General features: G+C 45.8%; 6 protein-coding genes, 2 long non-coding RNA genes and 1 other non-coding gene across 10 annotated transcripts; 4 read left to right on the top strand and 5 right to left on the bottom strand.

Moving 5' to 3' along the window:
* Positions 1-5659: 5659 nt before the first annotated feature.
* On the top strand, positions 5660-7262 carry LOC109945677 (uncharacterized). The gene is made up of 3 exons (XM_020551992.1): positions 5660-6302; positions 6528-7089; positions 7249-7262. The coding sequence occupies exons 1-3, from the start codon at positions 5874-5876 to the stop codon at positions 7260-7262; spliced, it is 1005 nt and encodes a 334-aa protein (XP_020407581.1). The 5' UTR covers positions 5660-5873.
* A 912-nt stretch (positions 7263-8174) lies between these two features.
* Positions 8175-8678, top strand: LOC109945478 (uncharacterized). The gene is made up of 4 exons (XR_002268675.1): positions 8175-8217; positions 8318-8371; positions 8465-8539; positions 8633-8678. It is a non-coding gene; the product is annotated as an uncharacterized lncRNA (long non-coding RNA).
* An 11-nt stretch (positions 8679-8689) lies between these two features.
* On the top strand, positions 8690-10042 carry LOC103655113 (uncharacterized). The gene is made up of 5 exons (XM_020551803.1): positions 8690-8763; positions 8833-9013; positions 9100-9225; positions 9357-9734; positions 9820-10042. Coding segments are annotated over exons 1-5 (828 nt in total). The 5' UTR covers positions 8690-8761; the 3' UTR covers positions 9961-10042.
* Positions 10043-29950: 19908 nt separating this feature from the next.
* LOC118476881 (tRNA methyltransferase 10 homolog A-like) lies at positions 29951-30969 on the bottom strand. The gene is made up of 2 exons (XM_035967196.1): positions 30812-30969; positions 29951-30391 (listed from the first exon to the last, which is right to left on the bottom strand). Exons 1-2 carry the CDS (start codon positions 30947-30949, stop codon positions 30269-30271), a joined length of 261 nt encoding a protein of 86 aa, XP_035823089.1. The 5' UTR covers positions 30950-30969; the 3' UTR covers positions 29951-30268.
* Positions 30970-30971: 2 nt separating this feature from the next.
* On the bottom strand, positions 30972-32231 carry LOC103655112 (probable methyltransferase PMT9). The gene is made up of 3 exons (XM_020551991.1): positions 32184-32231; positions 31865-32085; positions 30972-31239 (listed from the first exon to the last, which is right to left on the bottom strand). The coding sequence occupies exons 2-3, from the start codon at positions 32005-32007 to the stop codon at positions 30972-30974; spliced, it is 411 nt and encodes a 136-aa protein (XP_020407580.1). The 5' UTR covers positions 32008-32085; positions 32184-32231.
* Positions 32232-33153: 922 nt separating this feature from the next.
* LOC103652848 (uncharacterized) lies at positions 33154-33382 on the bottom strand. Its single transcript, XR_565109.2, has 2 exons — positions 33341-33382; positions 33154-33242 (listed from the first exon to the last, which is right to left on the bottom strand). It is a non-coding gene; the product is annotated as an uncharacterized lncRNA (long non-coding RNA).
* An 8430-nt stretch (positions 33383-41812) lies between these two features.
* LOC100191365 (uncharacterized) lies at positions 41813-49776 on the top strand. Of its 2 annotated transcripts, none has more exons than XM_035966608.1 (16): positions 41813-42103; positions 42521-42617; positions 42737-42834; positions 45580-45735; positions 45966-46043; positions 46117-46248; positions 46847-46927; positions 47491-47559; positions 47643-47732; positions 48286-48430; positions 48498-48556; positions 48669-48764; positions 48844-48911; positions 49007-49106; positions 49218-49274; positions 49364-49776. In XM_035966608.1, exons 1-16 carry the CDS (start codon positions 42032-42034, stop codon positions 49517-49519), a joined length of 1554 nt encoding a protein of 517 aa, XP_035822501.1. In that variant the 5' UTR covers positions 41813-42031; the 3' UTR covers positions 49520-49776. The 2 variants fall into 2 exon arrangements, with proteins under 2 accessions (XP_035822501.1, NP_001130271.1); NM_001136799.1 differs by having other exon boundaries at positions 41949-42103; positions 48498-48586; positions 49364-49763.
* Positions 49701-50959, bottom strand: LOC100282476 (uncharacterized). Its single transcript, NM_001155385.3, has 2 exons — positions 50508-50959; positions 49701-50351 (listed from the first exon to the last, which is right to left on the bottom strand). The coding sequence occupies exons 1-2, from the start codon at positions 50846-50848 to the stop codon at positions 49931-49933; spliced, it is 762 nt and encodes a 253-aa protein (NP_001148857.1). The 5' UTR covers positions 50849-50959; the 3' UTR covers positions 49701-49930.
* A 208-nt stretch (positions 50960-51167) lies between these two features.
* TRNAA-UGC (transfer RNA alanine (anticodon UGC)) lies at positions 51168-51240 on the bottom strand. The gene has a single exon. It is a non-coding gene; the product is annotated as a tRNA-Ala (tRNA).
* Between the last annotated feature and the right edge of the window lie 18278 nt (positions 51241-69518).

The following is a 69518-nucleotide window of genomic DNA, read 5'->3' as shown; positions in this document are numbered from 1 at the left end:
AGCGACGAAAGCGGGCGCAAGGGGCACTGACGGGTAGGCCCGGCCCGTCAGTGAGACAGGAACTCAGGCGCGCGCGAGATGGGAAACGAGGGAGTGGGCCGCGCGGTGTAGGTTCTTGAGTGGGCCGAATAGGGTTGAGTTGGCCCAATAAGCTCTCTTTCCCTTTTTTTATTTTCTGTTTCATTTCATTTTTAAACCTCCATTTTGAATTCAAACTTGTTTGTGAGCTTCATAACTGAGTTAAATACCTAATTTAAAATGTTAGTAGGAACAAAATGTATTATTTCATATATTTATTTCCCTCTATTTTGTATGATCTTTTCCTTCTCTCTTTTCTTAATTCTAGGATTATTTTAGGATTTAAATCCCCATCTGGATATTTAATATATTTCTTTTCACATTATTATAATATTGTCACAAACATGTACACACAAATAAAATATTCAGCATGATGCATTGATTTAGTAGCATATCTTTTTATCAATTGTTTTTGGACATGGTGTTCACATGTGATGATGCACAAAGGTTAAACTGGCATAAGGAGAAATTGTTTTCTCTATTCATATTATTACAAAGTGGGTGTTACATTGTAGTACCTCTTCTTCTCCTTCTTCTTCCCCCTCTTGTCGTTGTCCCTGTCACTATCACTAGACATTGGGCATTTAGCGATAAAATGACCGGGCTTACCACACTTGTAGCACACCCTTTTGGAGCAGGGTTTCTAGTCCTTCCCCCTCATTTGCTTGAGGATTTGGCAAAAGCTTTTGATGATAAGCGCCATTTCTTCATTGTCGAGATTGGAGGCGTCGATGGGGAGCCTACTTGATGTAGACTCTTCTTTCTTCTCTTCTATCGCTTTGAATGCGACGGGTTGCACCTCGGGTGTTGAGGTGCTGCCTTGCTCTAAGTCGACGATGTGTTTGGAGCCTTTGATCATTAGTTCAAAGCTCACAAACTTCCCAATCACCTCCTCGAGAGACATTAGCTTATATCTAGGATCACCATGTATTAATTGAACTTGAGTAGGATTACGAAATACGAGGGATCTTAGAATAACCTTGACCATCTCATGGTCATCCCATTTTGTGCTCTCGAGGTTGCGCACTTGGTTGACCAAGGTCTTGAGCCGGTTGTACATTGCTTGTGGCTCCTCTCCTTGGTTGAGGACGAATCGACCGAGCTCCCCCTCGATCGTCTCCCGCTTGGTGATCTTGGTCACCTCATTCCTTCGTGCGCGGTCTTTAGAATGTCCCAAATCTCTCTAGCACTCTTTAACCCTTGCACCTTATTATACTCCTCTCGACATAGAGATGCGAGGAGTATAGTAGTGGCTTGGGAGTTAAAGTGCCAGATTTGGGCGACCTCGTCCAAGTCATAGTCCTCGTCCCCTACGGTAGGTACCTGCGCTCCAAATTCAACAATGTCCCATATGCTTGCGTGGAGTGAGGTTAGATGATGTCTCATTTTATCACTCCACATACAATAATCTTCACCATCAAAACATGGTGGTTTGCCTAATGGAACGGAAAGTAAAGGAGCGCGTTTAGAAATACGAGGATAACGAAGTGGCATCTTACTATACTTCTTGCGCTCATGGCGCTTAGAAGTGACGGACACCGCGTCGGAGCCGGATGTGGAGGGCGACAAAGAGTCGGTCTTGTAGTAGACCACTTTCTTCATCTTCTTCTTCTTGTCGCCACTCCGAAGCGACTTGACGCGGGGAGGGGATTCCTCCTTGCCTTTGGCGCCGGACTCCCTTGATAAAGCCTTCCCGTGGCTTATGGCCTTCTCGCCGGTTTCCATCTCCCTCTTGGCGGATCCTCCCGACATCACTTCAAGTGGTCAGACTCTAAATGAAGTACCGGGCTCTGATACCAATTGAAAGTCGCCTAGAGTGGGGGTGAATAGGCGGAATCTAAAAATTATAAACTTAAGCACACACTACAAGCCGGGGTTAGCGTTAGAACGAATATCAAGTCCGGGAGAGAGGGGGAAAACAAATCAATCAAGAAATAAAGCGGATGAACACGGTGATTTGTTTTACCGAGGTTCGGTTCTAAAGAACCTAGTCCCCGTAGAGGTGGTCACAAAGACCGGGTCTCTTTCAACCATTTCCCTTTCTCAAATGGTCACCTAGACCGAGTGAGCTTTCTCCTTAATCAAACGAGTCACTTAGACCCCGCAAGGACCACCACACACTTGGTGTCTCTTGCTTTGATTACAAGTCACTTAGAGAACAAGAATGAGGAAGAAGAAAGCGATCCAAGAACAAGAGCTCAAAGAACACGAACAAAACACTCTCTCTAGTCACTAGGTGTTTGGAGTGAATTTGGGACTTGGAGAGGCTTTGATTCTTTTGAATTGTGTCTAGGAGTGAATGCACTAGCTCTTGTATTGAATGTGAAGTGCTGGAAACTTGGACGCTTGGAGTGGTAGTGGTTGGGGGTATTTATAGCCCTCAACCACCAAATAGCCGTTGGGGCAGGCTGCTGTCGATGGGCGCACCGGACAGTCCGGTGAGCCAGCCACGTCACCCAACCGTTAGGGTTCGGGAGCTTCTGACCGTTGGAGGCTTTGTCTTCTAGTGGCACCGGACAGTCCGGTGCCGCACCGGACAGGTACTGTTCACTGTCCGGTGCGCCTCTAGCGACTGCTCTGACTTCTGCACGCACTGTTCGTGCACTGTTCATCTGATCCGCGCTTTTGCAGTCGACCGTTGCGCCAAAGAGCCGTTGCTCCGCTGGTGCACCGGACAGTCCAGTGAATTATAGCGGAGCATGCCCAGAGAAACCCGAGGGTGGTGAGTTTGGAGTTGTACGGTCCTGGTGCACCGGACACTGTCCGGTGCGCCAGACCAGGGCACTCTTAGTTTCTTTGCTCCTTTGTTTTTGAACCCTTTCTTTAATCTTTTATTAGTTTGTGTTGAACCTTTATTCACCTGTAGAATATATAATCTAGAGCAAACTAGTTAGTCTAATATTTATGTTGGGCATTCAACCACCAAAAATATTTATAGGAAAATGTTAAATCCTATTTCCCTTTCACACATTTTACGCAAATGTTTATGGTTTTGTATGCATTATCTCGTTATCTAACCTAGTGTGTAGATGAGGTTTCTAACATTTACGTTAGCTCGATATTTACGATCAAAACTGAGAAGTTTTACACTCAAAATTAAAGGTTTTTACGATCGAACATGGAGATACGTCCAAACAGTGACCCGTATGCCAATTTTTAAGCAGTATACCATAATGCATAAATACCTTCACTGTGTAGAATAATTAGTATCCGTATATATCATAAATTGTTTGTAATGAGCCTAGATGCATGATTGTTATAGAGATCCTATTTTTATGGACGAAATAAATCATTTAAATCAGATTTTTGTTTCCATACATGTCAATCCATTTCCTTTCGACGCACATTCTTACCATCATAAATCTGTGCACATGCAGCAGGAAACAATTTTTTTACGCGGTGTACCACACTACATAAATATCTACACCGCGTAGCATATTTAGTATCAGAATATGTCATAATCTGGTTCCAACGAGCTTAGCTGCATTGACTGTTGGAGAGATCCTATTTTTTGATGAAATTAACAATTTAAATTAGATTTTTTGGTTTCCATGCATGCCAATTTATTTCCTTTCAACGCACATTTTTTGACATACTAAATTTGTGTGCATGCTAAAGGAAACCGATTTTTACGCGGTGTAGTACACTGCATAAATATCTAAATTGTTTAGCATAATTAACATCACTATATATCGTAAACTGGTTCTAACGAGTCTAGCTGCACGATTGTTCGTATATATCCTATATTTATGGGAGAAATAAAACATTTAAATCAGATTTTTTGTTTCCATGCATGTCAATCCATTTTCCCTCAACACACATTATTGTCATCCTAAATTTGTACACATACAGTAGGAAACTAATTTTTTATGCGGCGTATTGTATTGCATAAATACCTACATCGTGTAGCATAATTAGTATCAGTATATACCCTAAAATGTTTATAACGAGATTAGTTGCATGGCTGTTATAGAGATCCTATATTTATGGACAGATAAAACATTCAAATCAGATTTTTTTTGTTTCTTTATGTCAAACCATCTCCTAAATTTGTACGTATGCCTTCCAATTTTGTTGAGCATGCAAATAGAAACAAAAGTCACACATGGAGAGATATGGGCGTGGTGGGGGGGTCGGGTGGTACAGGGGACGACTGAGGCTTTCACCATATATTTGGAAGCTCAGGACTCCAAATAGCCTTATATATATATATATATATATAGTTTATATATTAAGAGCCCTGGGCTTCCAATAATAAAGGAAGCCCAGGCTAGTCAACATGGGCATTTTGGTTGAACCACACCGAGTCAACTGGGCACAGTCACGGCGCCGTTACCCCCGTGAACCAGCCACCTCTCCCACGTTTCCTGTTTCTAAAACCGTACTCGCGCATTCAACGGAGATAAACCAGCGGCCATTTGAAGAAAACCCCAGCCGCGCAGAGTTTCCTTTCGTGGGAGGCGACTCCCCTGGCGATTTCAGCGTCTCCAAACCAGCGCAGCGCCAATCCTCCGCCGCTCCAATCCAGCGCCATTCCATTACTCCTTACATCCTTCAATCTCCCAGCATTGGAGCCGATTCAAGAAGTTCCAGGTAATCCCAGATTGAAATACCCCGAGTTTGCCGTCGAGTTTTTGAGCCCTATCTGTCGATTTTGAAGTGGATTTGATGGTAACCCTTATTATCCAGCTAAATGTGTGATTTGTATCCGCTTATACATCACTATAATCGGGTAATTTCATCGCGCATTGCATCTGTTTTATGTTTAGGAGCCCCGATATTAGGGTATGTGTATTTATTCTGTATTCCTACTATCGCCCGACATTCTGTATTTAGGCAAAGGCTGTGGATTAGGTATTTACTGATTAGTTAGCAGATAGTACTTTTATACAACCCAAGTAATATATATATGCTGTTTGTATGTAATATTTATGCATATCTTCAGTTCTGTTTATGCACATTCACCTGATTCATTTGTTTACATATTTGGTTTATTATATATGCATATAGTCAGTACTCTTTATGCACATTTACTTTAATGATTTGTTTCACATATATTTTATTATCAAATATGCTTATTTGTATTTGATATATATGCATATCCTCAGTACTGTTTATGCACAATCACTTGAGTCATTTGTTTAAACATTTGTTTTATTATACATGCATATAGTCAGTATTCTTTATGCACATTTACTCCAACGATTTGTTTCACATACATTTGTTTAAACATTTGTTTTATTATAAATGATATGCTTATTGTATATCATTTATATGCATATCCTCATTACTTTTTATGCCCATTCAATTAAATAATTTTGTGTACACATCTGTTTTATTATATATAAAATATACCCATTGGATTTGATACATATGCATATTGGCAGTAATGTGTATGCTCATTCATACACAAGTTTGTGAACAGGTATTAAGCATATTTGAATTGTTATATTTACTTGCATAATTAGTTTACACGCCTGTTAATTATATATAAATACATACAGATACTGTTATTTAAGCAAATGTTATTTACATATTCATGTTATTTGAGCTAAATGTTTTTATTACTACGAACCAGTTATTAAAATATGTTGTATAGTTAGTTGATGCATAAAGGCTTTTATTTTAGCTAAATGTAAAAGGTAGTTTAAGTCATGTAATTCCATTTAGCACTATATAGTACGCATTTCAGATAGTTATAGTAAAAATTAGTTTTTTTCTGGCATATATTCTTGCATAAATCAAAGTATTTAAAAACAACTTCCTTTTTCTACAGATTTATTCATTATTTAGTCATGAAGTCTGTTGATCGCCCGCCCAGTAATCCAAAAAGATTAACTATTGAATCCAGTCAGGAGGTTTTTTCAATTGACATTTCCAGACGTACAAGATCCAGCAGCTCAGCTCACCAAGGTGATATTCCTCAAAATCAGGAACAGAATGAGCCTCAGCCAGCCCCAATCCATCGTGTTCGCAGAAAGGCTTTAGCTTGTCGTTTAAAAAGACAACCTCCTGCTCCAGCCGCTCTCTCTGACGACGACTTCATGGATGCTCCATCGTTAAAGCGTCAATTCAGATCTGCATCACCTTCTCCTCCAGACCAAATCAGCTCAAAGAAGTTAAAAGTACCTTCTCCTCAAGTTCCGACCGTGAAAAGAAGCCCAAAGTATAATATCATTGCCAAAAAAAACTCTCCTAAAAAGAAGTCTCCTGTCAAATCACAGGTAATATGTATATATTTTATGTTTATTCATGTGTTAATCATGGTGCCCAATCAATGTTGAATTTTCCCCCACTTTACATTTATGCATATTATTATCAACAAATATGGTGTTTACTTTTTTTAGTGTTTTAGACTAGTTATTTACAAGCCTGTAATAAATATAGTATCATTAGTTCTACCTATATATATACTTTCTGTATTAATGAATATTCATTTATGCTTCCAGAAATTGAATATCCGATGCATTCCCTTGGATGTTATTGTATCATCATGGATAATGAGCGATCGGCAGCGTGATGCCGTCGCTAGGTTGGGATTTTCTAGCATATTTGATTTGCGAACTGATGCATTGGAGAGCAGATCACTTATCAGGTGGTTGATGGACAAATTAGATCCAAATGACATGACCATACGCCCAGGGGCTGGCAAAGAACTTAAGATAACAAAAGATACGGTTCATCTCATTTTGGGGTTGCCATGTGCCGGAGGAGGTAGAGAGTTTACTGATTGGTACGGTGAAATCGATGCTGCTGCTAATCTGAGACGTCATCTCAATGTCTGTAAAGAAGAATTTGATGTTGTCAAGCTTCAAGATAAGATAGTGCTTGGCAACGATGATGAGCTATCAATTAGATGTTTTTTTCTCATTCTATTCAATCGACTTCTGTTTCCTTCTGCATCTTGGGGCATTACAAACAATGAGGTGCTCATGACTTCAAACATGGCCCGAATGGCTGATATTGACTGGTGTCAACTAGTTTACACGGATTTGTGCGATGCTGCCACACGTTGGCATAAAAGGAACAAAACTAACATCACAGCAACAATATATGGATGCTCACTCATTGTTTTAGTAAGTAATTTTATCTTGTTAACTGTGCATATACATGGTATGCAAATATTTGTTATGTACTAATTTTATATATTTGTGCATTCCTTTTTTACAGATTCACTATCTTGATCACCTACATCACCCTGCTGCTCCGGATAACAAATATGGTACTCCACGCATTAAGTTTTTTGACAATGAGACCATAAGACAGTTGGCTCGGGCTGACAGACGCCCCCCCCCCCCCCCCCCCCGTAAAACTGGTGAACCATTCGGATATGCAGAGGTTAGACACAAACAATTTTTTTGTCCTGTTATGCATATGTTAAAATATTATCACTGCTAACTGATCTATTTGCTTTTATACAGTTTCGTAGCCGTTCAGAAACGTGTTACGTCATTGCTCCAGAACGGCCTGCTTCTGCCGTTTTCAACATATATGTGCCTCGTATCAAGAATTTGATTGGACACAAGTTGCAATGTTTGCCCTCCCAGCAGCGTCCAATGTTTCAATCATTGTTTGATGCTCATGACAAAGAGGTGGATAAATACTGTGACTCCCTACAGTCGAGCCATCAGATGATTGTTTCGAAGCAGATTGAACTCTCTGAAACATTTGGTGAAATGATAGATGAAGTTTTGAGAGCTGCAACGCAGCGCGATTCACAGCCACAAGGTTTTAGTATTTATGTTTATTTTTTTAAAACTAATCAAGTTCACTATTTATAATGCTGTTATATTCAGTAACAACTAATATATTATTATATGTTCCAAATGTAGATAACCCCCCCCCCCCCCACTACCTCAATGCCTCCAACAAATGATCCTGTATCCACACCAACTGTTCCAACACCTGATAAACAACAACATGATCAGGAAAGCCATGTTCCTACTGATCATATCAAAGTATCAGATGATGTAAGTTTTCTCATACAAACTATATATAATATGCATATATTCTATTCTGCATACAAGTTACCGTTTATTCAAATCTCAGTTGTTTCCATTATAGATTGTCAGTGGGAACGTCTGCAAAAAAGCTAAAGCTATGGATGATCCTATTTTTGACAAGACTCCAAAATCTAATGTTTGACTTCCTTATATCATTATTATCATTCTTTCAGTTACAATATATGCAAGTAACAGTAATATATATGCATGCTTTATTTTTTTTTTTAACTTCCCAGGCTCCCACAACAGACAAGCCTGCTGATCCTAAGTTAACACCAAAAATAAATAGTGTAAGTATTTACACCTTCATCATATTATGCTATATAATATTAATTTTTCCCTATGTTTCATTACGTTTTTATTAATAAATTTATTGGTTACAGGAAGGACAAAAATCTGTTACACATGATACTCCTGTATCTGGTGCACCTCTGTTTGATAAAACCCCATTGACAGATGTAAGACATGTTGTAATTTTCATCTTTTTCTTATTTATACAATAAGACATACATATTTATGCAAATGTTTACTAACATTTATTCATATATTAGGCAACTACTGACCTGGTTGCAAAGGATAGTTCCTGTAAAGACGCAGAAGCTGAACATCCCCACGTGTCACGTGAAGACTGTGCTCGCAACCTCCTTAAGTTCATTTTGTCAGGACAACTAGATCCGAGCATGTATGTATTCGTTATTCAAATTCCAATTAAGTACAATTAGAAGGATTTAAATCAAAGTTTTTTCCCCAGGTCTATCATTAATTTTGGAGGATTTGGAGGGTCTGTACTTGATGTTGTCCAGTCGTTTGGTCCCAACAAATGTCTTGAGAATACTTTCATGCAGGGATTTATCGACTGTATTCGTCAGGATGATGTTTTATACAATCCAGATTCTGTAATCAACACTCTAATACTGAACGTCAACGTTGGGGTAATTGTTTCTCCACAACTTTGTATCTTATTGCAACTCTTACTTTATAAATATATAATACCAATCAAGTTATTTTATTTGTCCAGACCGTTTTGAATATTGAGGAGTTTGAACAACACAGTTCAAATCCACAGCCCTTCACAACAACCCTTCTTAAAGAACATCTTGAACCGACCCTACCTTCAGATGATGTTCTAAACCAGATTAAATTGGTGAGTTCTAATCAGTTTCATTTGTACAAATGTTATAGTGTACTTTTGGTTACTAGTTTTATGTTGTATTAGTTTTAATGTTTCATATGCATAGTATAAATCATTCATAATTTTACATATATATTTAACAGATACTGGTTCCTATGCTACGCCGAGGCCACTGGACCCTTTATGCAATCAATTTTGAACGTCGTCGCATAGACATCTTAGATTCAAACCCTTATGGTACATTGCTTGGAGGCACTACATGGAAACAAATCCATAATGATCAAATGATGATAAATGGAACGAAGATACCTTGGTCCAGACTCATAATGAGAAGACTTAGCATTGCCTTACATGAAGCTCGACCTGAGTCAACTGTACCAAAGTTTGGCAACTACAAGATTGGGCTTCTTCCCAACTGTCCAACCATGACACCAGGGTCAAATGATTGTGGTTTTTTTGTTGCAAACTTCCTCCGCTACTACGATTTTGATGATGGTCACTTATCAGAATTTTATACTCCGGTATGTCACTAAATTAGTTTTCTATTCTTGCATATATTACTCCAGATTTTATTCTACCATAAAATTGATATTATGGTTATTTCAGGATGAACCATTGGACCAACGTGCCTTTGTTCTGCATTACCTTACCTTTCATCGCAACAACATGGTTGCCCCCCTTCCTGCAGAACTGCTGCCTTTCAAGTATTCTCCAAGGAGGCGCCGCTGTTTGAAAGCCAAGACTTAGATAGAATACCTGATCATGATTCCCTGTGGGATGAACAAAACTGTTTATGTTACTTGTTAAGTCACTTATGTCAGGCCTCTCATAATGTGTTTGATACTCTGTGTGCCACTTATGTTCAATGTGGCTAATGTCTATGCTACTGCGCAACAGCTTTATCTGAAGTGTGTCAAACATAATTGTTGCCAGCATGGCTATTTATGTTATCTGTTAACAAATTCTATGTTAGTTCATATCCAGTTTGTGAGTTGCTTAATCTTTTTGCTTCCAAGGTTTGGCTATTTTGTATTATCATATTGTTTCAATATTCAAGTTTTATGCATAATATATACTTCATTATTTTATATACACTAGGTTCATTTTTTTTACATTTTTTACGCGAATTATGCTAATCTCCACAAGTGTTTATGCTATATCATGTTTGTTGTATTTGAAGTGTGAAACCGACGTATGCACTCCATTCGATTATTATTGTTAAGTGTATACAGTTTTATATAACATTAATGTCCAGACCTTCTGATCGCTAAACGTTCAATGCCAATTTGTTGTGCATATTCAGTTACATAATTTGTGTACTTGACTATATTTACGCAGCATTTAATAGTTTCATATCTACGCATTATATAACCCTTTCATGCAAACTACTGAAGTTCGAACAAAATAAAGCATAAGTCATTGTGATATTACAAGTTTCTTCTAAATCGACCACTCGTTAGTCACACTTCAAATTATTCGCCCAAATCCAGATGCTCATCGACTTCTTCATTTTCCACTTCTTCATCAATACGATGTTTTTTTGCAGTCGATGTTTCATTCCACTGTGGAGCAGTTGTTTTATTGTTTAGTCTTGATCCAGCTGGCCGTCCTCTCTTTCGATTAGACAGTTTTGCTAGCCTTGCCCTGTTCTCTTCCACAGACAGACATGTTCTGCTGTTATGCCCATCTGCTATTCCACACAAATGGCATCTCCTATTCTTCTTTTTCTCTCCTTTCGCACCTAGTCTCATAATCCTTTCTTCTGAATTTTTTATTGTCCGTCCCTTTGGTCTTGCGCGATCCGGCATACTCAGATTTATAACATCCACATTAAAATTCAACCTCTGCACAATAATAGACGTTACTATTTAGTATATGCATAATTACATATATTTATACCAATCAGTAAAATCATTTATCAATGCTCACCTTTTTAGCTTCTGACGATGCAGCAATATTTTCCAATTGTTCATGTGCTACGTGATACGGAGAACTTGTATCACCAACCTCATGTGAAAATCTCATGTTGTCCTCCTTTAAAGCCCAACCCAAATACATCAACATTTACATGCAGCATAAAATTATATTTTCAATTTATACAAATAAACAATATTATTTTAATATGTACCTGGTTACCAGTTGTTATTATTGTTAATGCATGTTCACATCCAGTCCTGGTGTTATGCGAATCCTACAAAATATTATTTGCTTATTACATTGATATTATATATTCATTATATACACTACTTCATGCAAGCTTAAAATATATCTTTTACATACCTTATCATAACATGTAACTGTATTGTCATCTTCCATCCCATCGCTAGCATTACTTTTATTCAACTCTTCTTCCTGGTACAAAATAACATGTTACTTATGCATAATTTATATTACAAATAGTATAACACTAAAACATCTGCAATATTATTACCTTGTCTTCCTCATTATCACTAACATCTGTTGACTCATTACATCCAATATCTGGCTCCAAACGGCTTAGAACGACATCGAGCTCATCCAACACATCCATCGCCTTATCGTACCCTGCTTTTGACATACACGCCTGACGAACTACTTTCATAGTTTTCGTTAACAACATTTTCTGTCTGTATGATTTAGTAACTCCATCCTTCCCCCTGAAGCTCTTATCAATTCTTTCAAACGGAACATCTTTTCTTGATGAGACAGTGTACCTTTGCAATATATACTTTGAAGGTATCTTTTCAACTTGAAGATGCATGAAGGCTCTTAAAAGATGAACACACAATAGACCTGAAAACATGATAACGAACCATTATTTCAAAAATATACATTAATTGTGCTTCAATCATCAAATTATCTAGTATGCAAATTTATTATGCTAACCAACATAATACGTACAAACCTGTATGTTCCCACTGTTTGCACTCGCATGTATACTCCCCAGCTTCTATGTCTGCTGATATCTTGAATTGTTGTTGTCCCCACACAATTTTATTAGACCGTTTTGTATGCTGTACGATCCATTCATTATCACATCCGTCTGGGTCCTTTAATATTTTGTATGCAGTGGCGTATTTCATTGATTCCTCGAATCTATTCATAACAGCTCTGGTGTATGCTCTAGAGACTCTCACTTCGAACCTATATAATGTATCTGTTGTCCTTGGTCCCTATAACACATTATTATCATAATTAAACAACTTAATTACATAATTATATACAAACCATTAATGCTAACAAGCACGACATACCTTGCTCACCAATGCCTCCTTTGATTCTTTCATTTTCCTGCTGTGCAACATTTTCATCATTTGTTTAGCGAACTCATGCAGTGGGGTGTTCGCATCTACATGTGATTGCTTCACTAATCTGTTCATGCTCTCACTTCGTTGTGTAGATACCATTACCCCACAGAAGTCATTTTTAAAAAATGCAGGTATCCATTCTTTTCTTATTTCATATAATTTGCGTAGAGTTATATCTTCATGAAGATTGAACTCCTCTAGCATCATTACCCAGGCACATTCAAACTCATGAGGAGTTAATGGATGATGTATAATAGACTGGAATGTTGTTTTAAAATCCTTAACAGCAAACCTGGCATATATCTCATTCAGGAATGGCATAAATCTGTTCTGTACATGCCATAAGCACAGTCTGTGAACTGTTTCTGGAAATACAGTTCTCAGAGCAATTGGCATTGCAGGATCTTGATCTGTAATTGTTCACAGATTATTCAGTTATTTTCACAATAAATTAATTCATTGTTTTGCATAACAAATTTATATATCACATACCTGTAAGCATAACTCTTGGACCCTCGCCTCCCATACATGTTTTGAATGAATTGAAAGCCCATTCAAAAGTCTGTACTGTTTCATCTCCCAACAAAACAAATCCAAACACTGTACACTGCAGATGGCTGTTAGCTCCAACAAACATGCCCAGTGGTTTATCATATATATTTGTCTTGTGTGTTGTATCAAATGTCACAGCATCACCATAATCTGTGTATTCCCCCTGCATGCTTGCGTGTGACCAAAAAATACTAACTATTTTCCCATCATCGTCTAGCTGGAAATCACAAAAAAATTGTGCATTCTGTTTTTTGCATTCTCTAAAGAAAGCCAAAAGTTTGGCTACATCATTTGAGCAATTTTCTCTTCTCCTGGCTGCCCTCCTACATTTGTTTGAACAACAAATTGTTACACATACATTTACTATAGTAAAATTCCTGTCTATTGATATATACACATGTAACAAAAAAGTATTGCTTACATATTTTTCAGATCTTGAGCAGTTACCGGTACGTTCTCCGGCCCATCATGCATTTCTGATATGAAATCAACTATGCAATGCTGCGGCACTCGGCTATCATGCATTGCACCCACAAAATTTATGTACTCAGCATCCCTAATTTTGTTGCAACGTAAATGCTGTTTTTCTGCTTCGTCAGTTATGAACTCATGGTTATGCTCCAAGTTTACCAGTTCAATTTTTGTAGCTACAACCATTTTTTTTTTCATCATCATATATTTTTTTTAATTTTATTCCAGCTTTGCATTGTGTACGCCCCGATGATCTATTCCTCATCCTAGGTGTATCATTTGATTTTGCTGCACTTTTACCTTCACGTGAACAATTTATCCACTTACTGAATGTCTTCTCTCTATATTTCTTCAGTGGAAATCCAACTTCATATGCATACCTTTTATAGAATTTATATGCATCATCAACATCCTTGAAAGTCATCCCTACTGTTGGCACTATAGTTGGATCAATGTTTTTTGCCTGCTATTTCAGTGTCATTGTTGTTTGTACCATTGAATATGTTCACAACAATATAATCAATCGATAATCAAATACAGCGACTGGACTTACATGTGAACGCAGTATCTGTGGCGTATCCATCTCCCTGGAGCTAATATTGGACATAGGAGGTCGAACCCTTTGTTCTCCTTCTTCCCCTATGCTCATCTCGGCGATATCAGGACCCATTAGAGCAGGCGGTGGTGTCACCAATGAGTTACCACTAACTCCTCCCTCTGTCTCTGTATCAAGACGAACGCCATCTCCTTCCATCGCCGGCGACCCTCCAGAGTCGGCCATCTCCAACTCCGATATGTTATGCAGGCTTAGTGGTCTTTTTTCCGAATGAAAGTAAATCTCGTATACTATTAAAGTAACCGCATCCACGTTTACAGGGTCTCCCCATTATTTCCGAAACCGCCCCGATATTATGGCGACGTCTTTGTCAAACTAAATTTCATAATATAAAATTTACGCACAATGAAACAACGTTTTACGCCGTTCGGTATATAATGTTTATGCATATATTATGCCGCTTCGGTTTTATGCCATATCTTTCAACATCTTATGCTTCATGTTTTTTACCTTCTGCACATTACTTACCATGCAAGATCCATAATTTACGCGCCCACGTATCCCCATAATCACGTTTGCATGTGGCATATATTCCCTTTAATTCCGCGCAATTCCCTTACCATGCAAACAACCGCGTCACGGAGCCGTCTAACCTGCATGCCGCCTCTCAGCCCCACGTTAAAACACAGGCGCGCCTGTTGCATCGGCCAGACCGAGAACCGACCTGGGCTTCCTTTAATATCCGAAGCCCTAGGCTCCCGTTATACCTGCCCTATATATATATATATATATATATATATATATATATATATATATATATATATATATATATATATATATATATATATATATATATATATATCATTTTGTTTCTTTTATGTAAGGGTTGACGTCACTGTTCTCATTCTAATTCTCATCAAGGGGCATTTCTTGTAATACACCTTATTACTGACAATGCCAAGAGGAGTGGCGCCCCAAAACTGACAAGAAAGTCTCATACCCATTTTGGTTATGTTTGGATACTCTAGTATTTACTCCAATACACATATGAGTTGAGGTGGATTGATGTGTAAAGGTTGAGATGGATTGAGGTATAAATTAGTTTAATTTACATCCTAACCCCCCTCAACCACCTGTATTAGGGTGAATACTAGAACACCCAAACAAGCCCTTAAGAATAATTCGATTACACTTCTGATTGGTTGGGTAGTTTTCGTCCCATTACATTTCCCTCCGTGTTTCTAAAAGTATGCATTGCAACATTATTTTCCATTAATTTTACCAATCTTTGAAGAGTGGATGTGTCGCTATGGGACATTTTTCTCGCACCAACCATGCCTCCAGCTTCCAGTCAGAAGGGATAGCATTCTGTGTAATTTACTCGACGTTTCATTTTTATGTGTTGTTTGTTTTCATGTGATTATTATGCACTATGTGTTTGGTTCGTTCTTCATGGCATGTGATTGGTTTCTGATGTTATTAAATTCTGTTGATTGTTGTTTAGTTGACCCGAATTGCAATTGTTCACAACATCATCGGTTATAGTCGAGTACAAACTCTTCATCGGGCGCCATTTGGTCCCATAGTTAGTCATCTCCCTCACGAGACAACCAAACAAAACACGGTAATAACTACCCTGCAACTGATTGTGCTACTTCCATTATCGTTCCCATTATGGTACTTAGATCAAACAACATCTAATATTTTATTGAATAATTTGTGTGCCGACACAATATAGTCATAGTATTTAGAAAATCTCTTTGATACCATTGAAACTTATATCAATCCTTCCATTGTCATCTAAAATTATGTGTTTCCTTCAAAGTCATTGGTTTATATTTTCCATCACTTAAATATCGATGTTAAGTGGTGCACGGGCTCACGTGTAGGCTAACTTTTTGCCAATAATGTTATGGCGGCATGCATGCCAATTGAAAGATAACAAAGTACTATACATACATATGTACATATGAGAAATGGAGGGCAAGGCATGTAGGGCGTTACGACGGCCTAACAGGTAAAGGCTATGGCCTATTGTGATGCTTGACGGGTCGCACGATATGGAAATTAAAAAGGCAGGTGGAAAACAAAGTTTGGGACAAATAAATGTAAAACAATGCTATTTTATGTTTTTTAAAATATTTCTATGTATATACATAATATATATGTGTACAAAAAGTTTCTTTGCAAAAAATAATAGGTATTCATTTGAATACCCTTGCTTTAATTTGGGCTCGTCCCTAGTCACCGCGGTCGTGAGCTTGCCTGGATGAGGAGGCGTTGCCCGTCCAACACGGACCGCTGCATGACGTAGCCGTCCTCGAGGCAGTGCTCGAGCTCATGGAGCGCGTCCACGTGGTCCAGTGATGTCGTGCGCGCAACGAGGCTCCAGTGTGGAGGTCGTGGTCGTCCATGCCTCAACGGTGCCGTTGAACCGGCTACTAGGGCTCGACATTCGGTCTATTAGGGTAATTTAGTTCAGTCTATTCGGGTTTGTGAAATTTTAGGTTCTAAAAAATGAGAACCAAAATTTTCAAAAATATTTTAGTAACTATCGGTGTTTGGAGCCCGACCACACACTCGGGGTTACCCCTCGCGGTGCTTTTGGGTAGGACGGTGCTGTTGACTGTAACTCAATGGTTCGTGCGAGATGCACGAGGGATGACAGAGGATTTTCTACAGGTTCGAGCCGCTTTGAGATGCGTAACACCCTATTTCCTAGCGTGGATCTTTATGTGGTAGGTTACAAGGGAAGTCTCCTGTTTGGAGAAAAGCTAGTGGCTAAGTAGATGATCGATGATTCTGATGGGGTACCCCCTAGGCCTTATATACTTGACCGTGGGGCATTACATGCGTGTATGATCACGATGTGTACCTAAGTAATAGTGAACTGACTGAACTTGTCTTCCTATAATCTTGCCGAGTTATCTTTATTTTGTTCCGACGTCCGAGGGCGCTGCGCGGGAGAATCGGATCAGCGCTGTGGATAATGCTTAAATCCAACGAGCCGCCTGGGCCTAAGTCTGATTCTTCCTCGCGTCGGCCCATTCCGCCAGCAATTCTCCCCTGGCCCACGAAGGGATGGCCTTGCGAGACAATAGGCCCAAAGTCTTTCGCGATGCCTTCTTGCCTTCGAGTGGACCCGGGGGATATGCGTCCCCCACAAGCCCCAAACTTTGAGTTGATTTTGAAATAATCATCCCAAAGATTCTAGGTCCAGCTTGCGATTCTGTGGCTTGATTTCCATTTTAGTGATGGGCGCTTCCAAAGTTCCCCCTTTGAACGTTGCTTCTGAACTCTGAGTGACTCAGTAAAAAACAGCCTTCAAACACTACAGGAAATCAATTAATTCCCGTCGGCTAGGAACCGACGGGAATAAGCCTTAAACCGACGGGAATTACTTATTCCCGTCGGTTTAAGGCTTATTCCCGTCGGTTGTTAGCCGACGGGCGTCAGATGTCGGGGATACGGTTATTCCCGTCGGCGGCTGACGGGAATAATTAATCCCCGTCGGCTAGTTAATGACCGACGGGAGTTATGGCTAATTCCCGTCGGCCAGGACAACCGACGGGAGTTATTAGTTAATTCCCGTCGGCCCTGCCAGACGACGGGAATTAACAATTAACTTTCGTCGGCCCAGTCAGCCGACGGGGATTAACTAGGCCGACGGGAATTAATAGTTAATGCCCGTCGGCTATGGTCAAACCGACGGGGATTAACTGGGCCGACGGGAGTTAATGTATATTTCTGCAACAGCAACACCAAATTAGACATTTCTCCACAGACAAACATATGACAAAATATATATATCATCCACATGAACATACACATCACAAAACATACACATCACAAAACATATATATCATCCACATGAACGTACACATCACAAACGCATTATAGGTTAAATCTGTCACATAACATACACAAACATTTCTGATACGAGTTAAGATCAAGTGTTTACACAAACATAACGTCCAGGAGTTAAAAACATAACGAGCACGAGTGTTTAGAGATAACCACCACTTGGGTGGTTAGAGCTTTGGCCGCTGCCGCCACCACCACCAGGAGGAGGGAATGCGAAGAGCGAGTCAACAAATCCAGTCCCTGCTGGATCAGACCCACTACCACCCGCTTCAGTCGTAACCTATGCAAGTTAGCAAATATCAACACGTTAAATACAAATATCAAAAAGTATACAAGTGTATAAATTAATCGAGAGTTATGAAACGTACCCTATCTCCAGGTGCAGGTATATGTGGCAGAGGGGTGTTGAACTGTGGTGGTGGAACTGGTATGTTTGCAAATTGGCTCCATTGTGGTGGCGGTGGAAAATTTGTTGCCATGCCCTGTTGCTGCATTAACTGTTAAACATATGTGTTACTACTGAAGATGTTGTATTGAAATATAATAATTTAGAGTTCAGATTATGTGTACTCACTTGATACATGGCTTGGTTATGGGCATTGCAAGCCTCCATAAATTCGCGTTGTTGTCTCATCTCTTCACGCATCCTCATAATCTCTAACTCCTGCTCGTTCGGTCGACGAGAGCATGAGCTACGGGAAGACGAACCTGTCCTCTGATATCTCACCGACGACGAGTCAATGAATCCGTCGAAGAGTGTGTATCTATAAGTGATTCAAAAAATGTTATTACTGCATAATCAATTTAGTGTCAACCATATAATTTCATAAGTTAGAGCTTACCGTCCATGCGCTTTGCCACCACCACTTGCGTACACCACCGAGGGATCCACCGGTTCATGACGCCAGTCGAAGTCAGGGCCATGGCGACGAACCATCTCCTCCCCATATGCCGCCTATACATCATTCACAACCTTACAAATGCAGGAATTTCTATACTTTGAACGTTTGTACTTTTGGGCCAAAACTTACCAAGCGATCCGTGGTTGTCTGGCTGCAGAGCTGGTCAGGGTTGTTCGGGTCTGGTCCTTTGTGGCCCTCCTGGTAGACCTCAATGTCACTAGGCTTTTGGCCACTTGTAGCTTCCTGTATAAACAAAAAACATTCATAAGAAATCGTACTATTTGCTGATCGACATAGCTAAATCAAACTTACCATTCTTTTAGCTTTTCGTATCATGTCATCACCGCCAAACTTGTGGTTAGGATTGGTTCCTCGACATTGTCTGTGATGCGCTGACGCTTTCTGGAAGCCTTCAGAAGCCCAATATCGGCACCAAGCATAGTACGCATCAGGCACGGGCGTCATCCATGGAACCATCACCTGCACACACAATGTTACATATTATATCAATCACAACAATCAATATAAAGGGTAAAACAAATTAAATATTAACCTCACGATATTGATCCTCAGTCAAATATATCTTTGAGGACCCTTCCTTTTTACTCAAGGGGCCTGCTTCTTCTGGATGCTTTTGAAAATACAGGTTTGTAGCCTGAATTTAATATCCTTCATCCACTTCATCACTTCTTTCCGTTGCTTAGATTTCAGACAATAGTCAGCTTTTGGTTTGCCTCCGTTTTCTCTAAGCACTAGGGTTGGACGATCACATATCACTGCTAAGTCCATGTGTGCCTTGTCATTGTCTTTCGTTTTATCAGGGAAATCCATGCATGTATTTATGAGGGCTTGGCAAAAGTTACTCTCTTGATGCATGACGTCGATGTTGTGCATCAAAATCAATGACTTAGCATACGGAAGCTCCCACAAGCCACATATGTGAGTCCAGTTATGCTCCTCACCAAAACCTTGATACCTTTTCCCACTCTCGTCTAGGACAAGTTTCATATGCTCTTCTGTAATTTCTTTCCCACTATGTCGCTTGGGCGGTCCCTTCGTGACGATGGTGCCCTTCCTAAATTCCTTTCTCTATCTTCTGAAGGGGTGATTGAAGGGTAGAAAACATCTATGGCAATCAAAGTAACATATCTTGCCACCAGCACTAAGACGAAAACAATATGTATCTTTAGCACAATAAGGACACGTCAGTCTACCATGCACGCTCCATCCAGAGAAAATACCATACGCCATAAAATCATGAACCGAGAACAGATATGCAACACGAAGATTGAATTTCTGCTTCTTGAAGCAATCATAGGCTTCCACACCTTGCCATAGCTTCTTTAACTCTTCAATCAGTGGTTGAAGCATCACATTGAGGCATACGCCAGGATGCTCAGGCCCAGGTATAACAAGACATAGGAACATAAACTCATATTTCATGCAAAGAGCAGGTGGAAGGTTGTACGGTATGGCAATGACAGGCCAACATGAATACGACGCAGCGGTCATATTGAACAGCGTGAAACCATCAGTTGCCAAGCCGATACGAACGTTTCTTGCATCGCTGGCAAAATCTGGATCAAAGTTGTCAAGAGCCTTCCATGCATCACCATCTAACGGGTGCACCATTAACCCATCTTGTCTGTCCGTACAATCTTTATGCCACCTCATGTGCATAGCGGTCTTCCTCGAGAGAAACAAACGTTTCACTCTAGGAGTGAGAGGCATGTACCGAAGCTGTTTATGTGCAACCTTTGTCACCACCTTCTCCCCATCTTCATTTACAAGCTCCACGTACCTCGACTTCCCACATTTTAAGCATTTCTGTTCTCTGCCATGTTCCTTCCAAAAAAGCATACAGTTGTCTTGGCAAACATCAATCTTCTCATACTCCATACCAAGACCTTCAAGCAATTTCTTGGACTGGTACATGTCTTTGGGCATCTTGTGACCCGTAGGAAGAACCTCGCTAATCAAATCCACAAGCTCCTTGTAACAATTAATTGAGAATGCAAACTTGGACTTGATTGACATCAGCCGGGTCACGAATTCCAGTACGGTCACGTCAGTGTGCCCGTGAAGAGGCTCTTCTGACGCTTTGAGTAGGTCGAAGAACTTCTGAACCTCTGGTGTAGGTGAATCATGATGATCTGGTGCCAGTTCAGGCTGCAGATCCTCAAGCATTTGGTCCATCCTATCAACATCATCTTCACCGTCATCAACTTCTACTTCTGTTGCTCGTTCAACATCTTCACCATGGAGATACCAGACCTTATAGCCTGGCACGAAACCATGCGAACACAGGTGTAGTGTGACCTGCCTCTTGGTGTGGCTCGTCATATTTCTACATTTATTGCATGGACATCTAATATTATCTATTTGTGACAAAGCAGCTGCATGGTCCAGAAACATCTGCGACTTGGCAAACCATTCACTAGTGTGACACCCACCCTTCTTGAAACCTTCATACATCCAATCACGTCTATCACCCATTATTGCGGTTGTGTGTGTACGAATAAGAATTGCGTGTGTGAGACATTCATGTTTCTAAACGTCACACATACATCTATAGATAAGTAGTTAAACTATATATATACATAACATAACTTAATCACATTAACATGATTACTACTTGCATAACATCAAATTCATTAAATAATAATATTTGAAATAACTACTATTTATATAACACATCACATTAATCATCAAATTCATTAACTAATAACATTAAACAACACATTTTATATTTGCAACATAAAATTTAAAATATGAAGACTACTAACACTGTTAATTAACAAATTTAAACAAAATTTAATCACATAACAGTTAACTCCCGTCGGCCACAAAAAACCGACGAAAATAAAACATTACAATATATATAATATACCTCGCTCGCTTTGCGCGGACGACGGTGGTGGACGCAGATGGACGACGTCGATGTGGGGAAGTCGCGGCTACCGTGGACGGCGGCGGGTGACCGCGTTGGGCGGGCGACGACGTTCGGCGGCGGTCGTCGGGCGCCCGGGCGGGGGCGGCGGCCGTGGGCGCGGCGTGGACGCGGCGGCGTGGGCGCGGGGGCGGCCGGCAGCACGGGCGGCGCGGTGGCGGCGTGCGGGCGGCGTGCGGGCGTGGGCGCGGTGGCGGCGTGCGGGCGGCGCGGGGAGCGAGCGCACCGGCGCGCGGGGGCGGCGTGCGGGCGGGCGCGGGGCGCGGGCAGGGTAGCACGACGGCGGCGCGGGCGTAGAGAATGGCGCGGCGTAGAGAAACAGAAAGGAAGAAGAAAGGGGCCCGGCGTTGGTTATTTCGAATAACTCCCGTCGGCCTGGCGGCGCGGCCGACGGGAGTTAGTTAATCGCCGTCGGCCTAAGCGCGGGCCGACGAGAGTTACTTAATCCTCGTCGGCTACGTTGACTGGCCGACGGGAATTAATTAATCCCCGTCGGCCTTATTCTGGCCGACGGGAATTAATTAATTCTCGTCGGCCCGCACGTAGGCCGACGGGAATTAATATAGCCGACGTGGATGCTTTGGATTGCTGTAGTGAAAGGTTCTCCCTCGGTGCTTTGGAGATCAGCGTCTTGTCATCAGATCTTGCTTTGGAAGTCAGCATTTGGAACTTTTGAGTAGGTTTTTGAAAACTAGCCATTCAAAGGTCTTCATTTCATGCCTCAGAAATTGGTGTTCTGTCATCAACCTATGCTTTAGAAATCATCGTTCTGTCTTCTAGAGTTAAGAATCTATTGGGCGCACCGGAGGTGCACCCAATGGGTGTAGCCCCCAAGCTTTGAGTGGATTTTTAAAAATAATCCACTCAAAGATTTTCATCTTATGTTTTAGAAGTCAGCATTTTATCTTCATCTCATGCTATAGAAATCAGCATTTTACCTTTTTTCATGCTCTTGCGAATTCAAACAATGTTGTCTGCCCATGCCTTGTTAGGTTTGAAATTTATTTGATAGGTGACAGATTGGACGTCTCGTAGATGGCTCTTGGCTGGTCTTCGCCACGCTCTGTGCTTCAATGCTTCTGCTGACTAGACTTGAAGTTCAGTAGCTATATTTGGATTTCCTTCGATCTCCATCGATCTCTTCCTTCTGTCTCAATACATTCATCGCATATACTGTATGGATATGACTTGTTCAGAAAATCTATTGAAAATTCCTGGCCGTCCCCCCCCAATGGGTGTGACCAAGGGACGTCTAGGTACGCAGAGCGTTTAGCACACTGTCCTGGAGTAGTAACTTGATGTGACCGCGAGGTGTAATCATATCACCCGAGCAGTTGACCTTAGTCCAAATGGTGTCGTGTTACGTGAAGCGGCGTCTGTTGCCTGACTCATTTTCAGTCAGCTTGAATTGCTTATTGAATACTTGCGACTGTTCGACGAGCGTGGTAGGAAGTGGATGGTCACCCCCGCCCTCTATAAATAGCCTTCTTGCACTATTGTTCTCTTCACTCATTCTCGATCATCTGTTACTTTCTTCTTCTTTCATCCTCTTCTCCATCTGACCATGGGCAAAGGCAAGAGAGGTCACGGCTCGCCCCGCCATGCTGGCAACAAGCGGAAGCGCGATCCAAGTCCTCCCTCGGAGGACTTTGGCGACTCTAAGTACTCGGAGGAGGAGGTTTCCTCCGAGTTCGAAGGGTCGCTAGCCCTCGCCTCTCCCCCGGCGTCGTCTGATGACTCGGACAACTCCCAGGGGATAGCTACGGAGGTGTGGACGTGCATCTGCTCCGTCGAGCGCGCCGGGCTCGAGTGATCGGATGAGTCGAAGGTCTCCTCTAATGAGGACTCCATTGGCTCGTTCGAGGAGCGGAGCGATGACGACAGCGACGATGAGGGCGACATCGACGACGGTGGCAGGGAAGGAGGTGACGACGACGGCGGCAGGGGCGGTGAAGGCGACGTCGGCGGCAAAGGCGGCAGTGGCAGCGGTGGCGGTAAGGCCAGTGGCAAGGCGCCACTGGTTTAAGTAGTAGTATAGATAGTTAATAGTAATGGTAGTATTAGTAGAATAATGTAGTAGTAATTAGTAGTATAGCGTAGTGTAAGTAGTAATGTAATGTAATGTAGTAGAAGATAGGGGGGAAAAAGGCCGACTCATAATGAGTCAGTCTTTGAGTTTGTGTAATCCCCCTCAATATTAATGAAAGGCTTCAGATGCTTCCAGTGAACGTTATGTTTTTGCTGCGTTTTCTGTTCACACGATTGTCAGTTCATCCATATGCTCCATGTTGCAGACGTTTTTAGAAGTAACCGCCGAGCGATGTCTGATGTTGCTAGTGTTTTAGAGGTAACTGCTGAGTCATATCTGACGCTGCCGGCATTTTAGAGATAACCGCCGAGCGATGGCTGACACTGCCGACGCTTTAGAGGTAACTGCCGAGCGATGTCTGACACTACCGGCGTTTTAGAGGTAACTGTTGAGTCATATTTGACACTGCCGGCGTTTTAGGGGTAACCGCCGAGCGATGGCTGACACTGCCGGCACTTTAGAGGTAGCCACCGAGTCATATCTGACGCTTGGAACTTAGCTTTTCCCGAGTAATGACTTTGCACTTTTTAAAAATAGTGCCCGACCCGGGAAACCCCATTTATACTCACGCCGACGTGCAGTTTTGATTTCTGAGCCCTAACTTCACATTTCTGCCTCGAATCGTTCCTCTGCTTCCCTGAGATCTTATTCCTGTTCGTTCCGCCGGCGAGATTGCAATGGCGCCGAAACGGAAGAAGAAAAGCTCCATCGCGGCAGTCATCCCACCCATCGACCCCAACAGCCAGTTGCCATTCGCGGGTAACCACGTGACCGTTATCTCAGAATCTGACCTCCTTCATATTGTCGACATTGGGGTTTTGCTTCCGAAAGAGCTCTGCTCTTGGCGAATTTGCCGCGGGATCACCGTTCCGACAGAGGATAACCATGAATCTATCGTTTATGTTCCTTTCCTTATTCGTGGTTTTGCTCTTCCCGTTTCTCCCTTTTTCCACGGCCTCCTTGATTTCTACGAATTGAACTTGACTCATTTGAACCCTAATTCCATCTTGCAAGTTTCCATTTTTGTACATTTGTGTGAGGCCTTTGTCGGGATTCTCCCTCATTCCGGTCTCTGGAAATACCTCTATCATTGTCGCCCCGGGATGGCTGGGGGACAACACCAACTCGTTGGCGGCGCAAGCCTGGAGCTTCGTCGCGGGAGAAAAGCAGAATACCTCGACATTCCCCTTAAGGACAGCATTAAGTGGTGGCGTCTCGAGTGGTTCATTGTGGAAAACCACTGCAAGTCACTCCCCTAAGGTCAGGGAGGCAGCTAGATGTCCGCACACCAAGCTGGATAGAATCTCCGACCCCTTCAGAGATAACAGAGGCTAAAGTATTGCTTGCCGAGGTCTGCTTGCTGAAGGGTAGAGGTCTGACTGCTGAGGTTGTGGTCGCTGATTTCGTTTTAAGAACAGACAGCCTTTAAAGGACAGGGCGTACCCTGCTTATTTGTACAATGGTGTCAATGATTCTACCCGGGTCACAAACAGGAGAATTCCCATAGAAGATCTAATGAGCCGACTGGACATAATCTTGAGGGGTAGAGTTTCAAATGCTGGTGCTCCTGTGGCCTATTATGCTTGGAACATGCCACCAATCAGGCCATTTTCTGAGTTTGTGTCCAACCCTCTTGGTAGCGATGGTAGCCTGGGCCTTAGAGTACGACCCTCTCCTGAGGACATTGAGGCTCTGATTGCCCCACTTTGGAGTCTTTCAGAGGATGAGAGGCAGACTCATTTTGAGATGCCAGCTAGCACTGACGATGCGGAGATAGATGCTGTGCTTAGTTTGCTGGCTGGGGAATCATCTGACTCGACCCATGCCGAGCCAATGACTATCACAACTGTATAAGAACTTGGTGAAGCAGTGGAGACTCAGAAACCTGATGGTGCCCGCCCAAAGGGTCCACACCGAGTGAGCCACCCGACTGCACCTGTTGAGGAAAAAAGGAAGAAGAGGCGGCTTCGGCGCTTTCATGCTTGGACCAGGGTGCAGGTTCTTCTGCTCCGGTTCATGATGAGGTACCGGCAGAGGCCCTTCCTGAGGTTGATGCCAAGGGTTGTGATCGTGCACAGGCTGCTGTTTGCATATTTGATGAAGACGAAGAGGAAGAAGAAGAAGTCCCACTGATCCGCAAGAACAACCGGCACTATAGAGGTAGCGAGGGGGTAGTGATATTCCTTCTCTAGCTCTATTGGCTCTTATCAGTCTTCAGGGACTTCCAATATCAGACTTTGATCAAGTACTGGAGGAAGTCGTCCCCGAAGATATGCTGTCAGAGCCAACTGCCGATGATATCCCAGCCGTCTGTTCAGAGGTCCCAGACAGTGGGTTTTCCTTGCTTGACTCCGCTGGGCAGGAGGTAACCCGAGCGGTGTCTTGTGCATCGTCGACTTTGGAGGGCAGTCTTCAATGCCAAGACGCTGGTCCGAGTCACCGACTCCCATGGAGGTGACTGAGGAGCCCTCAGCCTTAGAGGTGGCTACTGCAGAAGACCCAGCCCCTGAGGGTGGTGCCGGTAGTTACCAAGCCCCCGAGGGTGTTGCTGGTAGTGATCCAGCTCTGGTGGGTAGTGCAAGCTACGACCCAGCCCTCGAGGGTGTTCAGGTGGGCTCTCTTTCCCATGCCTCCATGGATGTCCACGTTGGGTCATCCCCACCTCGGTCCGATGGGGCGACGGCGGTACATGCTTCCACAGTTTTAAGTGGACAAGTCGCCTTAGAGGTCGGCGAGCTAGATGCGAGGAGCCTACTACCTGCTGGCGGGGCTGAGATCACCCCTAATAATGTCCTTCAGATTGTTCCTGCTGATCTTCCCTCGTCGAGCCATGACATGGCTCCTCCTGCCTTGGGTCTACCACTATTCCTCTCCAATCTTCAGGTGAGTTTGCCTCTTGCTCTACGTTGTTCATTTTAGCGAACTATCTTTATTCTACTCATTTGTCTATGATCACATGCTTTTGTTGATGGAATGTCTGCCCAGCTGAGATCTTGTGGTGCCACTGTTCCGAAGCAAGCTCTATCTCTAATGCAGTGGAACCCATTATTGCTCCAGAAACAGATCGATGACTTGAAGGCGTCGAACGCTGGTTAGTAACCTTACAGCTTCCTTAGTTGTTTTTATTGATCAACTTGTTCTTAGTCATGCATCCCCTTTCAGCTGTGTTGTCGGATATGCCCCGGCGGTGCTCTGACCTTGAGGAGAAGTACTCTCGAAGTCAAGCTGACTTGACCCAACGGTGCTCTGACCTTCAGGAGAAGTATTCTCAAAGCCAACTCGACTTGGCCCAAACCTCTACTTCTTTAGATGGTGCGCGTTCTTTGCATTCCTCCCTCAGTGCCCAGCTTGACTCTGAAAGGATGTCGCATGAGGTAAACTCCCTTGGTTGACTTTGCCATGCTTATTGTTGACTGGGTGCTAAATGTTGCTTCTTGTTCGTAGGAGGAGAAACCAGCACTCGCGACCTCTCGTGACAATCTGGATAGGTTATATCGTGACGCCAGCAATTCCTTGACTATTTTGGAAAGGAGCAACCGCTTCACTATGTCAGACCTGGATCATCATCGTCACGAGCTGCAAGTATCCCAAGATGAAGTTCTGCGGCTTGGACAGCTGTTATCAACCAAGGATTCGGCCATTAGAGATCTGCGTGCTTCAAAGAAACTTGTCGCACAGGAGCTAGAAGCTGCTCGACTGGCTGTCAAAGCTTCAGAGGACAACTGCGCCATTTTGAAGGCTCAGCGCGACAAAGCTATGGACAAAGCCATTCGCGCTGGGTGGATCTTGATGAGGAGGCCCGGCGTAGTGGTGCCTGACGATATTGTCGCCGATGTCAAGGCTGCGCCTGATGCTTCGAGTCGTCCTTCTTCTTCTATTGCTCCTGCGAAAGACATTGCTGGCAAAGACATTTTGATGCAGTGATGTCCTGCAAAACACTTGATGTAATATGAATTCTATGTGTGTGTGATGGTTATGTTCGAACATTTTGTGGACGAGGCGCCAGAACATGCCCCTAGTGCTGACAAGTAAAACGTTCTTTTTTCCTGGAGTGCTAATTGTTTTGCTGTTAAGTTATAACGGTCACCCTGAACAATTGTGAAAGTAAGTGTGCCATTCTGGTTTTAAGGCGTTTTCTGAATTAAGTCGATCGCCTGGCTGGTAGGGCATTGTGGTTGCCCTAAGATAAGTAGACGTGATCATATCGCACCGACTTAAGTCATTGCCGACTTGAGTCGATTGCTCCGTTAGTAGGGTATAGTGGTCACCCTAAGCCGAGTTAACGTGAGCATGTTGCACCGTCTTAATTCGTCGCCGACTTAAGCTGATTACTCCGTTAGTAGGGTATAGTGGTCACCCTAAGCCAAGTTAGCGTGAGCATGTTGCACCATCTTAAGTCATCGCCGACTTGAGCCGATTGCTCTGTTAGTAGGGTATAGTGGTCACCCTAAGCCGAGTTAGCGTGAGCATATTGCACCGTCTTAAGTCGTCGCCGACTTGAGCCGATTGCTCCGTTAGTAGGGCATAGTGGTCACCCTAAGCCGAGTAAGCGTGAGCATGTTGCACCGTATTAAGTCGTCTTTGACTTAAGCCGATTGCTCCGTTAGTAGGATATAGTGGTCACCCTAAGCCGAGTTAGCGTGTTGATTTTAAGTCCAGTCAAATCGAAGTCAGCTGATAGTCAAGAGTCTGAATGCCTTTGAAAACGAAAACTTTATTGATGATGGAGTCCCCGATTAAAGAGTACAATGTTGTTTCGAGAGCTTTTGAGGCCTTGCTAAGGGTAAAACTTTCTAAGATGCTCTATGTTCCATGAGTTCCCCACTTCCGTGACACCCATTTGATTAAGCCGGTATGATCCAGGCCGAGTGACCTTTGATACAATGAATGGCCCTTCCCATAGTGGTGACAATTTGTGTCGTCCTTCCCCCGTTTGAATTCGGTGGAGGACCAAATCCCAACTGCAAAGGACCGGTGCCGCATGACTTTATCATGATAGCGCCTCAAGGTCTACTGGTACCTGGCCGACTGAATTACTGTGTTCAATTGTTCTTCCTCCAGTACATCAATATCCTCTAGCCTGGTAGCTTCTGACTCGGCTATGCTTTTGAAAGTCAACCTTGGCGCCCCGAATATGAGGTCGGCGGGTAGCACTGCTTCTGAACCATAAACTATGAAGAATGGAGTATTCCCATGCAGACCTCGACTAGGTTGAGTTCTCAAGCTCCAAACCACATATGGCAGCTCTTTGATCCACTTTCCGGCAAGCTTTTCATTTTTGTCGAACACTTTCTTCCTGAGCGCTTCCAGTATCATTCCGTTGGCCCTTTCTACTTGGTCGTTGGCTCTTGGATGCGCTACGGATGCATACTTAATCTGGATGTTGTGTTGCTCACAAAAGTCGAAGAATTCAGAGCTGGTGAAGTTGGATCCTAGGTCGGTAATGATGCTATTTGGTATCCCAAACCTGAATATTATATCTTGTATGAATTCTACTGCCTTGGTTGAGGTTAAAGAGGCGATGGGCTTATACTCTATCCATTTTGTGAACTTGTCAATGGCAACCAACACATGAGTACAGCCTCCCTGAGCTTTCTTGAAAGGTCCGATCATATCCAGCCCCCAGCATGCAAATGGCCATGTTATAGGGATGGTCTGCAGCTGATGTGCTGGTAAATGTTGTTGCTTTCATAAGAATTGGCAAGCTTCACATCTCTGGACTAACTCGGCAGCATCACTCTTCGCTGTTGGCCAATAGGAACCAGATCTGAAAACCTTCCCGACCAGAGTTCTGGATGCTGCGTGTACTCCGCACTGTCCGACGTGGATTTCATCCAATAGCTGCTTCCCAGTAGTCGAGGAAATGCACTTCATGAGGACTCCAGTCGCACCCCTTCTATACAGTGTGCCCCCTATGAGGGTGTAGTGGGTCGACTGTCTTGCGATGCGTTCTGCTGCAGCCTTATCATCCGGTTCTTCTTCATTTTTTATAGGTGAGTGCCCGTGCGTTGCTACGGGGGTTAAAAATTAGTACAAAACATAGATACAAAACTACAAACATCTCTATGATACGCAAAATTCTATTTGAGTCAACGTATGCTCGTGTGTTGCAACGGCACACAAATTACTCAATAAAAGAAGGCAGATGGTAACCATCAATGGCTAAACGGAGCCGAAAACACGGAGAAGTGGATCTCATCTAAAACTGAGCATGGCGTTGCATAGAAATGCAGGGTTTAGTCATTCAGAGCATGAAGAACATTTTTGCATAGCTCCTAATACTAGTAGGTTGACAAGAAAGGCGAGGAGGCAAAACTGTGCACATGTTCATAAGTGAAATTGCACATTAGGATTTGAGAAGTCTTTAAAGGAATGCTTTCACCATTAATCTCCGGTCTCAGCTTCTCCTCGCTTCCTTTGTGGAATCACATGGAAGAATGCCGTCTTCCAGTCCCTTGTTTCCACAAACTTCAACATTATCTCAAACACTTGGTTAACTGTAAGAACCTGCATGGTTATCGATACACACGAGATCAGTACTCTTAGTACAGACTACTCCAGAGAATCAGATATTCTAAAGCCAAAAGACTTTTTTCATGAATACAAGTAACAAATGAGATAGCAAGATATTCAGACAGTTCAATGGACATAATCTGACAACTTGTGGCAGTACCTTATAACAAGCATAGATATAAATACATTGCGCTCACTTGTCCAGTGTGCATTGAAGTCTGAATATTCAGAAAAGCAGCAAAACGCACAGCAAGACGCCACCACAATATATGGGCATATTGGAACATTTCAAAGGAATATAGTGGGTACAGAAACAAATTTGAAACAGAGGATGATGCCTTCAGACACAAGGTTATTGAAAGATGAGTTAACATTTTATTTTCATATGAAAGGTCCAAACGGTTATACAGTCACCTGAGAACTTGACATTTTTAGGTAGTTTCCAATAGGAAGCTTTGCAGATTGAATTCCCTGCTCAGCTGACTTCTTCAGTGTTATGCCCTTCCATCTGTTTCGATCCACTAGGCCACCGATGATGTATATTTTCGACATGTCTAGATCATCAAGCACTGTCTCAGATGATGTATATTTTCATGAGCGCATCTTTCTTAGGCCTCATCTCAAACGTCCAATCGTCCCACCTTAGCGCTGGTAAATGTTTCTTGATGTAGGTAACGACATCAACTTTGTCTCTGATGATGGCGTAACCATAAGGCCTTAGGATGCGGTCCATCTCGATCAGAAGATCCTCCAGGCTACATCCCTGCTTCTCTATCTCAGAAAACAGGAGCCAGGCGTGAAGGAGGTCGTAGGTGCGCGGGTATGTCGAGAATGATTCACACCTTCAGTTAAACAGGATATAAATAAGGAAAATTAGCATCAGCCAGCCCTGTGTAACGGGAAGTAAGGTAGACACAGACACACAGGACAATGCACAAGAAATTTCTTCAGTAGTGAAGAGGTTAGAAATGAAAAGAATGGTCTTAAAAACTGGAAAGAAGCAACAGAATGGGGGCACCTATATCAGATATGTTGACAGGCCTCATTTTTTTTGCGAGGACCCATGTTTCTCGGTTTTGTTTAATTATAATAACAATAACAACACAGGTAATCTTATAATGGGCAGAAGTATTGGCCTCAAGGCTCAAACACTACATCCATATTCCAAAATATGACAGCCAAACTACATCAATTTCTGAAAACCATGTTTACACGCGGTTGCATCTTAGAAATCAAACAAGATAATATCACCCCCTTCCACACGAGTTAAGAATTTTATATGGACAACCATGAGAAAACAATTTGTGAATTTATTTATGGATAATTAATTGCAGACTATAGTCACAATGAAACTCTTATCTGTATAGCACAAGACAAAACAAATGTAATAGTTCTAATTTCTAGGGATGCAAATTCCACCTTGAAACAGTAAAAAAATAGATGGGAAGTATGTCAAAAAAACCTTACCAGTCATGGGTAGTCCCCATTAAACCACGATCATATATAATTTTCAGCTTTCCAGATTTCATGAAAGGAACTACATTCATTACCCAGACATTCTTTTTCTTCAGAGATGCTGCAAATCCACCAAGGTTAGCACTCATATCCATAACGTTTCGAAAGGAATCCTTTTGTATCTCGAACTTCAAGTGCTTCCAGTACTGAATTACTCTAGAATGCCAAATCTCCTGCAAACAATATTTCAAGGTCAAATAGATCGCCACCAGGAAGTTATGTTTGCCCATATTGCAAAACGCTGATGTTTCATACTAAATTACTAACTCACATTGTCCTCTGAAAAATTGTTCGAACTGATTCCAAGCTCTTCCAGGCGCGTATGAACCCAAATGTGTATGAAATAAGGAAGTTATCTTGGATTGAAACAACGATTCTGGTTGGAATCTGAGTTATCCTAACATCACTATCGGTTGTATTGACAAACTGACATGCAAAGCCACCTGATCTGTAGGTATCGAACTATCGATTCTTAGGTCCTCATTTCGCAGTTGACATCAACCTGCATTTTCAGAAGAAATAATTTTCTAGCTATTATAGTCATGCCATAACTTGTCCAGACAAACAGACTTGAGAAGAACATGCCCAAAAAACTATATCAAATTGCAACCCCATCAGTTTGCGGAAGAACAACAAATGATACAGCACCAGCGTTCACTCATCTAGATTCTCAGTCACTGGCACTCACTGCCATGGGTAGACAGGTCAAACTATAAATAGTCCAAGTAGGTTAATATGCTCGACACCTTAAGTGGGTCCGCTATTGTACCTAAACTCTATGAATGTCAATCTCAAATTAGTAAAACTACCACTCATAGACGTCGATATTTTATCACGTAAATAAATGTCCGAAGAAAACAATCACTGAGACATTATTAGATGCCATAACTTTATATGATTTCCGTAGCAACTCACGGGCACTCAACAAGTATTTCTGAAAAAAAACTATCATCTTTATGAAAAAACTGACCAAGAAATGTGTCCCTCATACCGCCTGCATACTTTTAGTGTTTTCCTTTACTTTTGAGTTGTGAAACAAAAATGATGGCATGCCTGAGGTGTTAAATGATGGCATGCCTGAGGCTCTTCACTGTCTTTATCACTCTCGTCTTCAGAAGATTCATCCTCAGATCCAATGTTTTCTGATACTTTTGGAGCCTGATAAAGCATCTAGTTAATAGTGGTTAATATTAATAATACATTGCCTACATCCAAGAATTTGTATGTACCTTTTTTCTTCAACTTTTGTTGGCTCATCATCCGAACTTTCCTCACTACTGTCATCTTCATCCTCACTGCTGCTTTCTTTTTTTGCAGCTGAAAGTGCTTCCTATTAACAGAAGAAATACAATGTGAACAATGGAACATTCTGAGAAAAATAATGAAAATGTGCAAAGAAAAATAAACAAGTTAGAGTATTTGCAACACCTTCTGCTTCTTTTGAGGAGGTTCTTCATCATCAACCGTTACTGAGTCATCACTTGGTTCATCTTCCATTTTTGAAGCAGCTCTCTTGGCAGGCTGAGTTTTACTTGCATCCTAAGGAGTTCAGAAATAAGGTGAACAAAATGACAAAACACATAATATCATCCTTAGAAGTTCTAGCTGGAGCTTTTATATTGGGGGCTTTTCTGAATTGCAGGCAGAATGCTGTGATTAGGCTGAAGATGTAGCACCTCTAGGAAATCACGTAGTTAATCCTGCTGCATGTTTGATTGATGTTCAATTGCCAGGGCAAGATCCAGCTTGAATCTATGTCATTGAAATAAAATAAAATAAAATAAAAGAGGAGAAAGAAGATGAGGCCACTCAGCAAAACCACCAGTGGATTCTTCATGTTTGGGCTGGAAATTTCTTTCGCCCACCATCAACAATAAAAGGTCAGAGACCACAAGCAGATCCAGTAGTTGATAACCCATCAACAACACAGAATACAAAGTACAGTAGAAAGCATATATGGTAGTTTGTGATCAGAAAAAGACTTGAATCCTCGTCTACGCTCTTGTCTGCTCACGGCCAACATCGGAAACAAAACAACAGCAAAGGCTTTGCGCGCGACCTTCACACTTAGTCACGACGGCCTGCATCATGTGTGTTTTCATCCTATCCTTCTAGCAGGATCCTCAATTACTCATCCTTGCTGGGCTGGTAAAGTGGTAAGGATTAATAGTCAGTCAAGTGTTAATAGACAACGTAATAGTCAATCAAGTGTTACTGAATACGATAACACAATAATAAATAGTATACAGTACTCAAAGAATCGCTAAATGTGCGACGAAATTTCTAGAGTAGAAATAAATCCCAGTCAAACTGATTGAGGGCCTCTCTAAACAGGTTTCAAGTTCATGAAATTCTAGAACAGAAAAACACAGTCAAACTGATGGAATGCATGCCTCTCTAAACATGCATGTTTCAGTTCATGAATTTAGAACAGAAAAACACAGTGAAACTGATGAACATTTAAGCAACCCAAAGGTGAACAAAAAATCCTCTAGAACCTTGTCCTAGATCTGGATTAATCGTACCTGAGCATTATCATCCTTAGGAGCTGGAGCCAAATCCAATCCAACCTTTGGGGAGCTGAAACTGAAGCAGAACGAAGGCTCACGGCTCACCCAATGTCGATGACGCGGAAGGTAGGGTCCATGACCGTGGCATCGATGGCGAGGTGGTACGGGCGGTTGCGGGAGGCATCGTTGAGCATGTCGAGGTAGGAGGTGGCGGCAAGGAGCTACTTGTGGTAGGTCAGCACCGACATAGGCGCCTCCGCTTCAGTTTCCGCCTCGTCGATGACGAGCCAGTCGGAGTCACCGATGAGTGGATTGAGGCGAAGCTGGAAGGCAAGCCCGATGCGCCGGGAGGAGGAGAAGAGACAGAGGAACTTCACGCTAGAGGCGGCCGAGAGCGAGAGCTGCACGACGGCCGAAAAGAGCGTTCGCGAGGCACGGAAGGCAAGGAGGAAGTGATGGAAGGGCGGCACGATATGCGGAGTGCGGATGGCGGGCGCAGCTCCGGTGGATCGTGGGCGAGACGTGGGAGCGAGGATGGAAGGAGGGCGCAGTCGACGGCGCCGCCGCCGTGGGGAGGATGTTTGGCGCGTCATTGGTGACAGAGGCAGGGGCATGTAAGATGCGGGTGGGGCGCGGCAGGATGGACAGTACCCGTCGCCGACGGAGATGCCTGGGAGGATGGAGCACCTCCATTGTTGCGATGTCCACAAATCAGACCCTTTAAATGGAGGGCGGACGCGGTAGTCTTGCCATAGCGAGCGAAGCGGGGGTGGAGGGCGGCCGCGGTAGTCTTGCCATAGCGAGCGAAGTGGGGGTGCACGGAGGGATTGGGGACAGGGTGCGTAGGCAGGGCGTGAAGGCGAGAATGGAGCGGCGCGGGGCGACTTGGCTGGCATCTCAGCGGGGATGATGGGAGCGGGGGCACGGTGAGTCAGGGTGGACGCCCTCCTTGGAGCCTTATAGGATAGTAGAGATGTACCTGATGATAGGCTCTCTCCGGTCACTGCGATCCGACTCTGGTTGGCTCAAGGTGTTGCATTCTTCTGCCTGATCTGAGAGAATACTCGGTGTGAAACTTCTTGGACGAAGATCCCAAGTGGGACTTGGGCCCGACTGGATACCAGCTTTGACAATGCGTCTGCTGCTGCGTTGCAGTCTCTTTCCACGTGGTGGAACTCCAACCCTTCGAATTTGTCCTACAATTTTCGGACGGCTGCATAGTACTTGCCCATGGAGTCAGTCGAGCAATCCTAGTCTTTATTTATCTGGCTTATGACCACTAGTGAGTCTCTGTATACCATCAACTTCTTAATGCTTAGTGATATGGCGATGTTCAACCCATGGATCAGTGCTTCATATTCCGCTGCATTATTTGATGATGGAAATAATAACTAGACGGTATACTTGAGATGTTCTCCTCTAGGAGCATTGAAGAGGATTCCTGCAGCTGCTCCCTGCAGCTTCAACGAGCCGTCAAAGTACATTCGCCATACTTCAGTAGCCTCCGGATTGTCTGGGACTTGATGCTCAGTCCACTCTGATACGAAGTCAACCAGTGCTTGAGTCTTTATTGCCGTGCGAGGTCGGAACTCTATGTCATGAGCTCCCAGCTCGCAGGCCCACTTGGCTATCCTTTTGATGGCTTCTTTGTTGTGAAGAATGTCCCCTATTGGAAATCCGGTGACTACTATGACTTTGTGGTCGTCAAAGTAGTGACGAAGCTTGCGAGTGGTTAGAACTACCGCGTATAGTAGTTTTTGAACTTCGGGATACTTCATTTTTGAGGGTCCGAGAACTTCGCTGATGAAGTAGACCGGATGTTGCACCGGATATGTATGTCCTTCCTCCACCCGCTCGACTACTAACGCGGTGCTTACCACATGAGTCGTGCAGGATATGTATAACAACAGATCTTCTGCCGGCTGATTCGGGTGTGGCTCAGCGTGGTGGTTTGAGTACTAGTGGCGTAGTCAGGAACTTTTTCAGTGCCTCTAGAGCTTCATGTGCCTCTGTGGTCCACTCAAACTTGTCCACCTTTTTGAGCAGTTTGTAGAATCGCATGCCTTTTTCGCCTAGTCTTGATATGAACCTGCTCAGGGCTGCCATGCATCCAGTAAGCCTCTGTACCTTTTTCTGTGATCGGCGCTTCCATTCTCATGATGGCCTCGATTTTTTCTGGGTTGGCTTCAATTCCTCAGTGGCTGGCAATGAACCCGAGTAACTTTCCTGCCGGTACTCCGAAGACACACTTCTCTGGATTGAGCTTCCACCGATATCGCCTCAAGCTGTTGAAGACCAGTTCCAAATATTCAATGAAGTTTTCTGAGTTTTCTGTTTTGATTACCACATCATCGACATAAGCTTCCACTCGCTTGCCCCAGTGATCGACTAAGCAGGTTTGGATAGCTCTCTGGTATGTCGCTCCCGTGTTCTTGAGGTTGAACGACATGGAGGTATAGCAGAAAGCTCCAAATGGGGTAATAAATGTAGTTTTCTCCTCATCTTCTTTTGCCAAGCTGATCTGATGGTATCCAGAATAGCAGTCTAAGAAGGACAACATAGAACATTCGACAGTTGAATCAACCACTTGATCTATTCTAGGGAGTTCGAAGGGATCCTTCGAACAATGCTTGTTGAGATCAGTATAGTCGACGCACATGCGCTAATCCACTTTATTCTTTTTGAGTACAAGAACATGATTTGCTAGCCACTCAGGATGCAATACTTCTCTAATGAACCCTGCTGCCACTAAGCAAGCTAACTCGGCGCGAATAACGTCTCTCTTGTCAGGCGTGAAACCACGCAATTTTTGTCGAATCGACCTTGCTTGAGGATAGACCTTCAGTTTGTACTCGGCTAGTTCTCTTGGGACTCCCGACATATTCGTAGGTTGCCATGCGAATACATCTCTGTTATCTTGCAGGAACTGGATGAGCGCGCTTTCCTATTTGTTGTCAAGCCTGGAGCTGATGATGGCGGTCTTGCGTTCATCGACGAACCCCAGGTTGATCCTCTTTGTCTCCTCAGTCGGCCGCATAGAGGTCATGGCTTGAGCTTCATTCGCTGGTACTGCGAGGCCTCCCTCAGGCTTTGTGTTCGCCTGCGTGGAGGAAGTTGGTGGCGGTCTAGTAGTGAGGGCTGCCTGGATAGCTCCCCGAAAGCATTCTGCGGCGCCATGGAAGTAGGTGCGCACGATGATTATTCCTTGTGGTCCTGACATCTTCAATATCATGTACGAGTAGTGCGAAATGGCCATGAATTTCGCCAATCCTAGGCTGCCGATGATGGCGCTGTATCCGCAGTCGAAACTCGCCACCTTGAACCTCAGAAACTTGGTTCTGTAGTTTTGCGGAGTTCCAAAGGTAACGGGCATGTAGATATGCCTAAGCGGGTACTCCCCTTCGGTCGACAGAATGCCAAAGAAAGGGGTGTCTGACTTGGTGAGGTCTTTGAGTGCGACCCCCAAGCCCAGGAGCGTCCGGGGGAAGGTAACGTTGATGTTGCTTCCCCTGTCCACTAGTACTTTCTTTACCCTGCTCTCTCGGATCACTGGATCGACGAGGAGCGGGTACTTGCCCGAATGGTCGAAGTTGAGCCATTGATCCGCTCGGCTGAAGGTGATCGGGTACTCCGACCACCGGTAGGGAGCTGGAGCACTGGTCGTTGAGCTTTTGCTGCCTTCTGTTCTCCTGCGACCCGTGTCCTCCGAAGATGACATTGATCTTTCTGTCGACGCGCGAGAATGCTCCACCCCTTCCCCCTTCCTATTGTTGAGGCTGCCTGGGCTCGCCAGGCCCTCCTCGTGGTGGGCGAGGTGGTAGAGGCTGGAACGGTCGGCCATTCCCGACGGAATGCTTGAGGTCTTGCAGTTCCGCAGGGTATGGCGCATGTCCTTGTGATACGTGCACTGGGCATTGAGGATGTCATCCAGTGTCCGTTCGCCTCCACGGGGTGCACCTCGGGCACGAGAGACGAGTGGTCCGGCGGCGTGGACCTCTTCACGGGGCCTCTTCTCCCAACGCTTGTCGGGTTGCTGGTTCGCGTTGCGCCGCGGTGCTGGTGGCGCAAGTTTTGCTCCCCCGATGAGGTCCTGAGCCCGTTCATCAGCGGTGATGTAGAGGTCCGCTTCTCGAAACATCTGTTCGGAGGTGGTCGGTGATTTCTGCAGTATGGCTCGGATGAAGGCTGAGTCATTAGATCCCCGGTAGAAGTCCTCAATCGCTGCTGCCTCAGTGACCTCGGGGATGTGATTTCTCATGGTCTGAAACCTCTTGAGGTACGACCGAAGTGTTTCATCTCCCTGGTGCCTGATGGATTTGAGGTCCCATGGCTGCGCCGACTTGTCGGAGAGGGACTGAAAGTTGGCGATGAAACACCGAATGAAGTCGCTCCAGTCATCGATGCAGTGTTGTGGCAGGTGTCGCAGCCACTGCAATGCATCCTGCTCGAGAACGATGGGAAAGTACGCAGTCATCATGTCTTCAGTTGCCCCAGCGGTCCGAGCGGCGGTCGTATAGATGATCAATCGGCCTCCTGGGTCCTGCTTAGGCTCATATTTGTCGACGTTGGAGACCTTGAAGTTTGGGGGCCACTGGATGGCCCTAAGACGCGAAGTAAGCGTGGATACTCCACATGTGCCCTCCTGTCGACGTTCGTGGTGCCGGTCCCGGGGAGGGGAGTTGCTGATGTGCCGTCTCGATCGTCCCCGGGTCGGGTCACTAGTTGAGGCTGCTGCCGACTCAACTCGGGTGGCGCGACTTCGAGCCAGGACGCCACGGTCCCGATCGTACTCCTCCCGGCGCCTTATCTCGTTTTCGTGTCGTCGTTCGCGCGAAGCATTGATGGAACTCCGTGCGTCTCGCCGACTGTTGATGGCGTGCCGCAGATCGCTCGAAGGCCGAGCGAGGGGTAGAAGATGATTAGCTGCCCGAGTGAGCAGTCGCCGATAGCCCTCAGCATCTAGAGTCCGCGGGATGCCATCAGCTATCCGAGCCAACACTCCTCCGACTTCACTCGGCGTGTTCATTGCACGAGCAAAGTCAGGGTTTAGGTTTCGAGCGAAGAGAGGATTCTCTCGGCGTAACCTTGCATCATGCTCAGCTTGTTCTCGATCTCGGTCTTGAGCCTGCCGGCGGTCACGTCGGCAAGAATTCCTCCTTTATCTGAAGACTCGTTCATCAGGAGTTTCTCCTATTTCTGAGACATCATCCTGGGATACGGGCTGCGCTAGGTCCCGTTCCCCAGCCTCGTGATGTCGCCGAATATTCTAGCGTCTGTTCCTCCGTCGCCAAGCTTCTCGCTGGGGAGGTTCTTCCCCTGGCATGGTTGGCTCGTTGTCAGAGATGGGAGATGACTCCAATCTCCCCCCGATGAAGAGGACGTCGGGGTAGAAAGGAGTTGCTGCGGTGATGAATTCCTTTCCGTCTTTCTTTGAGGGTGAAGGTGTCAGAAGGATAACTTGACAAGCTTCCACCTTGCTTGCTTCCTTTTTCCTTGTAATCCGTGTCCACTCCTTTGTGGGCGAAGTGAGCAACGGGGTTCTTCGGGCAAGTGAATTCCCGGCTCTCGACTTGCAAGGGACAGTCTTCGTCTGGGGCGCAGGACGTTGCACTATTCGCTGCTTCGTTCCGACTTTCTCGGAGATTTCCGAGGAAGGCTTCTTCTCCGGTGGATCCGCTATGCGGTACATAATTCCCTTCTCATCTGTTACGGACGAGATGGTCCCGAAGCAAAATACGGATCCAGGGCGGAGAGCAATCTTGCACTAGGAAGTGACAACCATTGAGCTAGCTTGGATCAACGACACCCCCCTACCTGGCGCCCTAGCTGTCGGTGTTTGGAGCCCGACCGCAGACCTGGGGTTACCCCTCGCGACGCTTTTGGGTAGGACGGTCTTGTTGACTGTAACTCAATGGTTCGTGCGAGATGTACGAGGGATGACAGAGGATTTTCTACAGGTTCGGACCGCTTTGAGATGCGTAACACCCTACTTCCTGGCGTGGATCTTTTATGTGGTAGGTTACAAGGGAAGTCTCCTGTATGGAGAAAAGCTAGTGGCTAAGTAGATGGTCGATGATTCTGATGGGGTACCCCTAGCCCTAGGCCTTATATACTTGACCGTGTGGTATTACATGCGTGTATGATGACGATGTGTACCTAAGTAATAGTGAACTGACTGAACTTATCTTCCTATAATCTTGCCGACTTATCCTTATTTTGTTCTGACGTCCGAGGGCGCTGCGCGGGAGAATCGGATCAGCGCTGTGGATAATGCTTAAATCCAACGAGCCGCCTGGGCCTAAGTCTGCTTCTTCCTCGCGTCGGCCCATTCCGCCAGCAATTCTCCCCTGGCCCACGAAGGGACGGCCTTGCGAGACAATAGGCCCAAAGCCTTTCGCGAGGCCTTCTTGCATTCGAGTGGACCCGGGGATATCCGTCCCCACAGGAACCAAACCCGAATAGACTCACAATTTCGGTTCGGTCCACCGAATAGACCCGAATTATAGAGAGACTAGTATATTTTGTTAAAATATATACAATGAATAATTAATTGAAAGTACTATTATTACAACAAGTGACTATAAAAATTAGCATACAAAGATATATATACTATTGTTAATATGATATCATTATTTCTAGCTAATAAGTTCATAAATCATATAATAATACCATCACATATTATGAGTTTTTTTATATTTCGGGTTATTTGGTCTATTCAGGTTTTAAAGGTTAGGAACCGAACCCATACCCCGAAATATAGCACATATAGGAACCGAACCCGAACTCGAAAACAGAATAGACCGACAATTCGGGTTTGGTTCGGATTCAGTTTTCGGTTTTAAAATGCCCACCCTACCGGCTACGACACGTGGGCACATGCTCCACTTAACAGCGACATGTAATGGCAATGACATCGAAGGGATGGAAAATAACCAATGGCTTTGAATGAAACATATAATTTTAAATGATATCTAAAGGATTGATATATGTTTGGATGACATGGAAGAGATTTTGTCCATCGTATCACGGTATTAGTATGATTTGAATCTTGAAGTCGATTTCATCCAGGTAGGCCACACGACACGATAGGACAAGCAGGCGGTATCCGAGTTCCGAGTTCGCCACACGGCACTGCACTGCACCCGCTGCATGGATTTTCGCGCGTCACTAGAAGCTCCCTGCCATCCGATAGGCCATTCAACGCTACGCGGCGCGCATCCTTTGCCTGGATGGCCCCAGCGAACCAGCCCATAAACCTTTTTCACACGTCTGACTTGTTTACCCCGACACTCAAACCTACTGATGGTGGGCCGGACCCCCCTAGTGAAACGCCGCACGCAAAGAGGAAGACATGAATCTAGTGCCCCCCTCAAGCCAGTCAGACCGTCACCCCAAACCGGTCTTTGTCGCTTCAAACCGTCCAAGGGATTCAAAACGCAAATCGAACCGCCACGTGTTCGCTTGGTTTCTTTCTTTCTCCCTACGCCTTGTCCGCTCCTCTCTCCCTCTCTCGTTCTCGTCCTCGTCTTTCTCGAGCCGCGAGGCGATCGCATCGGAGACTCGGAGCCGGCAAAACCCTAAGGGGAAGGTTTCTGCAAGGAGGAGGGAGATGCAGGGCGCCAGCCACATGCTCCTGGAGGAGCCCTTCCGCCTCGCCTCCGTCCTCTCCCCCGCCAAGCCTGTAACCGTCGCTGCCTCCATTTCTCTCTATATTTCCCCGCCCCTGATGGATCTCGCGCTTTAGGCGCCCGTGTGCATCAGCGCTTGCGCACTCTGCACGGCCGGTGTGGCGAGTAGTCTGTTTGGTTTGGTCGATCGGTTGGCCGGGTTTGATTTGGTGGCCGGAGAGTCGGGCGGAGTGCCGGGTTTGCCGAATTTGAGGCAGGCCAATTTTTGAGTGATTTGTGTTTAGTGCGTGCTCGCAACGGGGGTTATCTGTGGAAGCGTGGATTTTGTCGGAATGGCGTGAGATGTGAAATTGGGATTATTCAGTACGCGCTAATTTGGGCGATCACTTGTAATGGAACTTTGATTTGACTTGGTCTTGAGGATTAACGACGTTGGCCAGCTGATTTGTTTGTCGTGTGCACCTGTGCAGAAAGTATTCCCATCACTCACCAAGATAGTTGGGACGCTCGGGCCCAATTCACACTCGGTTGAGATTATTCAGGAATGCCTCACTGCTGGAATGTCAGGTTTGAGTTCACCAACTTTATTTGTATCCTCATTTATTTGCAATTAGACTAACTTTGATATTGTTGGTTACTAATTAATATTAACAGTAATTGTGACATGTGTATGTTCTGTTTTGCAGTTGCACGGTTTGATTTCTCATGGATGGATGCTGCGTATCACCAGGAGACCCTTGATAATTTGAGGAAAGCGGCACAGAATGTGAAGAAGTTGTGCCCTGTAAGTTGATTCCTGAAATCTCCAGATATAATTATTTAACATACCTGGGCATGATTGGTGAAGTATCATTTCATGTGCAAACATTGCCTTGCCTTGGCAATTTTTTACTGAGTTGTCAGCAGAAAGGAAATTTCCTAATGACCCGCTGTCAACTTATACCTGAAATCTTCAGATATAATTATTTAACATATCTATACATGATTGGTGAAGTATCTTTTCATTTGCAAACATTGCCTTGCCTGGGCAATTTCTTACTGGGTTGTCAGCAGACGGGAAATATCCAAATGACTCGCTTCCAACTTATTTGATGGTTTTCTTATATTAGTTTTCTTGTGTAAGACAGATTGAAAATAACATGGTTTTTTCATTTGAGTTCAGCTTTTACTAGAAAACTTATGGCTTGGCGGTGCCATCTTTGAGGTAGCCTGTGGTGATTTTGTGTCTGTGGATGAATCTAATTGCAGAGACGCTAAAAAATAATTTTGATGTTATCCAGTTATAGTTTCTATAGTTTAATATATGTAGTTTTGGATTAGCATATATATTATACCTGGGATGCCGGGAAAGCCCAAAGTTAATTATAAATTGATATAATTTTATTACACAGAAATAATGTGCGTAGTTCAATTCTTTTGTGAAAAGGAGACTTCAATAGACCGGACCCATCACAACATGTGCCTGCATTTATTCCTTGAAATTCTTGATTCTAGTTTGAATATCTGGCCTAAAAAGCTTCAATAGGATCCATGCTGTAATTTTACTTTTTGTCTGAGAGAGAGAGAGAGAGAGAGAGAGAGAGAGAGAGAGAGAGAGAGAGAGAGAGAGAGTTTGTTGCTCAAGTGTTCAGATCATTTTGATTTCTCTATGGAAATATAATCAGCACCTCAGCAGTAATTGAATCAAGGAGTGAAACCCAACATTAGAAACATAAATGTACCAAATGCTACAGATTACATGATTAAATTATTTGATAAACTTACACGGAACATCAATATAATGCAGCAGATCCATTTGTTACATAAAAATTTGGAAAAAAAAACAATGATGTCTATAACCATGTAAGTATATATTGAACTTTTGTGTATTTGGTACTTGCATTCCTAACAGGATCATAGGGTATTCTTTAATCTTAACTATCCAAAAGATACAACAAAGTCTTTTAGTGCCAAACAAATTGCTATAGGCTAGAGTTGAAACCCAACAAAAACCACAAGTCAAGGTTCAGGTACATGGATAGTCGTTTTTCATGTACACCTATTCAAGGCTAAATCTTTAGGTATATTCCATTCTTTCAAGTCTCCTTTTATTGTCTCTTTTCATGTTAGCTTCAGTATTCCCTGCCTCTCTTCCAATAATCCATTGCAATTGTGCCTTAGGATCTCACTACGCACTAGTGCTTTTAAAGCTCTTCGTTTGACATGTCCAAACCATCTCAACCAGTATAGACAAGTTTTTTTTTAATTGGTGCTACGTGTAGCCTATCACACATACCATCATTCCAGACTCAACCCCTTATATGTCCACAAATCTAACGCAACATACACATTATTTGCTGAACGTGTCGTCTTTTTGTAGGCTAACATTTTACTCCATACAACATAGCAGGTATTATTGCCATCCTATGAAACTTGCCTTCTAGCTTCTTTAGTATTCTCTTGTCATATATAATGTTAATGTTAGATGTTTAACAACACTTTATCCATCTTGCTTTGATTCTATGGCTAACATCTTCGTCAATATCACCGTCTCTTTATAGCATTGATCCTAAATATCGAAAGCTATCCTTCGTGAGCATTACTTAACCTTACAAACTAACTTCTCCTTCCTCATATATAGTAGTGCCGAAGTCATATCTCATATATTCAGTTTTAGTTCTACTAAGTCTAAAACCTTTGGACTGAATAGTCTCCTGCCACAATTTCAGTTTCCTATTTATTCGTGCCCGTTTTTTTGTCAACTAGTACTACATTGTCCGCAAAAGCATATAATAAGGGATATCTCCTTGTATGTCCTTTGTTACCTTATCCATTACCAAGGCAAGAAGGTAAGGGCTCAAAGCTGATCCTTGATGTAGTACTATTCTAATTGGAAAGTCATCTGTGTCTCCACTTATTTGAACACTCGTCACAAAAAATAAAATATAAAAATAAGATCAACACATGATCAATTCCATGTGCTATTCATCCGTAGCAACGGACGAGCATATTTGATATGCCCTCACAGTACGGTTCATTTGTTGATCCACTTGGACCAAACCAAGATATCACGGGTTGAGCCTTGTACCCTTGTCTCCCTCGTAGGCCAGCATGGTGCTTCCTCTTGGGCTTCGCCATCCTTCTCTTCTTCACCAGTGGGCAGCTGGTATATCAGCTGATAAAAAGGAAACAAAATTTGACTGTAGGTCTATATATGTTTCCCTTTAGCCTGAGCTCTACAGGTGCGCAAAAAGAAACATTGCTTGAGAAAAAGAATAAAAGAACAGTCAATAACAGCTGTACATGCCTTTTTTTTATCTGTAAGGTTTTGCTTGGGTTATGCTCCCATGTATTTTTTTCCTTGCAATTTTTTCTTGAGTTAGAGAACTGTCATTCTTTCTCCTTTTGGGTTTGCAGGCCTTCTCATTATTCCATTTTGGTTAGCTTTATGTGCATTTTAGACTGATACACAATGCCTTTGTTTTTCCACTGTTGAGACTATGCTGAGAGGCATATCTTATCAACATCTAACTTGATTTACTATATGTAGGTAATGTTGGATACTCTTGGTCCAGAAATTCAGGTTCACAATTCCACTGGTGAGCCAATTGAGTTGAAAGCTGGGAATCATGTTATCATAACTCCAGATATTTGTAAAGCTCTCTCTGCTGAGATCCTACCAATTAAGTTTGGTGATCTTGCAAAAGTAAGTGAATAATGTGGATTGATGAAATGTGTTATTATTTTTCTCTCCATATTCTATTTGATGGGTTTCCACTGTTTTTCTGTGACTTCTGATATCATTTCAGGATATTTTGTGTGGTAGTAGGAAACTAATTAAATTTTCTGTCGTATCAGTAAAAAGTATTTTTAAATATTTTCTGTCGTATCTATTTGATGGGTCATTTAACCGTATTGCCCTTTCTGTGAATTCAGGCTGTGAAGAAGGGTGATACTCTTTTTATGGGCCAATATCTCTTCACAGGAAGTGAAACAACATCTGTCTGGCTAGAAGTATGTGGATTTTTAATTTCTCAAGTAAACGATATTTTGCAGTTATGTGTTCCTTATATGCTACAATTTGCAGGTTGTGGAAACTTCTGGGGAAAATGTAAATTGTCTAGTGAAGAATGCAGCTACACTTGACGGCCCCATATTCACTCTGCATGCTTCACAAGTTCACATCAATTTGCCCACTTTGAGTGAATATGATAAACATGTAACACAGACATCTTTAAATTTCTTTACATAATATTGAGTTTTATATTGCCACAACACAATATTCCTTTTTACTTTACATGTTCTCTGTCCAAAAAGATTGTGCTAGTAACTTATTTTGAACAATAGAAACCATAGTTCGATTGCATGTCTTTTGTTATTATTTTATATTTCCATTCGACTATGCTTTTGAAGCTCTTTCTTACCAAAACTCGACTAGAGATATTTATGGTTTCTTGGAAGCAATCATGTGCATTTTCTTCTTAAGCTGTGACAATTAATATACTTCACATTAAATAATTTGTTCTGTGGTCGTTCTGCATGTGGACAAATATATCATGCTACATATATATAGGATGAAGTGATGTACTTGTAAAGATGTGTTTTTTCAATCTGCTTGTGAATGCAATCTCTAATTGCCGATTCATCAAATCACTTTTCTCAATTCTCATAGTTGTATACTGAATTCTAGAAAAATCATTTTGTTATTTATTCCCATGTCGTATTTTTAAGGCACATGTCTTTGTATATGTTCATGTTTATGCTATTTTATCTTTCCAAGGTTGTCCTGAGTACAGTTTGCTTGCAAATTGCAATAGGTCATTTCAACTTGGGGTTCATGTAACAGTGTTGACATTATATCACTTTCCCATACCCGCTCTGCTGAAGATGTCAGGGAGGTGGGTTTTCTTTCCTATTTTCCCCAGTCTTATGCTTGAATTAAACATCCATTTTATAGCTGATTTCCCACTTCTTGGTATTCGTTTTATGGTTCCTTCTTAAGTTCTTAGTCTAGTGTATCATCTATCTGATGTTTCCTTTAACAAAAATCAAATTGCAATAAAGCAGTATTTGCAAAGTATGAACATATTCAATCTATAGTGTTACTCAACGAGCATCCATTATTCACACGAACTGGAAGATAATCAATAAAACAGATGCTTCTCTAAGTTAATTGAAGCACATAGGGTAAATAGTTGAAGAGAAGATAACATAAATGCTTGCACATAAAAACTAATGATATGTTGTCAGTTGATCAATTTTTTGTTTGATCTTCATGGCATATCATGAATGCTATACCAATGCATTACTATTTCTCAATTCATCTGAGCACATAGGCTTGGCACCACAATAAACTTTTTGGTCCTTGTTTTCTTGGCATGCTGTACCTGAGTTATCGAAGTAAAATTTGAAAGTGTGGAGGGTGTAGACTGCTGATCTCAGATATTTTTGTGATTTGCAGCTCAGGGCCTTTTTACAAGCACACGCCCTTCCCGACACACAAATATACGCGAAGATTGAAAATTCAGAGGTAAACATCATGCTTTTATGAAGATACTGGCACCAGTTTGTTTCAATGCTTTTCTGATTATTTCATTGTGCTTTTCATGTTAGGGTTTGGATCATTTTGATGACATTCTCAACGCGGCAGATGGTATCATTATTTCTCGAGGAGACCTGGGTATTGACCTTCCTCCAGAAAACGTAAGTTCTAATCTTGTATAAAATTCCAAATTACCCTGTATATCCCTACCATTTTATCAAATATGTCCATATTCGTTCATGTACATCAATGATGCCCAAGTATGGCAATTCTTAAACAATGCACACTTACACAGTATAAATATAAGAGTCTCCAACGTTATGGTCTGAAATTGTGTTATTGACATGCTTATTATTCAAAGTTTAAGTGACTCATTTAGGGTGTCTTTTGTTTAAGGAACCACTGCATCTTAGATGAGGTTGTACACCATGAGTCCATCCCTTGAATTTTGGTGGAATCACACCATTCTTCATGCTTGTACTAACTATTAGCTTGTGAGGTTGATGTGGTGGAGCATCAACTTATTGTATTCTATGAAACAATACAGAAAACAAAGTAGGAAGATGATGGACCACCTCATTCCTCAAACCATTACACCTTTAGTTCTTACGGGTAAAAGAAACACCTGTAAATACTGCCACAACCTTTACTTTCCTGTGCAGAGTTTACACAAATCATTCTTGCTGTCATAACATGTTACTTTTGACACTTCAGGTTTTCATGTTCCAAAAGACAGCTATTCATAAATGCAATTTGGAGGGTAAACCTGTGATCATCACTAGAGTTGTGGACAGCATGATTGACAATCTACGCCCTACCCGTGCAGAGGCAACTGATGTTGCAAATGCTGTCCTAGATGGTGAACACTTTTACTACATTTCTATCATTTTATGAATGTCATTCTTATTTCCTGTGCTGGTCTCTAGGCACTGATGGCATTTTGCTTGGTGCGGAGACACTTCGAGGGCTTTATCCTGTTGATGCAGTGAGTACTGTGGGGAGAATATGTGCAGAAGTATGTTTCTATTTAAGAAGAAACTGTAATAGAACCATTCAACCATCTGAAATACTTGACTAATCAATGGTAAATCCTCCAGGCTGAGACTGTGTATAATCAGCCGCTTCAATTCAAGAAAGTAATGTGGCATGTAGGTGACCCAATGCCCCACGAGGAATCTGTGGCATCAGCAGCGGTAAATACTATCAATTCATTGGAATAAACACAAGCTTTCTAATTTATAGAACATCAGTTAACCATTACTTGGTTTTTAGGTTGGTTCTGCAATCAAAGTAAAAGCTGCTGCCATTGTTGTGTTCACATTCTCAGGGAGAGCTGCGAGGTGCTCCCCTTTATTTCATTTCATGATCAGCACACCATTAGACACATTTCCATCATACGGAGCAATCAATTCATTTTATGCTTATCTGTTCACAGGTTAGTTGCCAAGTATAGGCCAACAATGCCAATTTTAGCAGTTATCTTCCCACGTGAAGGATCCGATCCATCAAAGTGGCGTTCTTATGGCACAACACAGGTAACTTGTATGTCTATGATTCTGCTGAGTTTCATGCTTCCTTAGTTTTCTGGTTGTCGTGAAGCAGGACCAGCAAACTCGAATGTGTAACCATTATTAAACCACTTTCAGGCAAGACAATGTTTCGCAGTGAGAGGCGTGTACCCTTTGATGGGGAGTACTGATGAGGTATGTAAGCAATTGTATTTTTCCCTAACATTAGAGTTACATGTAAAAAAACATATGGCTAACCATGAATGCTTAAAACTCTGTAATAGGCCGAAACTGGTGGGCTAACAAAGGAAGAGTATGGGATAAAACTTGCGATGAGCTATGGTCGGTCGGTTGGCATAGTGAAGCCTTTCGACAGGTTGATAATCTTTGAAAAGATTGGTGATTCTTCTGTTGTCAAGATCATTGAGTGTGAAGGTTAGGCATTAGATGATTGATACCTACAACCCATGCTGTAGTTTCATGTATCGCATGGGAGATTACCTCCAGTTCCATCTCACTTATTTAACCAAGTTCCAAGTAGAGTACAGCAAGAGCACAAGATATCTTGTTAGGGAATTTTGCCCTCTTTTCAGATTGTCTTTTGATTTGACGCAATAAATTATGATGTCACAGATTTATACTGGAATTATGATTTGATTATGCAAATATAGGATTGTTGGCAACAAACCATGAATAATCGTCGTTCCTACCTTATTCTATTGGACATTACATGATGCAGTGCATGATAACATCCCAAAAGACAATCTTAGGGCATTATCAGTTAATTTACCTATAATGTTCTGTCTATGGTACACTCCTGCAACCTTGCTGCTGTTGCTGGTATGCTGCTGTCAGTACTGCTCCTTGAAGAAAACAGCATAGATGATGCAGCAGATGGAGATGATGATGATAACGATATCGATGGTGAGCGCAGTCATGGCCTGATCGCTAAGCTTCATGTTCTTGCCGCCGAGGCGGTCAACCATGTCTGGCACGGGTTTGTAGTTGATGATGTCCTGCTCGTATGGGTCCTCGAGCCTGGACCTGAGCTGCTGCAGGCGGCGGCTCTCGGCCTCCTGCGCCAGTGTCCAGTCGTAGAACCGCCGTGTCTCCTCCTTGCTCAGCACGTTGTACACCTCTCGCAGGCGGATGAACTTCTGCGACGCCACCTTGAGCGGCAGCGTCGTCGTGTCCGGGTGGTACTCCTTGGACAGCCGCCGGTACGCCGTCTTGATCTCCTCGATGTCCGCCTCTGGCGCTATGCCAAGGAACCTGGGTGATAGATTTTGCAGTTCAGTCATGTGTCGCCGTTAGTAACAAAGTATTGACATGATGATGACAGTGTCTCGAACAGAGCTCTACAAATTTATGTACAGCTGGACGGCAATCCAAAAGGACATATGAGCATGGATTGGAGATGAACTCAACTGGTAGTGAGACTCGGCCGCGTTGTTGATGAGGTCCGCGAACCTCCCTCCCAACGGCTCGTTCTTGCTGCTGCCGCGGCCGTCGCCTTCCTTCTTGGCCTTGCCTCCTACCCACCCTTCGTCGGGGTTGGACCAGTGTATCCTGGTGTCCACCGTCTTCTTCTTCCCCGGCCCTGCACCGTCCGCCGTCGCAGGAGTCGGTTCGGCGTCGGGCGGGCTCGCGGCTGCGACCACGACTGCCTTCGTGCGCCGCTGGTGCCGGTGGAGGAAGGGCGTGAAGATGCGCGAGGCCGTGGACGCTGCCATGGGAAACGTGTGTGTTAGCGTCTGCGCAGGCAGCATTCCAAGGCGTGGAGGGGAGTCGGGAGGTGATGAGGCTCGCACGTTCCAGTTGTCGTGGTAGGAGGGCGAGGCGATGAGGTGTCGCTGTTCACTTAGCCAATGGCCACATGTACAAAAAGAAAAAGGAACGGTAACCATATTCCGAACGAGAAATGAAACTGCAGAAATTTTCCCGCCGCACGAACACTTGCGCTGTCAGTTTAGACGGTACGCAATCGAATTCGTCCGCACAGTTATCCTGAGTAGTACTGAGTACTGACCAAGTGACAATGAGGGAGAAGAGGTAAAAAAAATAAAACAAGGGGGGTAAAAAACAGTTTGGAGATGCGGGGGATCGAACCCCGTACCTCTCGCATGCAAAGCGAGCGCTCTACCATTTGAGCTACATCCCCTTGTTGTAATTTTTAACTGTGATTAAATTAATAATGTTTTTGTAATTCAGGATTTTGGGTGTCGCCTCCCATGATAACGCGCATCAGGTTTGCGTTCCACGGTATCATCAGGGAGAGGTCTTCTTGAAACGGCAACAATGCTTGGATCTTCGTTACTGCCGTCTCCAGTCTCTCAGCTTTGGCCTCAGCACTCTTGTGACTAGCGGTTTTGTCGCCCGATACAAGACATGATTTGTGCCATTGGTAGCCACTGCAGATGCTACGAGATTTGTGCCATTGGTAACTAGTGTAGTTGAAAGGGAGGGAGAGGGGTCTTCCCTTCTATGCCAATCCATATAAATTGAAGGTGATTAAAGGGTTTCAATCCTTAGTAAGTCAAAATCTCTCTCAATACGTATCAATCTCTTCCAATCTATAGATTGAAAATAACCGAACAAATTGTGATATCCTGGCCCCTGGGATGGGATGTCCTGGCCCAAGGCTTAATAGAATTAATAGTGTAATCATACCAACAAGGTGCATATTCTTTTTCGGAAGCATATCTTGAAAGAACCTCCAAGTTAAGCGTGCTTGGCTTGGAGCAATTTGGGATGGGTGACCGACCGGGAAGTTTTCTCGGGTGCGCATGAGTGAGGACAAAGTGCGCACAAAAGACTTGTGTTGGTATGTGGGGACAATATATGATCCTAGAGAGCTGCCAGGAGTAAGTACCGCCGGTCCAGGGATTGGACGGGGTGTTACAAGTGGTATCAGAGCCGACCCTCGCGGTTTCACGGGCGTGTGTGGGCTAGGGGGTTCGGGTATATGGCGCATGGCGCATCTGGGCCCGGAGTGGTCACATGGCATGGCATATGACGACACTAGACATACAGACGTGGCCAAGAGGGGAGGTTCCTGGATTGGGGTTGACCGACGAGGACGTCGGTCTTCTAAGGGGGGTGGATTGTGATATCCTGGCCCCTGGGATGGGATGTCCTGGCCCAAGGCTTAATAGAATTAATAGTGTAATCATACCAACAAGGTGCATATTCTTTTTCGGAAGCCTATCTTGAAAGAACCTCCAAGTTAAGCGTGCTTGGCTTGGAGCAATTTGGGATGGGTGACCGACCGGGAAGTTTTCTCGGGTGCGCATGAGTGAGGACAAAGTGCGCACAAAAGACTTGTGTTGGTATGTGGGGACAATATATGATCCTAGAGAGCTGCCAGGAGTAAGTACCGCCGGTCCAGGGATTGGACGGGGTGTTACAAGTGGTATCAGAGCCGACCCTCGCGGTTTCACGGGCGTGTGTGGGCTAGGGGGTTCGGGTATATGGCGCATGGCGCATCTGGGCCCGGAGTGGTCACATGGCATGGCATATGACGACACTAGACATACAGACGTGGCCAAGAGGGGAGGTTCCTGGATTGGGGTTGACCGACGAGGACGTCGGTCTTCTAAGGGGGGTGGATTGTGATATCCTGGCCCCTGGGATGGGATGTCCTGGCCCAAGGCTTAATAGAATTAATAGTGTAATCATACCAACAAGGTGCATATTCTTTTTCGGAAGCCTATCTTGAAAGAACCTCCAAGTTAAGCGTGCTTGGCTTGGAGCAATTTGGGATGGGTGACCGACCGGGAAGTTTTCTCGGGTGCGCATGAGTGAGGACAAAGTGCGCACAAAAGACTTGTGTTGGTATGTGGGGACAATATATGATCCTAAAGAGCTGCCAGGAGTAAGTACCGCCGGTCCAGGGATTGGACGGGGTGTTACACAAATCCTCGGGAGTAACTATGCTTCAGCAATCGGCACACGTACAAACTTCCTCTAAGCACATGAAATGATTGGTCAGTTCAGTCCAAACAAAGCAGGCTACATCAGGCGCTACATCAGGCAACTGTAGTTAGGCTGGTTCCGGCCCTGGTAACCTTGTAGGCTATATCTTATATCTACAGTCACATTCGCTATCGATATGAATCGGATTTATATCTATCATCATCAGCTTTTATCTATCACATTACTTTGGTACGCATTTGTCGGCGTTTCGATCTCGGGGGTCCCTGGACCGACGAGTAAATTGTCGCCGCGTGTCCCAGCCCAGATGGGTCGGCGCGAGACGGAGCATGAAGGGGAGAAAAGGGAGACAGGCAAAAGGGGAAACCCGCAGCCTTCGTGTTGTCCTGCGCCCAGGTCGGGTGCGCTTGCAGTAGGGGGTTACAAGCGTCCGCGTGGGAGAGAGCGAGAGCCTTATACGCGCCGGTCCGTCCTCCCGCGCGGCCAACCTCCTCGTACGAGAGCCCTGGACCCTCCTTTTATAGGCGTAAGGAGAGGGCCCAGGTGTACAATGGGGGATGTAGCAGTGTGCTAACGTGTCTAGCAGAGAGGAGCTAGAGCCATAAGTACATGCCGTCGTGGCAGCCGGAGAGGTTTCGGCACCCTGTTCATGTGATGTCGTGGCCGTCGGAGGAGCGCTGGAGCCTTGCGGAAGGACAGCTGTCGGGGCTGTCAAGTCCTTGCTGACGTCTCCTTGCTTCCGTAAGGGGTTGAGAGTCGCCGTCGTCATAGAGCACGCGGGGCGCCATCATTATTTGTTTACCGGGGCGAGCCAGATGGGACGCCGGTCTTATCCCCCGTAGCCTGAGCGAGCTAGGGGTTGGGTAATGATGGCCCCTCCTGTGACGTGGTCGGCCCGAGCCCTAGGTCGGGCGAGGCGGAGGCTCCTCCGAGGTTGAGGTCGAGTCTGTCTTCCGAGGTCGAGGTCGAGTCCGAGCCCCGGGTCGGGCGAGGCGGAGACCGTCGTCCGAGGCCAAGGCTAAGTCCGAGCCCTAGGGTCGGGCGAGGCGGAGTTCGTCGTCTTCCGGGGCCGAGCCCGAGTCCGAGCCCTGGGGTCGGGCGAGGCGGAGTTCGTCGTCTTCCGGAGCCGAGGCTGAGTCCGAGCCCTGGGGTCGGGCGAGGCAGAGTCCATCGTCCGAGGCCAAGACGGGGGCCGAGCCCTGGGGTCGGGCGAGGCGAAGCTTCCTATGGCGCCCGAGGCCTGACTTGGCTGCTGTCAGCCTCACTCTGTCGAGTGGCACAGCAGTCGGAGCGACGCAGGCGGCGCTGTCTTCTTGTCAGGTCGGTCAGTGGAGCGGCGAAGTGACTGCGGTCACTTCGGCTCTGTCGACTGAAGAGCGCGCGTCAGGATAAGGTGTCAGGCCATCCTTGCATTAAATGCTCCTGCGATACGGTCGGTTGGCGTGGCGATCTGGCCAAGGTTGCTTCTCGGCGAAGACTGGGCCTCGGGCGAGCCGAAGGTGTGTCCGTTGCTTGAGGGGGCCCTGAGAGCACCTAGAGGGGGGGGGTGAATAGGTGATCCTGTAAAAACTTAAACTTATAGCCACAAAACTTGATTAGGCGTTAGCACAGTTTATACCAAGTGGCTAGAGAGGAGTCAAAACACAATAACCACAAGAATCCAATCACAGAGATGACACAGTGGTTATCCCGTGGTTCGGCCAAGTACAAAACTTGCCTACTCCACGTTGTGGCGTCCCAACGGACGAGAGTTGCACTCAACTCCTCTCAAGTGATCCAATGATCAACTTGAATACCACGGTGTTCTTGCTTTTCTTTTCTCAATCCCGTTTGCGAGGAATCTCCACAACTTGGAGCCTCTCGCCCTTACAAAAGATGTTCACAGAGAATCACAGAGCAAGGGAGGGATTAGCAACTCACACACAACACAAAGATCACAGCGAATACGCACACACAAGACCCAGACTTGAGCTCAAAAGACTAGCACACTAGAACGGAGCTCAAATCACTAGAATGTCGAACAAGTGCGCGAGATTGATGTGTGAGTGATTAAGAGTGCTCAAAGAATGCTTGGTATACTCCTCCATGCGCCTAGGGGTCCCTTTTATAGCCCCAAGGCAGCTAGGAGCCGTTGAGAGCACATCTGGAAGGCTATCCTTGCCTTCTGTCGTCGGGCGCACCGGACAGTCCGGTGCACACCGGACACTGTCCGGTGCCCGATTTGTTTCCATAAAAAGCGAAGCCGACCGTTGCCGACCGTTGCAGATCTGGCGCACCGGACAGTCCGGTGCACACCGGACAGTCCGGTGCTTCCTTCCGACCGTTGGCTCGGCCACGTGTCGCGCGCCGATCGCGCGGCCGACCGTTGGCCCGGCCGACCGTTGGCTCACCGGACAGTCCGGTGCACACCGGACAGTCCGGTGAATTTTAGCCGAAGTCGCCGGAGAAAAACCCGAGAGCGGCTGGTTTTCTCCGCGCTGGTCTGGCGCACCGGACACTGTCCGGTGCACACCGGACTGTCCGGTGCCCCAGCCCGAAGCAGCCTTTGGCTTTGCACAGCCACTCTCCACTTCCTTTCTTTTCTTCTTCTTCCTGTTTCTAACACTTGGACAAGATATTAGTACACAAAACCAATGTACTAAGGCTTAGAAACATACCTTTACTTATGATTTGCACATTGTTCATCTATGGGCATATTTTCACATTTAAGCACTTGTGTTGACACTCAATCACCAAAATACTTAGAAATGGCTCAAGGGCACATTTCCCTTTCAATCTCCCCCTTTTTGGTGATTTATGCCAACACACCATAAAGCAACTAGAACAAGTGCAAAATCACTTCAAATAAAAACTCAAATTGGTTTTGATTCAATTTTGGCATATATGGATCATCCTTTGCCACCACTTGGTTTGTTTTTGCAAATCAAATTCAAATCTCTATCTCTAAGTCAAACACACATATCGAAGCACAAAGAGAGTCATTCCAAAAGAGATTGATCAAAGATTTCAAAAACTCCCCCTATTTCCCATAATCAACACTTCTCCCCACAAGAAGCCAACTTTTGAACATAGAGACAATAAGAGATAATAAAAGCTTTTGACAAAACAAAAACTCTATTCTACTATTTTCAAAATTTCTCAAGTGGTAGCTGATCCATTTATCACTTTGGCCTTTATTTTCTCCCCCTTTGGCATCAAGCACCAAAACGGGATCAATCTTGGCCCTTTAACCCCATTGCCTCACAAAAATCTTCAATTAAGATCAAATGGCAATAAGAGTTCATGAGATGAACTTGGAATTTGTTACCCTCTCATCGGAGTGCAGTGGAAGTCTTTCATGGTCCAAGTCCACCTTTTCCCTTTCAATTCTCCTTCGAGACTAAGTCAAACAAACTCAAGCATATGGTTAGTCTCAAAGGGTCAAGTTGTAACACATCTCCCCCTAAAACTGTGCATCACTTTGCAACGAACTTGTGAGGTCCAGGGAGTGTTTGTACAACTTGAACACCACAATAAACAACAAAATGCAGAATGAACATGATCAAAGGCATAAACACATGTATGCTACAATTCAATCCAAGTTCCGCGAATCTAAGACATTTAGCTCACTACGCAGCCTGCAAAAGGTCTTCTCATCTAGAGGCTTGGTAAAGATATCGGCTAGCTGGTTCTCGGTGCTAACATGAAACACTTCGATATCTCCCTTTTGCTGGTGGTCTCTCAAAAAGTGATGCCGGATGTCTATGTGCTTTGTGCGGCTGTGCTCAACAGGATTCTCCGCCATGCGGATAGCACTCTCATTGTCACATAGGAGTGGGACTTTGCTCAGATTGTAGCCAAAGTCCCGGAGGGTTTGCCTCATCCAAAGTAGTTGCGCGCAACACTGACCTGCGGCAACGTACTCGGCCTCAGCGGTGGATAGGGCAACGGATGTTTGTTTCTTAGAGTTCCATGACACCAGGGACCTTCCTAAGAATTGGCACGTCCCCGATGTACTCTTCCTATCGACCTTACATCCAGCATAGTCGGAGTCTGAGTATCCAACTAAGTCAAAGGTAGACCCCTTTGGATACCAGAGCCCGAAGCAAGGCGTAGCAACCAAATATCTAAGAATTCGCTTCACCGCCACTAAGTGACATTCCTTAGGATCGGATTGAAATCTAGCACACATGCATACGCTAAGCATAATATCCGGTCTACTAGCACATAAGTAAAGCAAAGAACCTATCATTGACCGGTATGCTTTTTGATCAACAGACTTACCTCCTTTGTTGAGGTCGGTGTGTCCGTCGGTCCCCATCGGAGTCTTTGCGGGCTTGGCGTCCTTCATCCCAAACCGCTTTAGCAGATCTTGCGTGTACTTCGTTTGGGAGATGAAGGTGCCGTCCTTGAGTTGCTTCACTTGGAACCCAAGGAAGTAGTTCAACTCGCCCATCATCGACATCTCGAATTTCTGCGTCATCACCCTGCTAAACTCTTCACAAGACTTTTGGTTAGTAGAACCAAATATTATGTCATCGACATAAATTTGGCACACAAACAAATCACCATCACAAGTCTTGGTAAAAAGAGTTGGATCGGCTTTCCCAACCTTGAAAGCATTAGCAATTAAGAAATCTCTAAGGCATTCATACCATGCTCTTGGGGCTTGCTTAAGTCCATAGAGCGCCTTAGAGAGCTTACACACATGGTCGGGGTACCGTTCATCCTCGAAGCCAGGGGGTTGCTCCACGTACACCTCCTCCTTGATTGGCCCGTTGAGGAAAGCGCTCTTCACATCCATTTGGAACAACCTGAAAGAATGGTGAGCGGCATATGCTAGCAAGATACGAATTGATTCTAGCCTAGCCACAGGAGCAAAAGTCTCCTCGAAATCCAAACCTGCGACTTGGGCATAACCTTTTGCCACAAGTCGAGCCTTGTTTCTCGTCACCACCCCGTGCTCGTCTTGTTTGTTGCGGAACACCCACTTGGTTCCCACAACATTTTGCTTGGGACGAGGCACCAGTGTCCAAACTTCATTGCGCTTGAAGTTGTTTAACTCCTCTTGCATGGCCGACACCCAATCCGGATCTAGCAAGGCCTCTTCTACCCTGAAAGGCTCAATAGAAGAGACAAAGGAGTAATGTTCACAAAAATTAACTAATCGAGATCGAGTAGTTACTCCCTTGCTAATGTCACCCAGAATTTGGTCGACGGGATGATCCCTTTGAATCATCGCTCGAACTTGGGTTGGAGGTGCCGGTTGCGCTTCTTCCTCCACCACAAGATCATCTTGTGCTCCCCCTTGATCACACGCCTCCTGTTGATGAACCTGTTCATCGTCTTGAGTTGGGGGATTCACCATAGTTGAGGAAGAAGGTTGATCTTGCTCTTCTTGTTCCTGTGGTCGCACATCACCAATCGCCATGGTTCGTATAGCGGCCGTCGGAACATCTTCTTCATCTACATCATCAAGATCAACAACTTGCTCTCTTGGAGAGCCATTAGTCTCATCAAATACAACGTCGCTAGAGACTTCAACCAAACCCGATGATTTGTTGAAGACTCTATACGCCTTTGTATTTGAGTCATAACCTAACAAAAACCCTTCTACAGCTTTGGGAGCAAACTTAGAATTTCTACCCTTCTTCACTAGAATGTAGCATTTACTCCCAAATACACGAAAGTACGATACATTGGGTTTGTTACCGGTTAGTAGCTCATACGACGTCTTCTTGAGGAGTCGGTGAAGGTAGACCCTGTTGATGGCGTGGCAAGCCGTGTTCACGGCTTCCGTCCAAAAGCACTCGGGGGTCTTGAACTCTCCAAGCATAGTCCTTGCCATGTCGATTAGCGTCCTGTTCTTCCTCTCTACCACACCATTTTGCTGTGGTGTGTAGGGAGCAGAGAACTCATGCTTGATCCCTTCCTCCTCAAGAAACTCTTCCACTTGAAGGTTCTTGAACTCGGACCCGTTGTCACTCCTTATCTTCTTCACCTTGAGCTCAAACTCATTTTGAGCTCTCCTGAGGAAGCGCTTGAGGGTCCCTTGGGTTTCAGACTTATCCTGCAAAAAGAACACCCAAGTGAAGCGGGAAAAGTCATCAACAATTACTAGACCATACTTACTTCCTCCTATACTCAGATAGGCGACGGGTCCAAAAAGGTCCATATGCAGCATCTCCAAGGGTCTTGATGTCGTCATCACATTTTTGGTGTGATGAGAGCCTCCCACCTGTTTCCCTGCTTGACAAGCTGCACAAGGTCTATCTTTTTCGAATTGAACATTAGTTAGTCCTATCACGTGTTCTCCCTTTAGAAGCTTGTGAAGGTTCTTCATCCCCACATGTGCTAAGCGGCGATGCCACAGCCAGCCCATGCTAGTCTTAGCTATTAAGCATGCATCTAGACCGGCCTCTTCTTTTGCAAAATCTACTAAATAAAGTTTGCCGTCTAATACACCCTTAAAAGCTAGTGAACCATCACTTCTTCTAAAGACAGACACATCTACATTAGTGAATAGACAATTATACCCCATGCTGCACAATTGACTAACAGATAGTAAATTGTAACCAAGAGACTCTACTAAAAACACATTGGAAATAGAATGCTCATTGGAAATTGCAATTTTACCTAACCCTTTTACCTTGCCTTGATTCCCATCACCGAATATGATTGAATCTTGGGAATCTTTATTCTTGACGTAGGAGGTGAACATTTTCTTCTCCCCCGTCATATGGTTTGTGCATCCGCTGTCGATAATCCAGCTTGAACCCCCGGATGCATAAACCTGCAAGGCAAATTTAGGCTTGGGTCTTAGGTACCCAACTCATGTTGGGTCCTACAAGGTTAGCACAAATCTTCTTAGGGACCCAAATGCAAGTTTTATCACCTTTGCATTTAGCCCCTAACTTCCTAGCAATTATCTTTCTATTCTTTCTACAAATTGCAAAGGAAGCATTCAAAGCATGATATATTGTACAAGATTCATTTACTACTTTCCTAGGAGCATTATGAACTACATTTTTCCTAGGCATTTGGTGAACAACATTTCTTCTATCATGCATAACATGAGAACTAGAAGCAGTCATAGCATAAGAGTCATAAGCATGTGAATCAAAAACATCATTTCTAGTATGTCTTCTTTCATGATACAAAAAGGCATGGTTCCTCTTAGCACTAGTAGCCATAGGGGCCTTCCCTTTCTCCTTGGCGGGAATGGGAGCCTTATGGCTTGTTAAGTTCTTGGCTTCCCTCTTGAAGCCAAGTCCATCCTTAATTGAGGGGTGTCTACCAACCGTGTAGGCATCCCTAGCAAATTTTAGTTTTTCAAAATCACTTTTGCTAGTCTTAAGTTGAGCATTAAGACTAGCCACTTCATCACTTAATTTTGAAATGGAAACTAAGTGTTCACTACAAGCATTAACATCAAAATCCTTACACCTAGTGCAAATTGTAATATTTTCAACATACGAGTTACTTGCTACTTCTAGTTTAGTAGTTAAATCTTTAATTTCACCTTTTAAAGAAGAAATGGTTTCATTACAAGTAGAAAGTTCACAAGAAAGTATTCCATTTCTTTTAACTTCTAGAGCAAGTGAATTTTGAGCACTAACAAATTTATCATGTTCTTCATATAAGAGATCTTCTTGTTTCTCTAAGGTTCTATCCTTTTCATTTAAGGCATCAATCAACTCATTAATCTTAGCTATCTTAGTTCTATCCAATCCCTTGAATAAGCTAGAGTAATCAATTTCATCCTCACTAGATTCATCATCACTAGAAGAATCATAAGTATTAGCATTACGAGTGATTACCTTCTTTTCCCTTGCCATGAGGCAAGTGTGATGCTCGTTGGGGAAGAGAGCCGATTTGTTGAAGGCGGTGGCGGCGAGTCCTTCATTGTCGGAGTCGGACGAGGAGCAATCCGAGTCCCACTCCTTGCCTAGATGCGCCTCGCCCTTTGCCTTCTTGTAATGCTTCTTCTTTTCCCTCTTGTTTCCCTTTTCCTGGTCACTATCATTATCGGGACAGTTAGCAATAAAATGACCAAGCTTACCGCATTTGAAGCATGATCGCTTCCCCTTGGTCTTAGTCTTGCTCGGCTGTCCATTGCGACCCTTTAGCACCGTCTTGAATCTCTTGATAATGAGGGCCATTTCTTCTTCATTAAGACCGGCCGCCTCAATTTGCGCCACCTTGCTAGGAAGCGACTCCTTGCTCCTCGTTGCCTTTAGAGCAATGGGTTGAGGCTCGTGGAGTGGACCGTTCAATGCGTCGTCAACGTATCTTGCCTCCTTGATCATCATCCGCCCGCTCACGAATTTTCCAAGCACTTCCTCGGGCGTCATCATCATGTACCTGGGATTCTCACGAATATTGTTCACGAGATGAGGATCAAGAACGGTAAAGGACCTGAGCATTAGGCGGACGACGTCGTGATCCGTCCAACGCGTGCTTCCGTAGCTCCTTATTTTGTTGATAAGGGTCTTGAGCCGGTTGTAGGTTTGAGTTGGCTCCTCTCCCCTTATCATGGCGAATCGTCCAAGCTCGCCCTCCACCAACTCCATCTTGGTGAGCATGGTGATGTCGTTCCCCTCGTGAGAGATCTTGAGGGTGTCCCATATCTGCTTGGCATTGTCCAAGCCACTCACCTTATTGTATTCTTCCCTGCACAAAGATGCTAAGAGAACAGTAGTAGCTTGTGCATTTCTATGAATTTGTTCATTTATAAGCATAGGGCTATCCGAGCTATCAAATTTCATTCCATTCTCCACAATCTCCCATATGCTTGGATGGAGAGAGAATAAGTGACTACGCATTTTGTGACTCCAAAATCCGTAGTCCTCCCCATCAAAGTGTGGGGGTTTGCCAAGAGGAATGGAAAGCAAATGCGAATTCGAACTATGTTGAATACGAGAATAATCAAATGAAAAGTTCGAATTGACCGTCTTTTTGTAGTCGTGGTCGTCGTCCTTTTGGGAAGAAGAGGACTCATCGCTGTCGTAGTAGACGATCTCCTTGATGCGTCTTGTCTTCTTCTTCTTCCCATCTTTTCGCTTGTGGCCCGAGCCCGAGTCATTGGACTTGTCATCCCTTGGCTCGTTGACGAAGGACTCCTTCTCCTTGTCGTTGATCACAATTCCCTTCCCCTTAGGATCCATCTCTTCGGGCGGTTAGTCCCTTTCTTGAAGAGAACGGCTCCGATACCAATTGAGAGCACCTAGAGGGGGGGTGAATAGGTGATCCTGTAAAAACTTAAACTTATAGCCACAAAACTTGATTAGGCGTTAGCACAGTTTATACCAAGTGGCTAGAGAGGAGTCAAAACACAATAACCACAAGAATCCAATCACAGAGATGACACAGTGGTTATCCCGTGGTTCGGCCAAGTACAAAACTTGCCTACTCCACGTTGTGGCGTCCCAACGGACGAGAGTTGCACTCAACTCCTCTCAAGTGATCCAATGATCAACTTGAATACCACGGTGTTCTTGCTTTTCTTTTCTCAATCCCGTTTGCGAGGAATCTCCACAACTTGGAGCCTCTCGCCCTTACAAAAGATGTTCACAGAGAATCACAGAGCAAGGGAGGGATTAGCAACTCACACACAACACAAAGATCACAGCGAATACGCACACACAAGACCCAGACTTGAGCTCAAAAGACTAGCACACTAGAACGGAGCTCAAATCACTAGAATGTCGAACAAGTGCGCGAGATTGATGTGTGAGTGATTAAGAGTGCTCAAAGAATGCTTGGTATACTCCTCCATGCGCCTAGGGGTCCCTTTTATAGCCCCAAGGCAGCTAGGAGCCGTTGAGAGCACATCTGGAAGGCTATCCTTGCCTTCTGTCGTCGGGCGCACCGGACAGTCCGGTGCACACCGGACACTGTCCGGTGCCCGATTTGTTTCCATAAAAAGCGAAGCCGACCGTTGCCGACCGTTGCAGATCTGGCGCACCGGACAGTCCGGTGCACACCGGACAGTCCGGTGCTTCCTTCCGACCGTTGGCTCGGCCACGTGTCGCGCGCCGATCGCGCGGCCGACCGTTGGCCCGGCCGACCGTTGGCTCACCGGACAGTCCGGTGCACACCGGACAGTCCGGTGAATTTTAGCCGAAGTCGCCGGAGAAAAACCCGAGAGCGGCTGGTTTTCTCCGCGCTGGTCTGGCGCACCGGACACTGTCCGGTGCACACCGGACTGTCCGGTGCCCCAGCCCGAAGCAGCCTTTGGCTTTGCACAGCCACTCTCCACTTCCTTTCTTTTCTTCTTCTTCCTGTTTCTAACACTTGGACAAGATATTAGTACACAAAACCAATGTACTAAGGCTTAGAAACATACCTTTACTTATGATTTGCACATTGTTCATCTATGGGCATATTTTCACATTTAAGCACTTGTGTTGACACTCAATCACCAAAATACTTAGAAATGGCTCAAGGGCACATTTCCCTTTCAGGCCCTCGGGCGAGACGTGAATCCTCCGGGGTCGGCTGCCTTTGTCCGAGGCTGGGCTCAGGCGAGGCGAGATCGTGTCCCTTGAGTGGACTGAGCCTTGACCTTAATCGCACCCATCAGGCCTTTGCAGCTTTGTGCTGATGGGGGTTACCAGCTGAGATTAGGAGTCTTGGGGGTACCCCTAATTATGGTCCCCGACAGTAGCCCCCGAGCCTCGAAGGGAGTGTTGATACTCGCTTGGAGGCTTTTGTCGCACTTTTTGCAAGGGGACCAGCCTTTCTCGTTTGCGTTTCGTTCCGGTGGGTGCGCGCGAGCGCACCCGCCAGGTGTAGCCCCCGAGGCCTCGGAGGAGTGGTTTGACTCCTTCGAGGTCTTAGTGCGTTTCGAGATGCTTCAGCCGGTCTAGTTGTTCCCTCATGCGAACTGGCCGTAGCCCGGGTGCACAGTCGAGTCCCAAGTTCTCGGGCTGGTATGTTGACGTTGTCAACGGTTTGGCCGGAGCCAGGTTTGCGAGAGCAGCCCCCGAGCCTCCGCACAGAGCGAGAGGACGGTCAAGGACAGACTCGGCTTTTTTACATTTGCCCCTGCGTCGCCTTTCCGCAAGGAGGAGGGGGGGAAGGCGCCATGTTGCCCTCGGAGGGCGCCGAACATGGTGTTTCCAGTGAGTTGCTAACGGGTAATCCGAGTGGACGCCCGTGCCCGTTCGTTAGGGGTTGGCTAGTGGCCCGGAGGCGCGCTCCAAAAGTACCTGCGGGTGATTTGCCGGACCCGGTCCCCTTTTGACGGGGTCCGAGGGCTCGATGCCTCCCTCTGGTGGGATTCCATTACAAAAATCGTTCCCGTCGGTCTCGGAAATGTCCTAGGGTACCTCGGGAGCATAGCCCGAGCCTTGGTTATGTATCGAACGTACCCAGGGTCATCCCTCGCTCTACGTCTGGGGCGGCTGTCGAACCCTTCGGGGGCCAGCCTACGAACCCCTGATCAGTAGTGGGCGCGGAGCCCGAGTGGCCTGAGGCGGCTGTTGAACCCTTCCGAGGGGCCAGCCTTCGAACCTCTGACCAGTAGTAGGCGCAGAGCCCGAGTGCTCTGAGGCGGCTGTTGAACCCTTCCGAGGGGCCAGCCTTCGAACCTCTGATCAGTAGGGGGGCTCGGGGCCCGTTTCCTTCGCGGAGAAGGATCCCTTTCGGAGTATCCCCTTTCCCGGTCCCTGTAGCAAGAGAGAGAAAGAGGAAGTGGAAAAGGATATGAAATCGAACGACGTGTCGCACCTTTTTTGACGCGGTCATCATGGCAGAGGTGAAGCGCCGCCTGCTTCGCATGCCAAAGGTGCCGCCTGTCCTGCCGCAGAGTTAATGCGACGGGACGAGTGGTTCGCGGGGCAGCCGTTGTGCGTGCGCGAGCCGTTCGAGGAACGGAACACGGGCGCGTCGTCTTCACGCCGTGGGAGAGGGTCCTCTCGCTGTCCCAGGAGGGGGCGTGAGCTTGCTGACGACTTGACCGCTGCTTCCGCCCGCCTGCCACCGCCATTACTGTCGGCCCATCTCTGGCCGCATCGACCGTCGCGCCTTCTCCCGCGGCTGACTGACCCGTGACCGATGTGCTCGGTTGGCACTATCGGGTCATGCGCAGGGTCACCTCGAGTCGCGGCACCGGTTCCGCAGTCGAGAAGGCGCGGCACTGGCGCGAGTGGCGGTGCAGTTTCTCGCACGTAGTATCCGGCGCGCCGGTCACATGACGTGTGGGCCTGGGCCTCCATGCTGGACGTGTCGAAGTCGAAAGGGTGCACCCCTTGGTGCGGTTGCATGCCGCCTGCATGGCGGTCCGCTCTTTCACCCGCTGGTCTGGGCGAAAGTGGAGAAGCGCTTGTAACCGCTGGGCAGTTACGCGCATCGCGCGCGGCGGTTTGGCTTCTTCTGCCTCGGGCCAGCTTGCATGACGCGTGGGGCCCAGCCCCCGTGTCGTAGGGGGACGACCTTGGAGCATGTTGGAGAAGACTCGGTCCGCGACGGTTGAGGACGCAAGTGGGGAGAGTTGCCTTTAAAAGGAGGGTGACCCCCTTGGAAGGCAACCATGTGCTCGCACTCCCTTCATGCATCGCGTCCTTCCACCTTCCGAGCCCCCGGATGGGGAGCACTCGTGTCGCTTTCGTCTTGTTCTCGTCGGAGGAAAGCAACTTCGCGGAAGTTGGTACCTTTCAGCCATCGTTCGACTTCAAGGATTTTCATCAGGCAGCCCGGCTGCATCCCCTCGCCGGTGGTCACCCAAGACGGTGACCACTAGTTTGCTGGTGGGGAGAAGCAAGCCGGGCTGCGACCTCTGCCTCGCCCTCAGCTTCAAGGATCTTCATCATCCTAGCTGGGGCGGAGGCCGGACTGAGCCGGAGCTCTACCTCCCGCGCGGGTTCGTGGGTCACCTTCTCCCTCAGCATTCAGGGGAGAGGGCGCTCACCGGCCTAGCGGGAGGGTCGGACTTCAACAACGCGGGGCTGGTCGGCGGCGAGCGTTGTCAGCTTCAGCGCGTTGAGCTCGCTGGCTCAGCTGGCTCTGGCTCGGCTCTCGGTGCCCCCTCCCGCCGCGAGAGCGGTCGTCACGCCGCGCGCACCGGAGGACCGCTCAAGATGTCGCGCGCTGCTAGGGCGGCGTTCGTGTTCTTGGGCTGTCCTGCCTTTGCCCTGGTACGGTGCCTCTACGTGGAGGATCCGAGTGGGGATCTACCGGTGGGCAGATGGCTTCCGTCACCGGCGCTGAGGTGGTGGCGGCTGAAGAAGTCCTCGTCGCCGACGGGATCACCGCCACCATCCGCGCTCCGGGCCTCCGGCTCTTTGGCTTTGATAGCTTGTCCTCGCCCCTCGAGTGGGGACATGGGCGAGGGCCTTATGGCAGCATCATCCGCCCTGAGGTCACCGCTGCTGCTGTTCGGCCGCTCGGAGCGGAGGTCGTTGTCGCTGCTGCTCTTCGGGCGGCGGTGAGCCACCTGGAGTTTCATCGCCCTGCATGCCCTCCAACGTGGGGGGTTGTTCGTACCTACGGGGGTGGAACCAGAGTTCCGTTTGTAATGGCACCTTGAGTGCCGGTGTCTGTTCATTGTGGCTGTCGGGGCCTGAACATGTATGTATTTTTGGCACGGAGCCGTGTTTTTTCCTCATTTCGAGCACTAGGACTCGCCTGTCGGCTAACTGAACCGCTTAACCAAGTGTGAGTTGCCTCGTGCGAAGGTGACGAGTGAGGTATCCGTATCCCGGAGGCGTAGGAGTCCCTCGGCTCGGTCGGCCTTGCCGCCCGAGGCTTCTCTTGCTTAGTTAAAGGAACCCTCGGCCGCTCTTCGATGAGCCGGAGCCGGAGGCAGCGGTGTCAGTGTGGACATAGGCAGAGTTGGCTCAAAAAGAAGACTTCGTCGGCCGGAGCCTGGTCGGGCCGTCCACTAGCGAGACCAGCGCCGGGGTCGAGTTGCCGAGGCCATGAGCCGGGCTGATGTCCTCGGGGGACAGCTGGCTGAGGCTTCGGGGCGGCCGGCCGAGCCATCTGCTCGGGCCGGGTTCCTGGAAGAGACCCTAGCGACGATGGCCCGGGCGCGGTGCCGACGTCGTCCTTCGGAGCGGAGATCCTCCGACCGTGTTGCCGTCCGAGGCTCGGTCGGACTTCGCCGAAGGTGGAGTTGACGCCGAGGATGTCGCTGCTCCCCCTCCATCGACGTCTGAGCCTGCAGGATCGGTTCGCCTGTAGTATGCATATGTTTTTTGCGGCCGCCGAGGCCCAAACATACTGTCGTCGCGTTGTAAAGCTGCGTTTCTTTTCCTCTTGCTTCGAGTATCTGGACTTATTTGTCGGTAACAGAATTGTTTGTCCGAGCGAGAGTTACTTTTCACGGAAGGTGATGAGTGAGGTATCCATATCCCGAAGGCGTAGGAGTCCCTCGGCTCGGTCGGCCTTGCCGCTTACGTGTACCCTTACTCGTCCATAGGATTCTGCTATCGATATAGTCGAGAAGGCATGAAAAATCGTTTCAGTAGAAGAGTTTCCGAGCATTAAGACTTGTTCGGTCAGCGGAATCGCTTATCCGAGCGTGAGTTACTTATCGCAGAAGGTGATGAGTGAGGTATCCGTATCCCGGAGGCATAGGAGTCCCTCGGCTCGGTCGGTCTTGGCTGCTTACGTGTACTCCGTCGTTTTCAGGATCCCACTTTCGAAGTAGTCAAAAAGCACGAAAGACGTTCTGGCAGAAAGACCTTTTCCGAGGAAAATTTTGACGCAGAGGGGGTTCGCCCCTTCTAGCCCCCGAGGGAGGGTCGGGCTTTGCCGAGGCAAGGCTGACCCTTCCTTGATGGTTAGACTTTGCATGTGAACGAGGTTTACGAACAACTTGAAAGCATCTTACGGGTAGAAACGACGTAGTTGTCGGATGTTCCAAGCGTTGTTGTAGACCTCGCCTTGACTGTTGGCCAGCTTGTATGTCCCAGGCTTCAGGATCTTGGCGATGACGAACGGCCCTTCCCAGGGAGGCATGAGCTTGTGCCGCCCTCGGGCGTCTTGTCGCAGCCGAAGCACCAAGTCGCCCACCTAGAGGTCTCGGGACCGAACCCCTCGGGCGTGGTAGCGTCGCAGGGACTGCTGATACCGCGTCGAGTGTAGTAAGGCTGTGTCCCGAGCCTCTTCCAGCTGGTCCAGTGAGTCTTCTCGGTTGGTCTGATTGCTTTGGTCGTCGTACGCCCTCGCCCTCGGGGAACCGTATTCTAAGTCTGTGGGCAAGATGGCCTCAGCCCCATAGACTAGAAAGAACGGTGTGAAGCCCGTGGCTCGGCTCGGCGTTGTCCTCAGACTCCAGACCACCGAGGGGAGTTCCTTCATCCATCGCCTGCCGAACTTGTTGAGGTCGTTGTAGATCTGTGGCTTGAGTCCTTGCAGAATCATGCCGTTGGCACACTCTACTTGCCCATTCGTCATGGGGTGAGCCACGGCGGCCCAATCCACCCGGATGTGGTGATCCTCGCAGAAGTCCAGGAACTTTCTGCTGGTGAACTGGGTGCCGTTGTCGGTGATGATGGAGTTCGGGACCCCGAAGCGATGGATGATGTTGGTGAAGAACGCCACCGCCTGTTCGGACCTGATGCTGTTTAGGGGTCGGACCTCGATCCACTTGGAGAATTTGTCGATGGCGACCAGCAGGTGCGTGTAGCCCCCGGGTGCCTTCTGCAAGGGACCGACGAGGTCCAGACCCCACACAGCAAACGACCAGGTGATGGGTATTGTCTGCAGAGCCTGAGCGGGCAGGTGGGTCTGCCTTGCATAGAATTGACACCCTTGGCTGGTGCGGACAATTCTAGTGGCGTCGGCCACCGCGGTCGACCAATAGAAACCTTGTCGGAAAGCGTTTCCAACAAGGGCTCGAGGCGCTGCATGATGACCGCAAGCCCCCGAGTGTATTTCTTGTAATAACTCCTGGCCTTCGGCGATGGATATGCATCGTTGGAGGATGCCTGAGGGGCTGCGGTGGTAGAGCTCCTTTCCGTCCCCCAGCAAGACGAACGACTTGGCGCGCCGCGCCAGTCGCCGAGCTTCGACTCGGTCGAGGGGCAGCTCTCCTTGGTGGAGATATTGCAGGTACGGGGTCTGCCAGTCTCGATTAGGCGGGACCCCATTCCGCTCTTCCTCGACGCGCAGTGCCTCACCCTCGGGGGCCGAGGGTGCCTCGGGCTGAGCCGAGGGTGCCTCGGGCAGGGCCGAGGCCTTCTCGGGCTCGGGCGTGTCGTCGGTCTTGACTGAGGGTTGATGTAGGTCTCGGGAGAAGACATCGGGAGGAACTGTTGTCCGTCCCGAGGCTATCTTAGCCAGTTCGTCCGCAGTCTCGTTGTATCGTCGGGCAATGTGGTTGAGCTCGAGCCCGTAGAACTTGTCCTCCAGGCGCCGAACCTCATCGCAGTAGGCTTCCATCTTCGGGTCGCAGCAGTGGGAGTTCTTCATAACTTCGTCGATGACAAGCTGTGAGTCACCGCGAGCATCGAGGCGTCGGACCCCTAGCTCGATGGCGATGCGCAACCCGTTGACCAGAGCCTCGTACTCAGCCAC

Source organism: Zea mays, chromosome 4, assembly GCF_902167145.1.
Source record: "Zea mays cultivar B73 chromosome 4, Zm-B73-REFERENCE-NAM-5.0, whole genome shotgun sequence".
NCBI lineage: Eukaryota > Viridiplantae > Streptophyta > Magnoliopsida > Poales > Poaceae > Zea > Zea mays.
Note: the sequence above shows the minus strand (reverse complement) of the source record. Positions and strands in the feature narration are given on the sequence as shown.

What these genes read in the sequence shown, in the direction of transcription:
- LOC100282476 (NM_001155385.3), bottom strand. Translation starts at nt 50,848, where the DNA reads ATGCTGCCTGCGCAGACGCTAACACACACGTTTCCCATGGCAGCGTCC. An exon ending in GCGGCCGAGTCTCACTACCA is followed by an intron (nt 50,352 to 50,507) that starts GTTGAGTTCATC and finishes TCTATCACCCAG; the next exon opens with GTTCCTTGGCATAGCGCCAG.
- LOC118476881 (XM_035967196.1), bottom strand. Translation starts at nt 30,949, where the DNA reads ATGTCGAAAATATACATCATCGGTGGCCTAGTGGATCGAAACAGATGG. An exon ending in TAAAAATGTCAAGTTCTCAG is followed by an intron (nt 30,392 to 30,811) that starts GTGACTGTATAA and finishes ATAACCATGCAG; the next exon opens with GTTCTTACAGTTAACCAAGT.
- LOC100191365 (NM_001136799.1), top strand. Translation starts at nt 42,032, where the DNA reads ATGCAGGGCGCCAGCCACATGCTCCTGGAGGAGCCCTTCCGCCTCGCC. An exon ending in CAACATCTGTCTGGCTAGAA is followed by an intron (nt 46,044 to 46,116) that starts GTATGTGGATTT and finishes TACAATTTGCAG; the next exon opens with GTTGTGGAAACTTCTGGGGA. An exon ending in AATCTGTGGCATCAGCAGCG is followed by an intron (nt 48,765 to 48,843) that starts GTAAATACTATC and finishes CTTGGTTTTTAG; the next exon opens with GTTGGTTCTGCAATCAAAGT.
- LOC103655113 (XM_020551803.1), top strand. An exon ending in TACTGAACGTCAACGTTGGG is followed by an intron (nt 9,014 to 9,099) that starts GTAATTGTTTCT and finishes TTATTTGTCCAG; the next exon opens with ACCGTTTTGAATATTGAGGA. An exon ending in TATCAGAATTTTATACTCCG is followed by an intron (nt 9,735 to 9,819) that starts GTATGTCACTAA and finishes TGGTTATTTCAG; the next exon opens with GATGAACCATTGGACCAACG.
- LOC109945677 (XM_020551992.1), top strand. Translation starts at nt 5,874, where the DNA reads ATGAAGTCTGTTGATCGCCCGCCCAGTAATCCAAAAAGATTAACTATT. An exon ending in AGTCTCCTGTCAAATCACAG is followed by an intron (nt 6,303 to 6,527) that starts GTAATATGTATA and finishes TTATGCTTCCAG; the next exon opens with AAATTGAATATCCGATGCAT.
- LOC103655112 (XM_020551991.1), bottom strand. Translation starts at nt 32,007, where the DNA reads ATGGATATGAGTGCTAACCTTGGTGGATTTGCAGCATCTCTGAAGAAA. An exon ending in ATGGGGACTACCCATGACTG is followed by an intron (nt 31,240 to 31,864) that starts GTAAGGTTTTTT and finishes GTTTAACTGAAG; the next exon opens with GTGTGAATCATTCTCGACAT.